Source organism: Cimex lectularius, unplaced genomic scaffold (genome assembly GCF_000648675.2).
Source record: "Cimex lectularius strain Harlan isolate CLEC.00 unplaced genomic scaffold, Clec_2.1 scaffold154, whole genome shotgun sequence".
NCBI lineage: Eukaryota > Metazoa > Arthropoda > Insecta > Hemiptera > Cimicidae > Cimex > Cimex lectularius.
In genome coordinates, this window is record NW_019392807.1 from 93,544 (window position 1) to 165,632 (window position 72,089).

At 33.5% G+C, this 72,089-nt stretch overlaps 1 protein-coding gene and 1 non-coding gene across 2 annotated transcripts; one reads left to right on the forward strand and one right to left on the reverse strand.

The window, feature by feature from the left end:
• Positions 1-549: 549 nt before the first annotated feature.
• On the reverse strand, positions 550-42,583 carry LOC106664765 (putative mediator of RNA polymerase II transcription subunit 26). The gene is made up of 20 exons (XM_014390752.2): positions 42,538-42,583; positions 42,285-42,390; positions 41,763-42,207; positions 41,251-41,536; positions 35,886-36,005; positions 35,743-35,809; positions 32,169-32,241; positions 30,827-32,008; positions 30,573-30,678; positions 30,268-30,497; positions 29,859-30,194; positions 27,480-27,639; positions 27,192-27,408; positions 26,970-27,133; positions 26,206-26,339; positions 25,860-26,014; positions 22,101-22,242; positions 21,822-22,024; positions 12,242-12,489; positions 550-1,002 (listed from the first exon to the last, which is right to left on the reverse strand). The coding sequence occupies exons 1-20, from the start codon at positions 42,581-42,583 to the stop codon at positions 602-604; spliced, it is 4,821 nt and encodes a 1,606-aa protein (XP_014246238.2). The 3' UTR covers positions 550-601.
• A 28,919-nt stretch (positions 42,584-71,502) lies between these two features.
• Trnas-acu lies at positions 71,503-71,576 on the forward strand. Its single transcript has one exon. It is a non-coding gene; the product is annotated as a tRNA-Ser (tRNA).
• Positions 71,577-72,089: the final 513 nt, after the last annotated feature.

Below are 72,089 nucleotides of genomic sequence, written 5' to 3' on the forward strand. Positions count from 1 at the left end.
TACTGAATTATTGCTTTATTATATTTGAGACTTCTAGAAATCTCTAGATATTATGCAAATAATCAAGCCAGTGATAAACCTATAATATAATTTAATTCTAATGGGTTTGAAGTGAAAATCGTGATCCATTGATAAAGTATGTTTAGTATGAAGTTAAAAAAAAATCAGAAAATATAATATGCTCTGAAGTTAAGAGCATTGAAGGAGTTGTACCCAACATAATGGCTCAGTTTTTTTATATAATTCTCCCAGTATCTTTGAAAAAGGCTCACCTTAGCATTTCTTGAACATAAAATTATTTTAAAAATTGTAAAAAAAGGCAAAAAAATTTGCTTGAGGTCTGAGCCTCATTCAAAACAGTAAATTTAATTATTTTACAATGAAGTGTGTTATTACCTGACTTCATTTTCATTTTCAGTTATAGAAGAGCTTTAGCTGAAAATCACACATTTTTTGTTTAATTTAAATTACATGTATATATATATTAAAAAATAGAATGCTGAAACATAAAAACATCATTATTGAGAATAAATTATAATAATTTTCTACCTTAAAAGTATTCAGTTATTTCAAAATCATATAATCTATAATGCATAATATATTAGTAACATAAAAAAATTAAATGCTTCAATTTTGATATAAAAAGAGGCAAAGACTTACTTTTTTGTTGCATACTAAGTACGGATTCGGTGATTGGTGATGATCCTAGATCTTCCAAGAGTTTTCTAGATCGTGTAGGCATATCTGGAAGTAATGGCATAGCATGAGGTGTACTGTAATCAGTGATTGGAGAGAAATCAGTAAGCCTTTCATAGACACCAGATGTATAGTCATCGGTACGGAACGTTGATGCTATTCTATCCATAGAACGGTCTTCGGCTGTTCTATGCGACGTGTAGTCGCCGATATTTTCCCTTCCGATAAGATCGTCTATCGACTTTAGGACACTAGACATCGCATAATCACCAGTAATAGGAGGAGCGTTTCCCAAGGGTGCATAACCTGTAAAAAAACGTATTAAAATAATTCTAAATACTTGAAAAATAATTAACTTAGGTTAATGAAATTTTAAGAACATTCAGCGGGTATTGAAATACAAAATGATGTGTACACGTGAAATAAAATAGTTTTAATTTTTTTTCTCATTCAATATTCTCATTATTTTGACTTTACGACTTGGTAAATACTAACTAAATAATATCAAATTATAAAATACTAATGATAATATCTTAAACATATAAAACAAGTCAAAACAAGTTTCAGGTAGGATTTTTAATAATAATAACAATAATACTCATTGAAGATGATGATGAAGTCTTCTCAATTGAATTTCCCTGTAATTCTGTGCTAATGTGTAAATAAAAATAAAGTAATTCTTATTGAGAAAATTTAAATTTTATAAAACAAAATGACAACAACTTAAGCCAAAAGTAATTTGGCAGTTTTTCAGCAATTGACATCAATGTATTTTATTGATTCTATTATTTTTAACAAAAAACAGAATAGTCCATTTATTTATTGATTATATCATATTTTTTATTGATAAAAAAATTAATTAATTAAAATAATAATAAAACTGGAAGTACTTTTTTACTAATTTAGCCAAACATACATATTTATAAATGGTACTTCTTTTTAAAATAATAGGCTAGGCTAAAATTTTTAAGTAGTCATGCTCATGGGATGTCATAAAATATTTTGAATATATAATTAAATATTTGTGTTGTATACAGGGTGATTGTCTCAAATTTACCAAGCAATATATTGTAAAAAAGAAGAAAAGCAAGGGTTATTTTAGGTAAAATGTGCAAAAAGGGTTCTCAGAAGTGATTATTAGATTTTTTAAAAATTCTTATGTCCTATATTCTTCAAAGAAAAAAGAAAACAGGACTAGATAACCAATAAATAGGCATTTTTTATTCTCATTGTTGTTTAAAATTATCTCAATGGTGAAAGCAGTATTTCAAAAAGTTAATTATATTAGAAATTACTTTATTTAATGTCCTTGTTGCATTGTATAAATAAGTTGGTTTTCCGTAGTCAGTTCTCTTCAAAATGGAAGTCCCATTGGCTGATACGCCAATGTACTATCAATCCTTGTAGAATACTCTGGTAAAATGAACACACTATTATTTGTTACAGATAACAAATTAAAAAAAAAAGTGTTAATTCAAACAAATTAATTAAGAAAATCACAAAAAACTAAAGATAAAATGTTGAAAAGTCATTTACAGATTGTTTTACACATTCAAAATTCATATAATGAACTATCTGACAGTGTAGGTGTGTAAAAACAAATTTAAAAGTTCAAATCATTTCATAATTATTTTTTACTGCACTGGAAAATAAGGAAAAATGTGGTGCACTTGTGTCAGTTTATATTAAAAATAAAAAACCTATATTATAAGAAATATTATTTATCCTTGAAATGACATATGGACAATTCTAAAGAGAATGAGCAATTAAACACGCTATTATGACTGCAATTTGCCAGTCCTCCAGTAAATTTAGACATTATTATGAATATTACTGTCTTAAATCAAAGGTTTTATACATGATTTCAAAGAAGCTTTTTATCCAGGAAATATACTCTTGTTCATTCGGGAAAGAAACTTCAAGGTAAAGTGCATCAGAAGAAGCCGTCACTTTGCCACCATGATCCCTAGCCTGGACTTATTATTTTAAAATTGTTTGGCAAATACTTTAAACTTTAGCTATAAATCCTGACTTTTTATCAGAAAGGTTTTTTTTAGTCAATTGTGTTCATACTGCAGGAAAACTTGAAAATTGAATGGCGCTTTTCTCCTTTTGTAAAATATATTTTCGATCACCCTGAATATGTTATATTGCTAAATTAAATCATATTTACTACATTAAAAAAACAGTTACAACCTTTATAAATTATCTGAGAATACGATGTGATTTTGATATAAATTATAAGCATAATTAGAATGAATGTAGTTATCGACCAGCAGGTTTTAATTCTAGATGTAGTTAAGGATTGTGATCCAATGGATATCGGACCACAACTGTGATCTACATCTAGAATTATAGACATAAATAACTTATTTTTATTTCTTACAAAAAACAAAACATAAATGTTACATGAACAAGCACAGTATTCACATCAGTTTTGGGGTCTGATAAATAAATTTTTTTTAGTTAGATATTCACCAGTTTTATTAATAATACAAATAATGCTAGGCAATAAGCAGAAGCTAACAAGAGTAGTGTGAAAGTGTAAGAATTTAAGATTATTAACTGGCTGTGTTATAAACAGTTAGTCAAAATTATACAGCATAAATTAAAAATTTTTATAACAGCATAATTACACCTCACAGTTCTAATACGATTGAAAGTTTGGCCTGGCAACCTACAATAATTTCCATATTCTTTTCTTTTTTGAACTTTTCTACTAGGTTTTGTTTTCTTTGAAAGCTTTTAGATCCTTCCATACACATATAAAATCTTAACCTGACTCCTAAGCACAAAATAGTCAGGTTAAGTCTACAAATAATAGAAATACTAAGGAAGGGAGAGGTCTGAAAGCTTTCAAACAAAACAAAAACTGATATAAAGTTCCAATAAGAAAAGTAATGGGGCAAAAGAAGAGAAGACACTATAAATTCATGTGGAACATAGGAATAATTTTCATGAAAATATAATATTTAAAATGTATAGAAAAATCTATTGTGTCTGTTTTTTTAAAAGCTTTCAGATTCCACCTTACAGATAAGAAACCTTAACCTGACTCCTAGCCATAAAATAGTCAGGTTAAGTACACAAATAATAAAAATACTAAGAAGGGGCCAGGTTTGAAAGTTTTCAAACAAAACAAAAACTGGTGGAAAAGTTCCAAAAAGAAAAGTAAAGAAGCAAAAGAAGAGAAGACACTGTAATTTCTTGTTGAACACAGAAATAATTTTCATGAAACTATAATATTTAAAATGTATAGAAAAATCTATTGTATCTGTTTTTTTTAAAAAGCTTTCAGATTCCACCTTACAGATAAGAAACCTTAACCTGACTCCTAGCCATAAAATAGTCAGGTTAAGTACACAAATAATAAAAATACTAAGAAGGGGCCAGGTTTGAAAGTTTTCAAACAAAACAAAAACTGGTGGAAAAGTTCCAAAAAGAAAAGTAAAGAAGCAAAAGAAGAGAAGACACTGTAATTTCTTGTTGAACACAGAAATAATTTTCATGAAATTGTAATTATATTTAAAATGTATAGGAAAATCTATTGTGCCTGTTTTCTTTTAAAAGCTTTCAGATCCCTCCTTAGTCTTAAGAATTCTTAACCTGACTCCTAAGCACAATATAGACAGATTAAGTCAACAAATAATAAAAATACTGAGGAGTCACCAAGTCTGAAAGCTTTCATGCAAAACAAAAACTGGTAGAAAAGTTCAAAAAAGAAACGTAGAGGAACAAAAGAAGAGAAGACATCATAAATTCATGTTGGACAAAAAAATATTTGTCTTGAAAACTTAATGAGGAATCTATTGAGCATGTTTGGCTCATTATTTTTAATATTTTGGTGCCTATTTTTTTCCTTTTGCCTTATATTGGTTATATTGTATGAAAATATCGGTAATAATGGTATTTCCCTTTGATAATAATTCTTAGGAGGTTGTACATAAATTCCAGGACAATTTTTAGCAATTTAAATATAAAAGCATATATAAAAAAGTTATGAATACCCATAATCATTAAGGCAATGAATAACGATCAAATAAACAAAAAACAATACTCTAACCTCCTAATACTAATATTTCTATATAGTATAACTATACTTTTTTGCTGAAAGTTTCAAAGCTCCTTGAATAGCCTCTACATAAACTATTTTTGTTCAATTAGTAGTTGAATATTTGTTTTGGCCTAACTATCCTCGAACACTATGAACTGGATGTTAATCAGCAATGCATTGCCTTTAATTTTGTATAAAAATCAGGAATAAAGCCAATTTGAAAGAAACGACAACACTCAGCTCCTTCAGCAAGCTTTCAAGGATTACAATTCATATTTGTCAATCTGGTGAATTATAATATTAAGGGCTGATTTCAATTATTTTGAATTCAAAATTCAATTCAAAACACCGATCGATACTGGAGATATGTACAGCAATCAGGCTGATCAATATGTCCACTAATAAAGTTTAGAAAATATTGATCTTACTATTAATTTTTCATTTCTTGTTATAAATTAGAAAAGGTTAATTTTTTTAGGGTAGACAAACTATTTATTGCATCAGTGAAGTAAATACAATAATAAGTACAATGTTCTAGGTTATGTTACATCATATAATGTCATAAAACATTAGCCTAAAATTCATATAACAACTGAATATCGATTTCAAAAGATCCTTCGGCCTTCTGATTTATAGAAAAAAAAAATCAACAAATTTGGCTAATCTTGAAATATTTTTAACTTTGTTTATGAACTTTTTACAATATTACACCGACAAAACTGAACAATTAGTTTTATATTTAAACCATAGATTGATACATTAATTTAATTTTTGGTTAGGAAAATGCTTTAAAATTAATCAGGTTGAAAAATTAGTAAAAGAAAAACATTTTGAAAATGTTTTTTAGCTGCAAAACTTCATTACATTTCCATAATTTGATTAATTTTAAGAATGGTATATTGAAGCTAATACCAGAATAATTGATAACAAGAAAATTTAATTAAAGCATTGATAATAATCATATCGCATTTTCCAACTATTACATAAAAAATAATTTTCTTACAATAGTAATTTATATACAATACACTCCTCAAAAATATTGTCATACCTTACAAGGTTTGTTTATAATTATCGTAATATTATTTGTACCATGAGGTTTGTTCGTTATTAATTAGTTTTTGCCTTTTGTTACCTCTGGGGTAGTAATTTCTCTCTATTTTATTTATTATTACTTTTCTTGAGTCAGAGCAATTTAAGCCATGAATCAGTCAGGATCATCACTCTCTATGAAGAAATCACTGCATTAAACCATCTTGGCATTTATTATTTATTAGTTTCAAGGACCACTAAACAGTAGAGATACGAGTCACTCGAGGCAAACAATTACCATACCAGAATCACCCAAAAAATGAACGTTTTATTTAAATTCAATTTGGAAGCTACAATTCAACTTCTGATGTCAACAATTTGATTGTCAACAAAGGGTACAATCCTGGAGTGAACTGTTAGAAGATTAAGATTAAGATTAGGGTAAGAGCTAGCAATGTGACCAATATGGTCTACTGTGCATCTTTATTGTTGTTTACAGCTTCTCAGTAAGCTTATGGCTTTTTACATATCCCGAAGCTTTTTCAAGGATGGTGTATCCTTCAGGTCTTTTCTTCTCCAAGAGTAGGAATCTCAGCCTAAATAACAGAGGATATGTTCCACTGTCTCTTCTTCCTGGCAATATCTGCACAGGCTTGTTTCTACTGCTCTAAGTCTATATGCCTATAGAACCTGCAGTGTCCAGTTAGCGACGATAATTTTTTTCACGTGCCTTTGTCCTGGGCTACATTCCCATTGAATGGGCTTATTTGTAACCATTGTCTGATGGATCAAGTTTTTGGCAGTTTGATATGCCACAATAGGGTTCAGGGCAATAGTTCTTTCCTAGAACTTTCCATGGCAACTGTTATAAGACTGAGAGAGTCAACCCTTAGAATAAGAAGGTCTGTGAAAGGCCAACTTCTCAACACAGAATACTGTACAGAAAGTAAGATTTGCAAGGGAATACCAAAGACTATAGAATAATTGGAAAAAAATCCTCTTCATTCATGGGACAAGAGAGGTCCCTAACATTGTGGCTGTGAAAGAGACTGGAAAAAATCTGGAGGACAAACCACCAAAGGGGTAACTTGAGTGTCTTAATGTAGAAATGATCAATCATGTAGTGCCTTTTATGCCTTTTTTAGGCTCTGAGAAATGTATTTTATGCATGATAAAATGCTCGACCACATGAGGCGACATGCAATTGTGAGTACATGAATATCAAAGCTATCCGAACCCTCGAGTGGCAGTCTGTAACTTAACCAAATCAGATCTGTTTGGAACAATTGTGAGATTTTCTCCTGTTGTCTGCCTATAAATCTATAGGTTGATAGTTCCCTATAATCTCAGTCTACCTATCCTAACTGATTTTTGACAGTCAGGTGTGTTTCGGCATTTCACCATTTTGTGTTTGGGTGATTTCATTAAAATCAGGGAGGATGGGTGGACCAAGATGATGGGTAACTATAAAACTACATGTTTGGAACAATCTAAAAAAAAAAGGGTTGGTCACAGGTTCAACCCTCTGCTACCTTTGAAATGCTAAACATAATATACCCAGGATTTTACAAAAAAAATGTTTTGTACTACTGAGCCTTTTTGTCTTACTTAAAACCAGGTGTTCTCATAAAATACAAAAATCTCAGGGTGTTGTTGTGATTTTATTTTATTTTTTTATTATTTTTTTATATTTTTTATATGAAGTGTATATTACAAGAAAAAATGAAGTGCAAAGTCAGGAGAAACAACCAGATCTAAATCAATTACATTCAGCTTGTACAATTATAACATTAATTTAGTTAAATTATAATCCTTACTGTTTATTAATTATTATTAATTTCACAAACCTGCAAAGAAATATATTTTAACATTGGTCTGACAACCAGATGCAAAATTTAGAACTTATTCACCTACATCTACATTCGTTGTAACATTAGATCTGTGTATACAATCAACCTCCAGGGGTTGTATAAATGAAATCAAGCCCTTTTCCAACACAATAAAAAAATACAGACAGAGTAACAATCATTTCACTTCAACAGCCACAAGGAATAATGAGAAGACCCCACTGATTAATATGGATGTAAAAAAATCATGACAATAAGTTTTTGTAAAATTGCTTAACAACTACTATTTAAAAAGAACAGAACAAAACTGATAAGAATGTACAAAAAATAATTCAAATATAGCCCTACTATGAAAATAAATGAAACTTTTGATACATAAAAAATTGTGGCTTTGTTTCTTCTGACATTCACAAAAATGATATCACATGTGCTAATTGTAATGTTTTACTATTAAATTAAGCAAATTTTTAATTGATCAACTTGTGAATTTTTGGTAGAGATTGAAAATTTTATCTATCATGCAAATAGCAGACAATAAGAACAGTTTGATGATCAGAAATTGTTTTTCCTTTTACAATTTTATTTAATCAAAACGACAAAAGTTTCACAAACTGAAAGAACAAACACAGTGCCTAGAAACATCAGCTCTATTTTGGAAAAATTGCAATTTTACAGGACAATTTTTAAGTGTGGTGTACAGTTTAAAATGAAAATTTGTTTTGAACTAAAATAGTGTCTAAGTTTGTAATGTACAATTGGTGTTTTTTCTTTTCTTGTACTCACAAAATACGACGGTTGAAAATGTTCTCTTTGTCGGGTTTCATTTTTGATACAACCATTTCATCGCTGGAAGAAAGATTTGAATTATTCAACTGAACAAAGTGAATAATTGACAAAATTGATTAAATATAATATCCTTTCCTGGACATAAGCAGGCACTATTACTATTTAGCTTTAAACTTTGCTGTATACAAAAATAATCCAATAAAAAATTAATTAAAATCGATTAACAAACTTAATAAAAAAATTTAGACAATTTTTTTTCTGTCTGGCTAGCTAGGCTATTGTTGGATTAGATACATTATCATCTATAAAAATATTAAATTGTTAGACTTAGTATTTGTATGGATGTTAATGTATCTAATCCAGCAATAGCCGGATATAGTTTAACTAAATAACATTAAATTTGTTACAGAAAAGGCTGCAAATTTATTGGTATGAGTTCTTTTCTTATCCGATACTAAAATCCTTTAAAATTGTATTTTACATAGAATTGTTTTCTTGTTATGTTCATGTGTATCAATATAAATTTTCAGCATAGGAGGACATAATGTATAAATATAGCAAGTATAGTACGAAATTTGTGAATATCTAACAAACTTTTTGTACAATTTATATTTTCTTGGAACATATTGCAAATATTAGGAAGTGTTTTCCATGAAACAGTTTAATATAAGTATTACTGTATTTTAGTTTAATAAAATTAATCAGTCATTCATAATACTTAGAAACATTCACAATTTCTTCAGTAGAGATCCAATATAAAAATCCTCTTCAACTAAACATTGAATTTTTTTAATATAATTTTTTAAATTGTATTGTATATTACAAGAAAAATCAGAGGATTGCAATCAAATAATTTAAAATACATAATAATGTAATGAAATATGATAATGTTCAGTAAAAAATTATTCCTGTTTAATGTTAAATCAAAAACCGAAATATCAAGTTGATAAATAAAGTACCTTTTTTCCTCACACAGTAAACTACTTTTCACCGTGTTTGATAAAAGAAAGTCCACCAGCTTGGTGATGGAAGTTGGCCTTTTACACATAAATATATACATACATATACAGACACACAAACAATTCACAGCAGCAACATTTAATTGTACCTAAATAAATAATATTTTATATAACTTAGAACACAACCATAAAACAAATGCTTTCATACAGATAATGTGGTAAATGTGAGAAGAGGTTTGTTTGTGTTTAATATATATTATTTTTTTAGCATTAAATTATACAAAAATTTAAATAAAGTTATTGTAAAGGTAACATTTAATAAGGGGTACGAACGGGTACTATGCGCCTCCAATAGCCTCTAATACCCAACTCCGACTTTCCACCTTCACGAAGCTTATGCGGGTGTACCCTGTTAACTAACAAACGGAAAGAGGGGTATGGAGGGACAGGAGCTGGACCTGACACCTCCTAATCCTAAACCCAACACCTACCCCTCTTCCCACCCCACACCTTATCCTGGTCCCACTCTCCAGCCCAAATCCAAGGTGTTATGCGATCCGTGCCGATNTCTTTGAATGCGAAGCAACAGCTCAATGGAGGTTTAACCTAGCGTACGAAAAAGACACAGGGAACCAAATTGCAGCAATAACAGTCAATGACTTGATGCTTCTGAGAAGAAGGATTGAGTCTATTGACTAAACTAGGGAACTGGGAAGGTACAATAAGCCAGAAGGCTGCAGTGCCCGGGGAGTGCAAACCCCGCTTCCTAGTATCCTTTTCTACCATACCATACCATACCAACATTTAATAAACTAATGATGGCAAAATGACATACTTGTGAAACTAATATAAATTAATTCAGATTTACTATTCTATTTTTGTATATATGTAGTTTAATATTCTATCTAATATATTTTTATTAATAGAAATGCCTAACACATGCCTATAAATGAATACTGGAAACAATTTCTTTCAGAGTAATAATTTGCCAAGAAAGAACCTGTTCAAATTTATTTAACCTCAAATAAAATATATTTTTGTTTGTTTAATGCTTTTAGTACGTGGCTACTGGCCTTCAATAAATTCAAAATCAGTTTTTAGTAGATTGACAACTTGAAACTAGCAGCAGGAGTTTTTCATATTCTTTATACTTGTGTAGATGTAAATTGTAAATTAATTTTATATTCTTTGTAATTGTGCAGACACTGCTCAAGAATGGGATATTGTCTGTTTATTAGAATAGTCCACATATAAAAAATTTATTAGGTACAAGTGAAAGTAAATAATGAAATGAAACGATTTTTTCTCACTTATCTCCGAATTTGTTTGTCACTATCATAATCCAAAACACAACTGAGAACTGACTGGAAAGTGCCTTAGGTTTTCAAGAGTGTTAGGTAGGGATAGGATTAGAATTAAGGTTAGATATAGTTAGTGTTAGGGTTAGAAACGTGAGTTTTATCATTTTTTTCCAATGGATGTTAAAGACAGGTTAAGGTGAGGATTAAGGTTAGAGTTATGAATAAGTTGGGTTAGAAAAGATAGGGTTAGGGTTAAAAGCGTGAATTTTATTAATTATTTTTTAAATGGGGGTTAGGGAGAGATTAAGTTAGGTTAGATGGGGTTAGGGACGTGATAGTTTAGGTTAGATAAAATTAGTGTTATGATTAAAAGCTTGAGTTTTACCACTTCTTTCTTCAATGAGGGTTAGGTTTAGGTTAAGGTTAGGAATAATGTTAGATTTTGGGACAGGTTAGGCTAGGCTAGATGGGTTTAGAAACAGGTTAGAGTTAGGGATGTGTGAGGTTATGTAGGATTAGTGTTAGCACTAGTGTTGGGGTTAGAACCAAGGGTTTTATCAATTTTTTTTCAATAGGGGTTTTGGGCGGGTCAGGTTAGGTTAGGTAAGGTTAGGATTAAGGTTAGAGTTAGGGACATGTTAGTTACATTAGACAGAATTAGTGTTATGGTTAGAAGCATGAGTTTTATCAATTTTTTCAATGTTGGGTTTAGGGGTGGATTAGGTGAGGCTAAAGTTAGGGACATGTTAGGTTAGGTAAGGTTAGTGTTAGAATTAATGTGAGAATTAGAAACGTGAGTTTATCAAATTTATTTAATTCCATTCACAGTATTAATTTTGTTAATCCTAATTGCTTCAGCTAATTAGCATATGACATAATAAAATTAAAGGATTATTATTACATTGATCAAATTTTTGCCCTGCATTGGTACAACTTTAAAAATCCCTAGAAAAGGAAAACTTGAAATTTTTATTTTCTAAACGAGAAGGGTTTTTTTTCTTGAAAATAGGGCAAGATATTTCCATGCAAAATTATATAACAGTTTAGTACTAAAAGCATGTAAAATACCCAAACAGAAATGTCTTCTCCTAAATTGTGTTATAACAAAATGAAACTAAATAAAACATCGTTATCAATATGTAGTGTGCATGCACTGTAATAAACCATAAAAATTATTATGTAGAAAATTACAGTTCAAATTCTAAAAAAACAAAGTGTTCAAAACTAAACATACTAGAACAGCATAGACAAAATATTGTAATTCAAAATAAATAACATAAAATAAGACATTCCAATTCCACACATAAGACAAAATACTACAAAAGAAGTATAAATAATTGTGGATTTAAACTAAATATGTTGTGTATGTGTGTTTGGTAATGATATTTTAAAAAAAAATTATCATCAGGCAGCAAAAAAAAAAAACAAAAAAAACTTTTCCATTTTTTAATCATGTATAATTGCCTTTTGGTATCTAAACCACATTTTGAAACTTTTTACCACAGGTACAGACTAGAGTACAAGGGAAACACTGAAGGGTACAAACATATAAAATTGAAATTAGTATACCTAGTTCTGCACTTTCCCTCAATCGAGCTAATCTCAGGAGTTCTTCATGCAGACGGGCATTTTCTTCAATTTGCTGCCTTCTTCGGGCAATTTCTGCTTTAATTTTTGCTTTTTTCTGTTCACGACTCATTTGATCTTCCTCCTCATCACTACCATACGGTGATGGCTGCCAAGATCGTGGCTTATGGTGCTTTCCAATATCTCTCCTTCTTAAGTCTAAGCTGTCACTGTAACGTCGCATTTCATACCTTTAAAACAATTCACAATTTACAAGAAATGAAACCAACCAACTATAAAACTACAATAATATTTATAAGACATCAATATTTTAAAATCATGCTACATTTAATTCGATTTTCAAATAAACCCCTTCTCTCTCAATATATCTTTTAATCCACAAGGATTAATACAAAAAGAAAATTTATTACTTATACATACTCTAAAACTTATTAATCAACAGAGGAAATGTCTTATTCAGCTTTAGAATCTCATTTTGTTCATGATTTTTCGTTATTTTTTTAGCTCATATTTTTTAAACAACATATTCAATCTCAAGTTTCCTCTAATTTTATTGATTGTTAAATATGTTTAAATTTTTATACCTTGAATAATAGTGACAGTTGAATAATAAATATTTACATTAAAACATTTCTTATCATCTAAAGTAGGCAAATAATCCAGAAAGTAAAATAGATATTTTTATATGACACATACATTTATTATATAACATTTAACTGCATCAGCTAATGCAACAAATTTGTCATTTTCTTGCATACTAAAACCAAATTTCCTGTCATGAAGATGTATGCAAGAATTAAGCATAAAGTTTTTTTTTGTTAATGTAAAAATAACTTCAGCGACTTCCATCATAAAACCATTGGCAATTTAAATAATAACAATAATAAATAAATAAAAGGCTCGATTGTCGTGAGTGACCAACAATTTATACAATTCTTTGCATATAAGCATGACATTTAAATTTATTTTGTTTTAGATTAAGTTTATTCTAGCCATTTGAAAACTGTGCGACTCGCATAAGATATTAGACTTTTTTTTGAAAAAGATAAATACATTTGGACTTAATTGTTTATGAAAAATGTACTGTATAAATATAATAATTTTTATTGATCATTACAAAATACAAATATATTTTCTACCAATGAAAATTATATAAATAATTGAGGTGAATTTTCTGTGTATTTTCAACATGAAAAAAGCATTGTGAATGATTTCACTCCACTTAGGTTTTTATAAAAAAAAAAAAAAAAAAAAACCTTGGTATTTTGTTTTAGTGTATAGTTTAATTTTAAATTGTGTTTTTGTCATAGTTTAATTGGTGCATGTAATTAATAAAAAAAGTCCAATTATTTTAATGAAAATTTATATTTTTTACCTAAGTTTATATTTGCCGTTAAAAATTCAATTGAAAAAAAAAAAGGTTTTGTTAATCGAGACTGTTACAATGTCATTTTGAAACAAAATTAAAAAAAGCACATTCATAGAAAATCATATTACAATCATAACATTATTTTTGCATAGAAAGTAAATTAAAAAAAAAATAACAATGAAATAAAATTGTGACTATTTAAAGACCAATTGCAATTAAAATCTGCCTGATTATGTAATTATGAAAAAAAAACCAGGAGATTAAATTTTAGAAGTAACATATGTACACAGATACAGTAGTAGAAAACCGTTGCAGTTTCTGACTCAATTTTTATACAAATAAATAAACGTTTCACTCTCCTAAAGACTAATAGGCTATTATTGCAAGTTGGACTCAATAGAAACTGTCAAAAAGGATGAGAATCGATAATAAAAAAATAAAAAAAAGATGCATTTAACGGAATGAAAAAAATCACAATTTCTTTCTCTAACAGTTTCTTGAAAAATAATAGAATGCTCATTGAAACTTTTCAGTTGTTAGCTTAAAATTTAAAAACAAAGTAATATATCAGGCTAATATAAATATATAAAAAAATATAAGTGCTTATACAAAGATAACGATTTTTCCTCTTCTATTTAGTTCAAAGGAAAAAAATTCTGATTGACAATGTGAGAGATTTGAAATAATCTGGCTCACCTACTGTGATAATGAACAAATGAATTGTCTGTTGTAAGGCATGAAATTTATTTGTCAATACTGATCACAATGTTACGTTGCAATCAATACAACAAAATTCATGAGTATATAGAAGTATAATGTTATCAGATTATTTAAAAAGAAGAAAACAAACGTGTCCAACCATTTTGTATTTCAATGTATTTTTATAAAAAAATAATTTCCATTAAATACAAAGTATAATAAATAAACAACACACAAAAAGAGATAGCAATTTTAAGCTTCATGCATGTATAGAAACAGGCTTCAAAATCAACTACATAAATTTGAAGTAGCAAAAATTATTCAATTGAGAGCTTATGGATATGAAAAGAAAATTAAATGTGCACATGGATCAGAAGTTCTGTATCATATTAGAACATGCAGTAAGGATTCAAATTTAACATGACATTCCATATGTTATGATGATGATTTTATTTTCAAAAATAAAAGTAAGCTATGATATGTAATTGTGAAAAATTATCTCAATTTCAGTACTATCTGACAGATTTTCCAATTCGCAAATTAACTACTTAAAATAAATAGATAAAAAACACAACTGAAAACATTTCTGCCCTTTGATAACTATCTTTCACAATTTTTTTACTATAATTTTTTAATAAAACAAAATTCACTGTCATTAATAAATAATTAGTTAATTCAGGAATGCCAGAAAAAACCTTAATTTACTGTTTCATTTCAGTATAAAATTAGAAAAACATATCTAAAATGGATAAAAATGTTTATAAAAGTTATTTATACTTTTAAATGCGAAGTTGTATTGACCCCATCACATTGATGTGTTCGTTGCTCAATATAATATAGTTTTGGTGTGTACACAAGTGATAAAGATCAAGCACAAAAGGTTTTCTCAAGCCAAGGATAATTAAAACAAATTGCAAAATATAAAATGCAATTATAAATTATTTATTAAAGAAAAAAACCGCATGGGAGATAGCACAATGTATTTACCATTTGCTTAAAATTTTAAAGGGTGAAAAACTGTTTGCTATGCTTGAAAGTGTAGAATAAAATTGAACTCCCCCCCCAAAAAAAAAAATCATCAGTACACAGAAAAACTAGTATATAAAAATCTGTACCTAAAAAATTTATGCTACACTAGTAATATAAGATGTAATTATAATCGCTATAGACTGCATTTGGCTTAAAATAATAGTCAAGTAATTCCTATCACAATCAAGTCCAACTTATATGACGTCAATGATGGGACGGAACTTTCAAATTTTTCCAAATTTATCTCGAATAAACTTCAAAGAGCAGTGGCAGAATTCGAACTCAGCCCTGTGGCAATACCAGTTTGACGCTCTAATCGTATGGTCAAGGGGGTTACCATCTCGAAACAATTTAAATTTATTAAAAAATTTTCAACCGTGTAATTATTTCAAGAATGACAGTTTTGTTTTTATTCTGAGTAGTGTACACATAAATTTCATTTTAGTTACTTAATCGATTAAAACTACTTTTCAAAATTCAAATTAGAACTGATTATTTTTTCTTAAATATTAGCCAGAGAAATGATGCTTGATAGCCCGACTGCAGGGTCTATAAGCCGAGAGTTAAAACTAACGGAAGGAAAAGCTTGCTGAAGAACAGCAAAAAAATCAAAGTCTCTTGGTGTAAAATATCTTTTTCACAATTCAGAAAACCACAACAACAAACTTAAACAGGCCGAATAAATTTTAAAAATAAAATAAAAATAACATGGTAACTACAGGCGGAAAGCACAAAACAAATGAATATTGTAATTGCAAGTTTTTTTCTTCTGTTACCTACATACACTTATTCTTACATGCGGTTCTACAATTGATCATTTTTTATATGTAAAATGCGATGAAATGTTTCAAACTTGGATGGTCTTTTTTTTTTGGTAATAATTTGCATAATTATTTCACTTTTGGAATTAGCCACTTATTATAGAATTAACTTCAACTTCATACACATATATAAACACAATGTAGAAAATTTAAATTTTTAAATTTTTTTTCAATAATGATTGCGTGACAAAGTAATAAATACAGGGCCATAACTTTTCAAGCTCATAAACTAATTCTAGAGCAAGCACTAAGATGGCTAGCAATTGGTTAGTTAATGAAGTTTTTCTTTTTTTAAATGGATTGTTGTGTGTTTGGAATAATTGTCAAGCTTTGAATCAAGACATATTTCATTGTAATAAATCAAACTGTTTTTGTTCAATAAAAAAATAAATAAATATATGACATACTGCATAAAATATACAAAGCTCACCAAATAGTATTTGTTATGGTATTAGACTCCATTGGATATAGCGTGTTAGACATTAATTATAAAATTAGAATTCAGAATTAATCAGCACAAAAGTTTAGGTGTTTTTCAATAAATATAATAATGTAAAACTAGGTCTAATTCTAATCGAACTTATAAGTTTGATTTTTTCTTAAAATTTAGTTTCATTATTTTATCTGTATCTGCATATCTAAAAAATAACCAATTGGACATTTTTCATCAAAGATATATTAAATCAAATACAGGATAAACAAACTATTGAATGATATTTAAAATTGTAATAAAGTTACTTGAGCTAACAACGCTAATGAAATTGTCGATTAAGAAAAGTGCAATGATTTTTTTTTTTAATTGGTAAACATTATCGTTTTAGTAAATTTCAATTCACCAAGAGAATCTGGGCAAATATTGCACATGGTAGAACTGTAATAAAATATTTAAACAAAATATCTTGAAAATGTCAAATGATCGTCAGCAACATAATGAACACTGCAATATGTGATATAATATGTTACAGAAGGATGAGTTTAATATTAATACTAAATCAAAATTTTATCAATGGATTTTTTTCAAATTTTGGTGAACTTATTTGTAAACGGATGTTTCGCAAATTGCAAATTAATGTCTTCTTTCATGTCATAAATTCATAGTTGTAATTAACAAATTGTTATTTAATAGATGCATCAATTTTTATTCTTTAAACTAATATACAGTTAGTAAAAAAAAGTTTGCATACAATTTCAGTACATCATGCTGAGGTTTAAATCAATGGTAAAAAAAAAGTGTCAGGAAAATAATTTTCATAAAAAATAGACTCTTGTTATCCACGCTTTCATTCATCCGTCGTTGCCCTCCTAAATAAGTTCTAGAGGAGATCGATGACAGAAGAGGATAAAATAGAAGAAAACAGGAATGGACAATAAAAAAAATTTGGAGAAATCTTTCAATTCAAAAAGTTGAAAGACAAAATCACAGAATATGATCCAATAATGGAATTGGATCCATCAACGTAGCACAACTGCTAACTCAAGCAATGAACCCTCTCCAACAATTTGTCCAGCGGTTGAAAAGCCAGACAAAGCAGCCTCCTATAACAATGTCTTTGAGAAAGCTGAAAGAGCAAACTTCGCTGAATCATCACTAACTACTTCTAACTGTAGAATTTAATTATTTTTTTATTTTTTATGTTATCTTTTTTTAGGCCCCTGATAATTTTTTCTCATTTGTTTCGATGTCATGGATACCTGTTGATGTATGTATGTATATATTGTTCTGCATGGGATAAACTATGTTATCTTATTAAAAAAAAGTGTACATAAGTTCATACTTGACTTTAGGAAAACGTAATACAGAAAGTGTTTGATTGGTATGCAGATAGAAGAAAATGTTTTTAAGTCAGAAATCCGAGGTGTTACTTGTTATCCGCTGTGGTGCTTGGTATAACCCTGCGGATAACGAGAGTTTACTGTAATGTTAAACAATAAATTGAATTTACATGCAAAACTTTTCTTTAAATTGTTCCTAAAACCTAAATGATAACGTGAAAGTTATTAATGAAACACGTAACAAAAAAGTCTGCATACAATGTAAAACTTTTGGCAAAATTAGTTAACTTGTGAAATTAATAATCAGTAAGGCCTCCTTCATTATATTGTGCATTTATTGAATTGTGTGTTATATTATATTTTACACGGTTTTTCTTTTTTAAATTGTAATTTTCAAATTAGTTTATTATTAACAATAAAACAAATTTATTTTATTTTCAAACAAACAATTTATTTTAAAAAATCTTATTTTGTATTTGTTTAAATTTGTTAAGTCAACAAGATTTTATTTTTGTTTTTATTATATAAAAAGGTAATAGTTCATTTGCCTAATAAATAGTTAGAGAAACTAGGGTTGCTCTTGCCATAACAAGTAGTAGATTGAGAGCAGTCGTGGCATCTACTTTTTATACAATCAAACAGTTAACAGATTGGCAAAAAAAATTTTTGTTTCTTTTTGTATGATCATTTTATTGAGATTTTTCTATTTTTATTTCAAATAATTGAATTTGGTTTGTTTACTTTAAAGAAACGAATGTTAATTTTTTGTGAGTATATTTTGATTTTGATTTTATTTCTACTATTTCCATATATGATAAATAATATTTTTTTATTAATGTCTCACTCAGCACGTATCTGAAAAATGGTACCATATGCCTCCATTATAATATTGGTATGTGATGCCCTCCATAATTTTCAATCTAACAACCCCTTATGATACCATACACCCCATATCGTTGTCCCTCCACTGCTTCACTGCCGCACACAAATTTTGACTCATCACTAAAAATTACATGTGGTGATTAGTGACCGTTAATCGATATTTATTTAGAAATCGTGAGATGCAGTCTGGTGTGATGTAGGTTTCAGAAAAACATTTTCTTTATCGTGCCAACGTTTCGATCTTTATTGAGATCATCTTCAGGGCTCAAAGTGTTTGTCTTCTGTGTAATTGTGTCATTCTTGCGTGTCATGTCGAGAGTGCCAGAAAAATCTCAATGCCACTCTGGACACAACACGCAAGAATGGCACAATTATACAGAAGTCAAACACTTTGAGCCCTGAAGATGACCTCAATAAAGATCGAAATGTTGGCACAATAAAGAAAACGTTTTTCTGAAACCTAAATCACACCAGACTGCATCTCACGATTTCTAAATAAATTACTAATTAATAATTCTAAAAAAATTACACTGTCTTAAAAATTACAATTTTGCAATTTCAACTCTCTTTTTCTTTTAACTGAAGAAGGGCTTTTTATGGGCAGATCGTGCGCTAAGACCACATTTTTTAATAATATTACAAACCGTTCGAGGTGTTACATGAATGCCATAATCCCTTTGAAGATCTCCAGGGGCATGAATAGAAGACTCACAATTGACACATTGAAGAATTATTCTTTCGTGAGGTCTCTCTAATTTCTTTGGCCGCCCCAAGAGATGCTTATTTTCCAAAGTGTCTTTACTTCTGGATGATTGCTTGTACAGTTGACTGACTTTTGCGAACAAGTTTTGCAATTTTACATAACCATTTTCCAAAATAACGATGTTGCACTAGCAACCTCCTAATTTCAACCGATGATTGTATGATTGATTCTCAAGTATTATTAACTAAATTTGAAAATAAAAGGAGTTAAGAATGTTTTGATGTTGTTGAAAAGTAATTGAACCGAAGGTGTGGTCAAACTTATTTTGCATACACAAATCTCAATTTTACATCATTTAATAAAAAAAATTAATATCCATTTTTCTATACAAAACTAATACAGGCTTAACATTTACAAATATTAAGTATAGCATGATTAAAAGAAGGTGGAAGCGTCAATGAGCCAGGTTGGCAGAGATGCTCTCGCATATCAAGGGCACTGTCAATAGGTGGTCCTCAAAGGACCTGACTCACCCGATTAAGAATAGGCCAAGTTGACACTTTTGGGCCAAAGCATGAGTATGTGTCTGGCATGTAGATAAAAGGTTGTTTGATGACTGCAGGCAATTCCTTGGCTCTAAATAGAGTGTGTAGGAGTGCCACCCGAAGTGAGAATCATGCTTGAAATGAGTATCTGGATTCCTTGTTCTGATTTCATTGTATAAAGTACTGATATACTAATAGTTTCCTGAACTGTGTGTTGAGAGTGAATGTATTTATTGTCTTGAAAGTGTGGAGTGAGAGGGCCAATAGTCGACTATTGTGACCATTGACTCTCAATTAAGTTTAGTTGTAAAGGATAATGGAGGAATATCGAGTACTCCACCACCCTAATTGTATGAATGGTATGTAAATAAGAAAGGATGTATTTAAGAATGAACGAGAGAGGTTTTGGATCTAGGAACTGAGTGTGCTGGGTGCTGACATAGCTGTTGACAGCACTCACAGCCCAACCTCGGTGGCTGGACAAATAAGATTGAGGTCTGTCCCCGTTCTGTTAACACCCGTGATGGGTGATTCTCAAGGCCTTCTGGTAATTTATTGTAAATTGCAAAAGATAGAATTGCCAGTTGACTGCAATAAGTAACTCAACTTTGTAAATGTGTGCATCATATATATATGTACATCATGTCCAGATTTGAGCTTATTGCTAATTGAGCTTATTGAATTGCTCCTGAACATCTGAACATTCTTCAAGATATTGAAAATTCTATAACATTTTTAAATTGAAAGTCATGCATGCAAGCATAAACACTCATAAATTATTTATAACAGTGAAACATTTAGAAATCTATCTAAAACCTCAATTATTATTAGAAGTAAGTTATGAAAATATGATAAAAGTCCATTGTAAAATGGAAGAAGATCTTAAGATAATCTATTTTCTTCGACTGCCTTTATTTTCTGAAGAAAACTGAATTATTTATTCTTCAACAAAATATAGTGACAAACTTGTCACCATAATCCCCGACACAAATTATGTGTTAAAATAAAAACCCAATAAAATCCTAATTCGTTGTGTAAAAAGCAAGATATGCCATTGTCCATAGATCTTGTTATCAACACATCAGGATTCTTGTGGGGAGGCACTGCTGTCGAGTGGAAACACTTCCAACGCACAACTCGTAATTGAAATAATCACGTCATACTTAATTCAGAAATCAGCCAATTTCTGGCGGTATTCATAACACCGGGCAAAATCAAAATTCACAAGTTAGCTTGCTTCCTAGAAACAAAATGCTGGAAGGAATATTCCTGACGAAAGCCAACAAGTGTATGCAGACTTATTTTACTAACTGTGAGTAAAAACAACTAGTAACTGTTTATAATTTACAAATTTACCTAATATTTAAAAAAGAACTGAAGTTATGTGTATTTATGAATTGTCAAGTAGATTGTTGTATCATTGCACCTTTATTTTATAATTTATGACATTTTTTCATTTTGATTATTTATTAAATAAATTTTTAAAAACTGAAGGAACACATTTTCAATTGAGATCTTCACGTATTTGATAACACAATCCGTACACAGGAAATAAATCATAAAAAAAATAATATTGTCCCCTCTAGCACTTAACAAATGTTTTATTGTTTAAACTTAATGTTGACTAAATTTCTAGGAAAGCTTGTCAGTCAATGGATGACACCACTGTTGTTATCCATCAATTTAATGCAAAATTATCAGAAGAATAAAATAGTTTGTGGATTTAAACGTTTTTACTCACCTCATTTGGTCACTGTGGTCTTTATCTAGGACACTGTTGATGGCCGTTTCTCTCAGGGCTCCTCCGGCAACAGCATATGAAGCCAGGTAAGGATGCGAAGTATCCCATTCTGCCAGTTTTGAATCATCGATAGATTCATATTCAAAAGATTTGTAAGGAGGCCGTAACGAAGGATGAGGTACTTCATAATATCCTTGTGAATACTAATAAAAAAATTCATTTTTTATGTATTATCTAATTTTAAAAGAAAGATTGGCAGATTTAGGTAAAATTTCTTACTCGATTGTATTGCGAATCTGTTCCATCTTTTAATGGGCCCATTTCCAAGTTTAATTTGGGGTCAGAAAGTTGCCTTCGATGTGTTCTTAATTTCCTGCTTCGCCCAATTCCAGAATAGACCATTTTTCTTTGAATATCAAGCCTAAAATATGTAAGTTTAGTTATGGAAAATTAACATTTATGTGCTGGTATTGGTTGATCTGTGATGTATCCATTCAGGTATAATAATCCATTTGTGTAATAATTTAAATTTATTAACAGACCTTATTACCAATATTTTCTTTTATCAGGTCATAAAATAAGTCAGTAGCATTCTTTTTTAACCAATTTTATTTATTTCAAAGGTACAAATAGGGCATTAAGCCTCCTTACATGTACATATCTTAGAAACAAATTTAGTTTTATAAATAATTAATTAAGGTTTTTAGTTGAGATAAAAAAGTCAATGGCATGAGCGGGATTCGAACCCACGATCTTTGGCTTATCTACTCCAGGCCGCTGCTCTACCACTTGAGCTATCGTGACCTTGATCCACTCGGACACTGACTTCCCATCTCAACCCCACCTTTTGAATTTAATTGGTCAAGCGGACTACAAAATTAGTGAATTTATAAATAATAATAAAATCAATAATAATAGTAATAATATCTCTATGAAATCAGAATACTCAACAAACATGTGGTATTTGTTTGGGTTCCTAGTCATGTCGGCATTTCTGGAAATGAAAAAGCTGATCAACAGGCAAGGAACGCTGCAAACCATCCACAAAGAACAGATCAATTTCCTCTCCGTCCAGATGATATAGTCGTTTATGTTAAAAACATTATCAAACGAAAGTGGGCAGCAAGATGGAATGTAGAGATAGTATGAAAGAAATTAAGCCAGTTGTACATAAATGGCCAACTGAGGAACTTGAGAGAAAAGAACTTGTGATTCTCTCTAGATTGCGAATAGGCCATATCAGGCTAATCCATAATAGGCAACAACCTTCCAACTTGTCCTCGATGTATGCGAAGTGGAGAACGCATCATTTTGACAGTAAAACATATTTTGGTCGACTGTCCCACTTTACAACCCTTTAGGCAAAGGCTCAACCTTTCGAGTGATTTACAGGAGTTACTGGGTCCCCAGTGTTTCTTTCGAAGTGCGCTTTTCGGCTTTCTCAAATTTATTGCAATTTATAATGAGATTTAGGCCTTTTCCCAAATTGTTATACCATTGAATGCCTGCTAATGTTTGAATGAGAGTTGCAAGATTTCTTTTTTCAGAAGTTTTTGAGGCTGCCGGAGCGGAAAAATGAAATGGAAGAAAATACAAATTGCGGGGTAATGAACTGCAATGCCTAAAATCGCAATTTAAATAAGAAAAATAGCTCCCTCAAAAAAAAAAAAAAAAAAAAAAAAGAAGTGTTATTGTGTTTTGTTTCTTATTATTGTTATGTAGAATTAGTTTATGTATCATATTTGAATGGAAGAATAAAAGGATAAGGATGAGCCTATACTCTGACTGTTGCTAGTCTGACTCCATTATTATTATTATTATTAGCCATACAAGCCTATGGGAAATGTTTAAATTATGGAACAAAAATTCACAATTCTAATCAAAAAAGAAACAGAAATAAATTTTATATGTAATTTAAAATGGGATTTTTGCATACATTTGGCCTTCCAAAGTAAGAATTTTAAAAAGAAAAAAAGATAAATTAAAGCTTGGATGGCAATAGGATAAATAAGATTACAAGTGAATGTTCGGAGTCAGAGCTTTATAGCACTCAGAAGAGATATAGCTAACCTAAGATAGAAGGTTTGGATGTCAGGGCGTGAAATGACCTTAGCTGTTAAAACGCCCTTAAAAATTAATAATAATAATAGTAATAAAACATACAAAATGTTATATAGAGAGTGTGTAAGAAAGCCACCCAATATGAGAATCGTGCTTGAGCACATCAGAAAGTTTCTAGCTCCCCTGTTCTGATCTTTATAGGAAAAATGGCTGTTTTATTATAACATCGACTCTCAATTAGGTTAGTAATAAAATAAGTGTAAAGGGTGATGGAGGAAGAGTCTAAGGAAAGTGAAAAAATAATGCTACAGTAAGGGAATAAATTATTAGGGATTTAATAAGGAAAACTGTGGAGCGAAAAATCTAAGTCGTCTAAGAGAATGGAGGCTTCAGTAGACCCTTTTAATAACAGAGCTCACACGGTCATGCCATGGATAAAAGTAACGCCGAGATTTTTAACTTTAGGACACAAATTAATAAGGGAGATGTTGATATGAGGAGAGGATAGGCAATCTGTATTATGGGATTATTGGAAATTTTTAAGGATTGGGATTTGTTAGGACGAAGACCACGGGTGAGCAGAGTTTCAGAGATCTTGCTTGCAGGACATTGAATATAAAGTTGAGTGTCATCAGCATTCAGATGAAATTGGGAGAAATTGAAAACTAATGGAAGATCATTTAGAAACATGGAAAATAGTAAAGGTCCATGAATAGAGCCTTGGAGTACACCATCTGAAATTGATAGAGAAGAGGAGAAAGAATTTGAAGATTTAACTTTCTGAGTTCTGCCAGACAGATTAGTAGCAGTAGAAGAAAAACTGACAATTTTTTTTAATGGACACTATCAACAATGGAGTCACATCAACCTCCAACGCACTCTGAGGGCCGATGGAGTATTCGACATTCTGCCATCCTCTCACTTTTTCATTCACACAAACAAACAAATATATACATACAAAGTGTAGAGGTACACATTAATCATATATAATATTTATGATATTTACAGATGCAACCTACTCTTGTGACCAAGGACGGTCTTTATGTCGGGCGCCATGCCTACTAGCTCTCTGTAAGGGGCCAAGGCGTGGCACTCCTGAACCAAAAGTGATACACTGAGCAACCTGTCTCTACAAATGGGACACCTGCACAGTGTTTGTCCGACAAACAGGTGTCCATTTAATTTGGTACTCCAAAAGGTGTGCACAAATTCCTTGCAATTCAGACCTTTGGCGGGCCATCGCTCAGTCATGCTTTTGACACGCAAGAGCTTGTCATACGATTCGGTCCATTGATGCAGCCAATGTTCTTTTAGTGCGTTCTTTACTGCTTGTAAGCGTCACCAGGCAGGATTGTGGTGGTTCTGTCTAGAGAACAAGACGTCCCAGCTTCAGCCACCTCATCGCACGTCCATTGCTCTCAATAAACAAATTATGATTTACAGAGCCAAATGTGTTGGAAAAATCCAGTTGAACAATAATAGTATACTTATCATCAATGCCTAGTTGGATATCTGAGATTTTGATTTAATTAACAATATATGATTCAATTTTCCTAGCAGGTTTAAGACTTCAGTAGACCCTTTAGTATTGGGTTGTCCGGAAAATAATGCAGGATTTTGGTATTAAACAAAAAAAAAGAAACTAGTTACTTTAAAGCAATGTTCTTTAATCAAAATAATTTCCCANTAAAATCCTGCATTATTTTCCGGACAACCCAATAATTCAAATCCAAACAATGCATTATTTTCCCTTCATTTTAAATTATCAAAACATCTTGTAAAAAATTCAAATGAAACTGAATAAAAACAACTCAACCCTTTTCAGAATGTGTAAACAATACATAAATAAACATTGCTTCAAAAAACAAGAAGGATAAAATTGAATTATTGAAAAACACTACAGACTTATTTTACAAGTTAATAATTATCTCACAGTTAACTTTTTTTTTAACACCAAAAACTGACAGAAGCCTGTACCTGTTTTTAGGATTTCTTAAAAGTTCTTTATTGCGTTGCAATATTCTGTCTGTTTCCCAATCAACATTTGATAGTCTATTTCCTAATCCTCTCCTCTCAGGCATGGATAACTTGACATCACTGCTTAAATGGTCTTTGTACGATTGAAATAGGTGCTGTTGACACACAACTGTATTACTAAATGGCATTTTTAGACATCATGAATATTGCTAAAAAATAGAACATTTTACTAGTAAAATTGTTATTGTCATCTTTTGTAAAGGTGCTCTTTGTAAATCCTGTGGTGAAAGAGAAATTCACAGATTTTGTTGCTTTTTTTGAATTGGGGGTAAAGTAAATTGCCTACCTGCTTTGAGTATGAAACGTCCGGATTTTTGTATGATGATAGAAGATGCCTCAAATCAGGGGGAAGGCAAGAGGCAATTTCAGAATCCCTACTGTAATCAACTCTGAGACCACTGCTGCTTACTACACTCGAGCCTGTAAAACATTTTAACGTTAAAATAGTAAAAAACTTAAAAATAAATTAGGGGACTGTGATGGCCAAGTGTTCAGGCCGTGAGACTTGTATTTGTCACGCTAATGGTTCTGGGTTTGAATCCCAGCAGAGCCCATGAAAAATGTATTGCAAAGTGGTTTGACCCCCCATAATTGACCCCCTTGGGTAGTTGGTCATTAAGCCCTACTATATGAAAGGAATATTAATTTTTACTTTATTACATAAACTATAATTTGTGTTTTTATTTATATAAATATAAGGACTTGATTATTTTTAACATGTTTATAATTTATTGATGTTTTTAATAATATTTTTTCACTTATAGAACGTTTTTTCCTTTACAGAACACTCAAATGCCAGAGCCATTATTGAGGTGGACATTTTTTCTAAATAATTCTGATTGTTTAAATCTGGTGACAATAGAACGTTTTTAATTTAATCTCTCTCTATCTCTCTCTCTCAGGCAGCCCCATTTCAATGAGCAGGAGCTCAAAAGGGCAATTCCGCAATAAAAATACGTAATAAATTACTATGGAGTTCATGAACTAAAAAACCCTATTGTATAACAAATTCATAGTGTATTTTAAGTAAATTTTTTAGAACTTGCGTACCTTGAAGTAAACCTAATGCAGAACCCGGTCTAGGTACAGAATCTGGGCCGTAAGCTGATATTTTCCTAAGATTGGTTTCACTTGAACTAGGCCTTTGCAGCATTAAATTTGATGAAGTTAGTTTGTAGCTACCATCCGAATATTGCCTGAGAGGAGAATATGATCTGTAAAAAGAAGTCAATTAATTTACACGCATTTATATATTTTCAAATAATTCATTACCGAAATTTGTCGTGTGGACTCTTTGATTTTGTTCTCTTCTTTGTATTTTGAAATGAGATCGCTTCTTGGTCGGATGGTATGGATGGTAGTTTTCTTCTAGTCCTTAATGATTTTTGGGAATCGGTTTCACTCATTGTATCTGAAGAATCACCTCCATCCCTTGCACCCCTTGGTGTACCGACGGGCGTACTTTGTGGAGTCCCTAGTGGAGTAACTACTAAATAGATGTATCAGTGGTTTATCATTAAAATTACCAAGATTAATTTTTAAAAATTTAAATTGTCCTACCCCCAAGTAAGCTATTTGGCACGATTTGATTGTTAATTAGTTGGACAGGCACTGATGGTTGACTCAAAAACTGAGCTGCCATCATCTGTTGGATAGTGACACCTGAACCTACCGCCTGGCTCTGGCCAATCATATTAAGATTGCTTTCTTTTTTCTGCATCTAAAATGAATGGTAAATGCTTGTAAACACTCTATAAGAACACTGGCTGTAATGCAATTTACTTGTAAATGAATGAAATACAAATAATTCGCAACATTTACTGTGTAATGAAAGCTTAAAATATGTCATAGATGAATATTTCTCATTATAATTATGTACTAGTACACTGTCACACCTGAACATCACAAAATTTCTGAAACTCTTACTGTCACTGTATTAGAATGTACTATATGGTAGAACATGTTAGTCTTTTGCCCCCTTAGTTTACTGAATATTGAATTAATAACAAAATGTTCCAAACTTTGGAAGATTAGTTTTTTATAAACATTGTATTACGGTTAGTTTCTTATTTAAACATTTTCATTTTTACATTCAATATTATTAGCAGATTTTGAGTTATTCGTCTTCAAGTTTTCTATTCTTTGTTGCTCTTTTCCTGCCCAAGTGGTTTTACTAATTTCTTGAGAACATTAACCAATTTTGCACCCTTTTTGGTGTAATGTAAAAAAGGGATTAGGAATTTTTTTATGTATGCCAGAAAGGATCGAGGATAACTATAGATGGCTGCGATCGATGTTAAATTAGCTAAATCCGTTCAAATTTTCTTTTCTTTATTTTAGTTTATTATTCTTCAATTTATTTATTTTTTAATTTTAAGTTTGTTTTTTAAAATAGTTTCAACTGTGTTGTGTGCTTTTCTCATGTGATCCTTTTGATCTTCTTTTCTGTTTCTCTTTCTCTTTTCAACATATCACCATTTTGGTATATTTGGGTACTATGCAAATCTTTGCCTCAATATTAGGGTGGTATAGCTTTGTATTCATTTATTTATTTTTAACATGGATATGTTTTTGTTATTGCTTTCGCATTATACCAGTTTGGGATCCTCATCCAGGGTTGGATGAGGTTAGTTTGGGTTAGGAATGATTAGGTTAGGTAGGGTTAGGTTACATATCCAAGATTCTATGTTTTTACACAAAGTGGAGAAAATATAAGAGAAAAATTAGTGTCACGAGTGGGATTTGAACCCTTGACCTTCAGCTCAATATGCTGGTGCTGTAACCACTTGAGCTATCATCTCCGCTCATGACACTAATTTTTCTTCCCAACCGTCTTTGCATAAAAAATTGGAAATAATAATTGACAATAAACCGATTACAAATCAAATCAAATATAAGAGTACAGTTTTATTTANTCCGATTGACCAATTAACATTTTTCAATTAATTAATATTTATGAAAGGTATTGGTTGAGATAAAGGAGGGAAAATTCGAATTAATTATTATTCCAATTTTTTATGCAAAGACGGTTGAAAAGAAAAATTAGTGTCATGATAGCTCAAGTGGTTACAGCACCAGCATATTGAGCCGAAGGTCGTGGGTTTGAATCCCGCTTGTGACACTGACTTTTTTATCTCAACCAATACCTTTCATAAATATTAATTAATTGAAAAATTTATTATTATATTTTTTCCTAGTATCAAATAAGTTCCTCCTTTTATTTTATTCAATTAGAATTTTTATAAACTAAAAAACTCAAACAAAAAGAATAAAATGTCTAATTTTTTAAAGAATTATTTATACAGCGTATACTATTCAAATTAATTTAATTCTTTTTTTATATATATCAAAGGGTTGAAATAAAAATAATCAGATAATACAAATTATTAACTATTCTTTACTAATTGTATATCAATATGATTGACCGCCAGAATAAGAAAACTAATCTTACTAATCTCTGCAGCTTGGAACATTTTGTTTACTTAATTTTTAAAAACTATAATTTTATAGAAGGCAAATGGTGCTGTTTACAACATGCCTTTGGTTTTGAATCCTACCCATCTTTTTATCTTTTTTAATTTTTATAACTGTTGTGACAGTTAATTATCCCTTTTAATGAGAATGTCACATATGTAATGTAATTTACAGTTAAAATTTGGAGGTTATCTATAAAACATGATAATGCAGAATGTGTTTCAAGTAAATCACAACTATGTTACATAGAATCAGAAATGATTGTTTTAACAAATGAAAATGATTATAATAATGAGCAGATCTTGAAATAGTAATATTAAATCAGAATTGTTGAATATGTCAGTTTTATATTTACTGATATTGCTAAATGTACGTTGTTTGTTTCAGTTCAATTGCCAAATAATATTATTTATGACAAGATAGATACAAAATGTATGCTATTTACATGTATGTCTATTTAAATACCTGCATTTGTTTTTGTTGATCTGCTGATGAATGTGGTAATGAGCGTTTGATTTTTTTTAAGTGCTGTGCGTGATGCTGCAGTTGCATGTGCTGCTGGTACATTTGCTGCTGTTGTGGCGTAAGGTTCTGTGCAAACATGGGTTGGTGTTGTTCTGTTAGTTTTTGATATACTTGTTGTTGTTGCTGTAAAAGTAGAGCCTTTTGTTCTTCAAGCGAATGTGGGTACTCATCCTTCATCAGTCCTTGTTTTTGTTGCATCTGCTGTACCATCATTTGCCCCTGTTGCATTTGATTTTTTTGAAAGTGCTGGTGAATCTCTTGCTGTAGAAGTTGGTGCTGTGTAAATTGACGGAATAAAAACAATTTAGACAAATGTAAAATTGAATTTAGCAAATTTATTAATTCTGACCTGTTTTTGATCCATTTTATTTTGTTGCATTTGGTTATAATGCTGTTCATTGGTGTTTGTACTTTGCTGTCCACTGTGAATAAACTGCTCATTCGCTCTTATTTGTGCTTGTATTTTTTGCTGTGAAAGTGTCTTTGGGCTTTGAGCCTGACTCATCTCTTGATTGTAAGATGAATTTTCTTCTTCCTTCTCTTCAGGATATTGTACAGATGGTGATGTATTACTTAAACCTAAACCAGAAAAATGTATTATTTTGTATTTATCGTGCTGATTTTAAAAAAATATAACATTAAGTGCATAATTACCAAGAGCTCGACTGAAATCTGCTAACATTCCACTTATTGTACCTGCTGTTGGTTTTGATTGTGTGTTACTTTGTGTTGTTGCTGGTTTTTCAGGTTCCATATCAACCTAAAAATTCAATTTTTCTAACATTTTATGTTAACATTAACATAATGTTACTACGCATTTTGTTATTCATTGAAATTTTTTGAATTATTTTAACATTTATTGTTATGTATCTAATAAATAATATGAAAAATTCATTTTGATTATGTACCTGCATGTTTGGAAACCTGTGTTTGCTCTTGAAAAAATGTTGTTCCCGGGAATATTCTTTACTGTACGGTCCTTGGGTAGGCATAGGCTCATTAACATCGCATGTTCCTCTCCATGGTTCTTCTTGCATGTAAAAGTTTTGATAATGGTTATCACCGAGCTGCTTGTTGTGTTGCATCAGTTGACCCCCTTTAACTCTGGAATGTATCTGCTGCCTGTGCATTTGCTGTTGCAACTTTTTCATTTGCTGGAATTGCATATCTTGTTGTTGCATCATAGCGTTTTTGTAAACTTGCTGTTGTGGTGAGCCTGGAGGAAAAACTTTATTTTGCATTTGAAGACCGAATTGTGATTGTTGCAATGGTTGTTGTTGTTGTTGCTGCTGCTGCTGCTGTTGTTGTTGCTGTTGTTGTTGTTGCAACATCTGCTGTTGTTGCAATTGCTGTTGTTGTAAATGTTGTTGCTGCAGCTGTTGCTGTTGATGCTGCTGTTGCTGTTGCTGTTGTTGATGCTGCTGTGATTGTTGGTGTTGCTGTAGTTGTTGTTGGTGATGTTGATGCTGCTGGAATGTTTGTTGTTGTTGAAAATGTGACTGTGGTTGAATCTGTTGCTGCTGTTTCCCTAGCATTTGATAAGGTTGTTGAAGCCCTTGAACTTGCTGGACATGGGATTGATGTGACGGTTGCATGTGTGAGCTTTGATGTTGCTGACTTTGAAGCGGTATTTGTTGTTGCTGTAGTTGACTTTGAGGTGTGCCTTGAGTGATTTGATGTTGTTGTAGCCCATGGTGTTGAGATTGGAGGGACGTGTGTTGCGACTGGAGAGAAGTGTGTGGTGAATGCAGCGGTGAACTGTGCTGGCCCTGTAATTGAGCGGTATGTTGCGACTGCAGAGGTGAACCGTGTTGAGGCTGTAGTGGTTGATTTTGCGAGTGAACTGGCTGTTGAATCGACTTTTGAGCCATCTGCTGTTGATTTGCTACTTGATGTTGTGATCCAGGTTGATGGTCATGGAAATTATATTGATCCTCGAGTATTGTTTGCAATTTTTCTTTTCTTTCTAAAATCGCTAAAGGTTGTCCATTGATATGCACTGGAGTTTGCTGATGAGGATTTTGCTGAGATGGTAGGGCTTGTTGCTGGTGGTGCAATTGAGATTGCGGTTGTTGTTGTTGTTGCTGCTGCTGTTGTTGTTGTTGTTGCTGCTGCTGCTGCTGTTGCTGGAGCAGGTTATTTATCGCTTGCCCACTCAATTCAATATTTTTTTCTAAAAACTAAAATAAAAAGCTTAATTAGTAATGAAATAATCTGATTATCGACGAAGAATAATATAAAAGTACATACAGCTTGATACCTATTTTCTGATGCATCTATACTAGAAAGTTGTTTTAGACCTTCACTTAAAGCATCAGTTTTTCTAGAAAGCAAAAAAAAATAAATGTATAGTACTATTATTATTAGCAATTTGGTAATTATTTTATTTCAAATTTGGTCGTTACTGATCATTTCCTCTAGATATATTTATCTAGACATGCTGAAGATGGTTGAATGATATGTCTGACAGACCAACCCAGTGAGGATAGGCAGACCAGAATGATTGGTAACCAAATTTCAGATTCATCACCATGCAAACATGGAGAAATCTCACAATTACATTATTATAAAACAAATTCTAAAGTGAGCCATTTCTATGTTTAGGCTGATTATTAATATACTTATTAAGACAAATATGGTAAATATGGATTTAGAGCCACTCACTCCTGAGAGCCACTCCAACTACACAGAATAATAAGTTCTATTCTTAACATGAAGAAAAAAAGTATGTCTGGGTGTATTTATCGACATCGAGAAAGCGTTTGTTAAGGTTTTACATGAAGGCTTGCTGTATAAAGTGAAATCTCTCTTAACAGACACACTACAGACTACTAAAGTTATATACGGTTCAGTTTGTCGCTTTTATAGATGACCTTGTCGCCATCATAGATGCTGATTCAAAGAAAGAGCTCGAAGAAAAATCAAAACTGGTGCAAAGAGGTCAAATTAAAAATGGCTCCAGAAAAATGCCAATTGCTGATGCTAAAAGGCAAATTAAATACAAGCCCCGTGATTAAGATCAAAGGGAAAAGAATGAAGCTAAGTGAAAAGGTAAAGTACCTAGGCACAGTGTTGGGAGAAAGTTTAAGCCCCACAAACCACACCATCAAGATCAGAGGAATGAAGGGATGCATTTTCTTGAAATTGAGCTCGATTGCGAAATCGAAATGGGGACTGAGTACAACAGCGTTCTCCATCACTTACAAAAGCATATATCTGCCCATTGCAGGAGCAACCTGGGGAACAAAATCAGGAGTAGAAACAACCTCAAACAGAGATAAAGAGTAGCGCTCCTGAGAACGACAAAAGGACAGCCCGTATTCACGGCCTCCAAGTCCTAGCTTCTGCTTCACCATTCAACATTATCATCCAAAGTAGAATTGCAATCTGACAGTTAAAAGATGGAAAGGAGCCAAAAATGGTAAACTTGGATGTGTAAGATAGAGATAGGCTATGAGATGCACCTAGCAGAAACCAGATCTGGGTATATTTTCCAGCTTGGATTAAAAATAAAAATAAAAAATAAAAAAACTTGTGGCAGGAAAGCAGGAAAGATGGGACAGAAGCACCAAGAGAAGCCTAACCCATGAGTTTCTACCCAGTATTGCAGATTGAACCAGAGCATCACCGTTTCAACCAGATTTCCAGGAATTCCGGGCTGGTTACTCCTTGTTCCCATATTTGTTTGTTATTTATTAAAATACTGTACATATTGTTTTTATTGTATTTGTTTTATTAGAAAATGTATTCAAAATTATTAGCAAGCCGGATGATGGTAATGGTGTTGGTGATGAGGATACTAGGAAGCGGAGTTGTGCTCCCCTGGAACTGAAGTCTTTTGGCTTATTCTACCTTCCTAGCTTCTTAGTTCAGTGCAATCGACTCAATCCTTCTTCTCAGAAGTATTAAGTCATTTACTGTTTCTGCTACAATTTCATTCAGGTTTTTTCTGTATGCTAGGTTATGTCTTCATTGAGTCTAGGTTATGTCTCCATCCAATGTTGCATAGCATTCAAAGATGATGTGATTGCCTGTTTCTTCCTCATTACATAACCAGCAATTTATGCGATCATTGAATATACCCATTTTGTGTAGGTGTTTTTCCAGATTTCAGTGACCAGTGAATAGCCATATCACTCCCATGAGTTTTGCCCTCTCTAGCTGTAGTGATGAGTTTGCCAGTCTTGGTGAGGTCCACTTACGTATTTTTTGGATCCATTCTGTAATGGAGGATTCTGTATTTGTTTTTATCCCAAGTATAGATTCAGGGCCTATACATGATCTTGCAGATCCTCCTCTGGCCAGTGTCTGCTTTTTTGTTAGCCAAAATTCCTTTGTGCCCTGGCACTCAAGGTATCATCAGGTTGTTGTGTTTCCCCAGGTTTTGGAGATTTTGGATCCATTCACTGACTAATTTTGATGTGATTCTTTTATATGCTAATGCTTTAATGGCTGCTTGGTTATCCCATCTTATGAAGATTTTTTTGTCAGTGTAACCTTACGTACTTCCCTAATGAATTTGACTGCTCACGTTTTGGACTTGTACCCCGATCCAGTTCCCTCATTTGTTTTAGAACCATCTATATACTTTTTGTATCTGATGCTCTCCTAAGTTCTTCCTTTCCTTTATACCCTGTTGAGACTTTATAGCGTGTTGTAAAGAATGTTTCCGGGATCATGTATTCAGTCATTTCTAAGAGCAAGTCTGATTTTATTAATTACGGTTATGTGCCCGAATAGTTTAGTCAATCCAATTTGGTTGTTTTTGGAGCCTAAATGAGCTTTTCCTTGCTTCTTCTTATATGAATGTTTCCAGTGGAGGTAGGTTAGCAGTTTCTAGTGCAATTTTATTGGCCCTATGATATATAGGTTTGCTAATGTTTAGGCTATGATCCATAGGTTATTTAGCAAGAGGGAGACCTATTAGATTAGATAAATTAATAATAAGAAAAATATTTCCCTACATTCCTTGGGCCTCCTGTTTTAGGGCAAGGCCGAAGGAAGCTGTTAAGCACCATAAAATCCCCTAAATTTGCAAACCGTAGAAGCTAATTTAGTGGCTGTGGTCTGCCATTATGGGGTTTCCATTAGGTACGATTGGGAGGTGGATGGCGGTAAAAAAGCTCAGAAACAATCAAATCACATGGGAACTAAACACTTTGGGCATATAACAATAGTTAATAAAATCAAACACATTCTTAGAAAGGGGATTGACTGCATAATCCCGGAAACACTCTTTACAACATCCTATAAAGTCTCAAAAAATGAAGGAACCAGCGTTTTCTGTACAAGCACCAAATACGAGCAACCAAGATTTTAATTTATAAATAAAGGAACTACACTTCGGTCTTTCAAGATGAAATGTCATGAATACTTTGCCTTAGAAAATCTTAAAAAGAGGTTACATTGTCAAAACAATCCTCATAAGATTGGATAACTATTAAAGCATTAAGCGTGTAAAAAAATTACAACAAAATTAGCCAGTAAATGCATAATCAATCATCATCAAAATGTTAAAATTTTTCATTTATATGGTGTCATTGTTATGTTGTAATTATTAAAATGTTAATGTTATTGTATATATTTATTAAATTGCTTTGCAATAGAATTAAAACATCCATTGGGATGCGCCTAAAAAAATCATGTTTCATGTGAATTAGCTACCTAAGGCAACTACTGTAAGATAATGTGCGTATAACCGTATGACAAAGTTTATAATTTTAAAAAATTAAAGCATTGCTTTAATATACTTTATCAATTACAATTTATAGTTCTTAAGGTAAAATAATACATATAAAACATATAAAACATAATGACCACATACCTAAGGGGATTTTTTCCATAGAAAGAATCCTGCGATGAAAGAGGACTACTGTTTCCATTTTCACACCCTTTGCGCAATTAAAAAAAAAAAAAAAATTTTAGGTTGAAATTATTTTAGTTTTTAACATATAAACACAATCTTACCGATAATTGGAGTTTGGGGTTTTGGGACACTTTGGCTGGAAGTGGAGTAGTTGTTATTCCTAAACTGAGATGTCGATGTCGAAGGTGTGTAAAGCTGCTCTTCCTTTTGTATCACTTGGGCTAACAATAAGAATTACATTAGAATTACAATTGAAAAAACTACTAATCATTTAAAAAACAAAAAAACAACAATTGAAAGTTATCAGTTTATATAGCAAAAAAAGTTTTTTTTTATAGAGACATAAGACATATTATATACACATAAAATACACAAACATTTTCATGAGATTATCATGCCAAGCCAGTAAGCATAAAGAACAAACACAAATTAAGGTGTATTTGTGAAATTACACTTGGAAGTCTGCGAGTTAATGAAATGTTAATGGTTTGACCGAAACTAAATCTGTTCCAAAATTGTATTTTGTAAGCTGGACAAACTTCTTCAACTTAAAATAATATTCTAAGATTTGAGTTTAGGTCAAACCAGTATAAAAATGTTGTATCTGTGTGTCTGAGCTTACAGATTTGAGTTATATTGTGTTCAAAAAGTAGGCCCTGGCTGAAAACAAAAATACAAATTTTCATTTTTTTTTTAACTTTACAGCTTTGTACTGACCTCACCCCTTGAGAACTTATTCAAACAAAAAGGAACTTGATGTAATTGATATCAGCCTTAATATTAAAATTCTATATCAAATCAGGGTCTTATCCTTATAATTTGAAGAAAGGAAAAGCACTCTGTTCCTTCAAGCTTTCGAGGAATGTCTGCTACATAAAAACTAAAAATGTAGACAAAAATTTGAACCAGTTATTTACATTTAATGTTTTTCAGCTGGGACAACTTTTTATTATTATCGTCTTTTGATGTGTGTGCCTGTGTTTGTTTTTATGTCAGTTCTCTCTTGAAAATATGTACACATATTAAACAAACAAAATTAAAAACAGAAGGGGTTAAGCACAGTAAATACAAATTAAGAAACTTTCGGTTGCTTTACACATGGATACACATATAATATAAAAATACCAACAATGAAATTATTACAATTAGAAAAGGGTTCAATAATTATGAATAAAACACATAAATGAAAACACATTTACAACTGACAATTTTGACATAGGTGGGTTTTTTAATGGGACATTTCAAAATTACACTTTTTATGTCAATGCTGAAAATTGTACCAGATTTAAATAGTTTTAATATTATTTGATGTTGATTTTTTAAAATTAATGTTTTATGTAATGCTGTGATTCACATTAAAAAAATATTTAATTAGTGCATGTCCATGGTGAGTTGGATTAATTTGTTGTTGTTATAATAAAATGTAATGTACTTAGTCAAATAATAACATGTAATTAGTCTGTTTTAACCAAGGTGCAATATTACATTTAAAAAGAATAAAATAAAATAAAGAAAATTAGAAGTTTGAATACTTTTGTTTTATAAACTGAAACTTAGGGTAAAGTTTTCATTAAAAATAGAAAAAAATTCAAATTGTATACAGCAATTTTTTCTATTAAAAATAGTTATCACATACTTCTGGCTAAGAAACAATATAATTCAACCAATTTTTTATTTTAGATTTTTTTAAATTTAACATCTTAAATGTTCAACTGGTTTTAGTTTTGGTATACATGTTTTAGATTTTTTGAATGAATTGGCTAGTTTGTCCAAAAAATATATCAAACTCATTCATAAGCAAATTTTGTGACAAAATTTCCTAATATAATAAAAAGGCACGTGTGCAGATTTTCTAGAACGAAAAATTGCCATGACTCCCTTGCTATTTAGCTCATGAAAGCTTCATACTACAGAAAACACATCTAAACATGCACGTCAAACCTATTGCCAGCACCTCGCATTTTCTCCACCTGACATGTTTTGATTTAGAAACCTTGTGATCTTTCATTTTTGATGGAACTTCTGGAATTTTATTATCATTCTTAATTGGCCCTTCCATATGTGGTGAAAAGGCCCTGCAACTAACTCATGAACACACGTACATATATTGTGGACTAACCTATTTGGCGGGCCTCAGGGTCCTGGATATTCTGCTGAAGGCCCACTCACATTCACACTAATATTTAAATTCCCACTAACGAGAAACTTTCATACTATATGCATTGGGATTTTTGCCCACAATCACTAAAAAAATAACATAAATTAAAACTAACCTAGGCTGGTGGGTCTATGACTTTATATTCTGCCACAGACTCACTCACAGATACATAAACATTCAATCTAATAAATACATTTATACAATATGTACAGATAAAATTTGACAAGTGACTGGGTATGTTTCTTTCTTTATTTATTCCGCCAGTGCCCACCTCTTTTCACTCTAAACATATCGCTAAAAACTAACCTAGACAGTACTCTGTATTCTGCCATAATACACTCACTCAACCAATCGTGCTAATAAATACATTCATACAGGGCGATAAAGTTCGGAGAGTCTGTGGGGTACTATTATTCCGCCACTCATTCGCTCAAACATTCTCGCCAATAAATACATTAATTCTAGATGGGAAAAACCACATGTGGAAAGCCACCAAATGCGACCATATGCATTTATTTGATTTGGGTTTCCAATCAACTTTTCCCTGATATCACTGCTGTGACTTAAAATGTCTTTGAGATTCATGGACAAGCCACACCTTGTTCCATGAGGCGACAATTGTTCACACTCTATCAGTAAGTGTTTTACAGTTATTTTGGCAATACACAAGGGGTATCACCGTGGCGTATTTTAATTAGGAGATGTCCATACGTTAGTTTGGTATGACCAATTCGTAACAGGGTTATTTCTATTGTTTGTTTTTGACCATGTTCTACTCGGTTTGACTGATGCCCTTTTAATCTGTCTGTCATTACAGCCCAGCAGTTTTGCCAATCTCCCAACGTAAATTTATTCAACAATTTTTGGCATCCGTTGGGCTCACAGGGTCTCCGGTTCATGTGGCATTGTTACAGCTTGGTCACATTTTTCATTGCCTTTTATGCTGACGTGGACCAGATCCAGGCAGTAATGATATATTTATTTTCTATCTTTATTTAATTAATTTTCTTTTCTAGGATTGGTGGGTACATGGAGAAGATATGGATGGCCAAGACCGCACTGCACGAGTCTATGCGTGTAACATATTAGTTGTCTGATCTACCCTATCTCTCAGCAGACAGCACCGCGGTAAATATAATTCCTGGGACGAGGATTTCTATGGTGTGTTCCTCCCAATATACTCCACTGTCCCTCAAACCATCTTTATTTTTTAAATTTTGTTAAACTATATTTTCTTGATATACAGTCAACTTGTTAATTCAAATTTCTTGATAATACAAACTCCTTAGCAGGCCAGTTTGGTAAATTGAAAAAATTCTGGGTATTTTGATACACTCGGTAATACAAAATATTTTTCATAACAGGGCGAGAATCGAAATGGAGCCAGTTCCAATCTTTACAATTTGCCCTTTTTCTTTGTTATATTCCTCTAAATTTTTTACTTCCTTATAGCCTAAAGTTTCTTAGAATTTGATTTATTTTATTATGTTTGGCGGCGTTCAGTGTTTTTTTCAATGTGTTCTCAGCACTGGTCACTTTGGAAAATCATTTTAACAAAGGATGCCAGGCAACATAGAAACAAAAACATTTGAACTATTTTCACTTTTTCATTAATTTTACTATGATTTATATATGGATAATTTAAGTAATAACTTGGAAAAATGCATATCAAAACAACAGTTTTTGTCCCTTTCCTCTTGATAATTTGAATTATTTTTGTGGTCCCTTGGGTTTCAAATTATCAAAAATTGACTGTAGTATCTATCTCAATTCTGAAACTATTTAAAAAGACTCTTGATACAGCACAGAAATAAGTTTACACTGCAGATATTAACTTTTAAAATATTCGATTTAATTAAACTATGGCACTCTTGTAAGTTTGACTAAAATTTACAAAATGTTGCTTTTAGAACTGTTCCACTTAAAGAAAGATTCTATTTATTTAAAATCTAGAGCGATATATTTCGATTTGAGTAAACTGAATCACATATTTTTTTTATGTTTATTTTACCCACGGGCCTTGGCTTTAGCAAATGCTTCCATCTTCCAAAAATTTATATGTAAATTATTCAAATTGATTTTCACTTTCCATATATACATACGTTTCACATAAGATCAAGTCGATTATCCCATATTTTTTACGGCTATTAACATGCATGATGTATGCTTTTAAAAATGTGCTTTTATTACCTAATCTTATGTTCCATGCTCTAATGTGAATCGTTTTTATTTTTTAATTTTCTACCTTTAAGGTTTAATGAGATTGTTTAATCTGAGGCTTATGCCATGAATACATTAATTTAAAGTTACCAATGAAATTATTAATTTTATATTTTAGTTTTTTTTTTAAATAATTTTAATAGGTTAGAACTTTCCTAATAAGACTTTTAATATCAGATAGTATAAAATTTTAGGAGTTGTATATGATACATAGCATGTCCAGCAACTCATAAAAAATAACGTTCCAAAAAATATATATGCCACTTTTAAGCATATATAAAAGAATGAATGGGTTTTTCGTTCTAAGGAATGATGAGGTGAAATGGAAAATCATTTGAAGACATGCAAAAGAGCTTCAGTGAGGAGAAGAACCGGTGGGTTAACATCAAATAAATTGTAGGGTCTAATAAATTCATGAACTTTGGATTCTTGACAATGTTTCAAAGATATTTGTAAAATAAATGTTTAGAGTCACGTATAATTTTTTTTTTAAATCCTCGTCTCTCTTATTTTAGTTCATGTCTTGTTTATTTTAAATTTTTCTTGTTAACAGAATGTTTTGTCCACTTTTTAAGAGGTACTCTCCAATAATGGTCGATCTTTGTTTTAGAATTGTCTCTCTTGTGTGTTTTTCAAATATTCTAAAATTGATTTTATTGAGCAGATATATTCAAAGAGTGGGTCATTAATTTTGTCTTAAGTCTTCAAGAAAAGAATACCTGAATTTTATGGTTTAGTCAATACATTTGATTGTTATAATGATACGGTTGGTGTTTTTTGTTATTAATTTTTTAAAAATATTTCTTGACTGTATTAGTCATTGTATGCCAAAGATTATCATGTGTAACTGTTCTCATACACATACGTATATTTAAATCTGTATGGCTGTATGTCTTCATACTTCAGACCACACCGTTCTTGTGCAATTGGCTGTTTAGGGTTCCACATCAATGCAGCACAATGCTAAAAATAATAAATGCATGATCAAAGGTCACAGAAAGAGTATAGCAAAACATTTGCTGGCAAATACACTGAGATGTGAAGTATGGGAGAAATCGAAGTGATAGAGTGGAGAGGGTTCCGGTTACCTCCCACTACGTGACGTTTTCTTTGGCCGTCACTCGGAGGGCTGGACAATTCATCTTCTTCCGGTATGGTATACACCTCTCCTGGAGTATGCTCATAGAATTTCTCAACGTTGAGGTGGATCTTCATGTCTTCTTTGGATGGAGATGCCTTGTCTTCTTGGGGAGGGGAATGGGATGGGGATAACTCTGGAGATAAAGGCAAGGGAGAATCAGTAGAATACTCACGATCTTCTTGTTGACTCTTCACCACTGATGAGATCTCATCTTTTTCTCCATTTTCCCAAACCTAAAATTTGATAATCAATTTTAAACCTATTACTGTATGTATGTTGGCTGGTAAAATAAATTTAGTGATTAACATAACTTTGATGTCACCTAAAGAACTAAATCTTAGATTGAGTGATTTTACTCTTTTTTTTTTTACTTTTTTAAATTTAAATGTTATTTATTTTTTTAAATAAAACAAACAACTAAAGTGAAAACATAAACTACTAACGTGAAATTAAACTTACTGAATTATGGAAGTATGGATTATTCGATTTCTGTGTAGTATAACTTTCTTGCCTTTGAAGAACATAGTCTTTTCTTGTGCTGATCGGCGAATTTTGCTGGCTGGACACAATATCCTGCCTATTTTGGAAATTGTCCGCACGCTGTTGCCCTTGATTTTGCACGCTTCTGAATGTGTCTATGTTTTGTTGTAGTTCTTCATTCTTATACTGGAAGTTATTGTTTGGCTGGTTGATCTGTTGGTTGAATGAATCTTGGAAATTTTCTTGGATCGGTTGAAAGGAGTCTTGTGGTTGGTTCATACTAATTCCTGAATTAAAGCTCTGTTGTCTTTCTCTAAAATCCTGTTGACCCATATAACCTCGTTGAGCCATACCACCGTAAGTGTCAGTCCTGTTTGGTTCAGCAACGTTCCCTGGAAGCCTGAATTGGTTGTGATCCATAGTTCTAGAAATAAAGCACAATGAAACAAATTTTAGCGATTCTTTATCATTTTTTGATAAAATAATTTGTATTTTGTTTACGGTGGTTTTGGTGTTGGGTCTAGGTCTTTTGCTTTATCCATTACGTTCTGGATAAGGGCCCTTTCTTCAGCACTAAGATGACTAAGATCCAAACTGGGTTCTGGACCTAAAAAACACAACAACAAAAAATGAACATGTTCTATACAAACTTTATAGTTCTTTTTATAGTTTCTGGTCAATAAATTTATTTATTTTTATTTCATTTTATTTTTTATTTTTTATGAGGGTATTTCAACTACAAGGTTATATGAACCTTCAGGGTGAATTGTGCTACATGCGATGAGGTCGAGGATCTGCATTTTGATCTGCAACGAGTACGAAGTTCAGAGAGCTGACTTATTACGGAATATTGCTGGGTGTAAAAGTGTTGAACGGCCTTTCAATTTGGACACTTTAATTGGTACTAATGATATAGATATATATACTCATATATTTGATTTTCTGGTATCATGTAGCATTGAAATTTAAATTAGACGATTAGGCTAGGTTGTGTGTGGTGGTTGTGGTCGGGGGGCGAGTGGGGGTCATTGTCGGGGCGCTTGATTTTTATAAAGCCCTCTAGTCCCCGCTGCGTTGGCTTGGGCCGCTTTGGTAATCCTCCTGGCCCCTTGGCCGTCTCCGCCTCATCGGGTTTCATATAATTATTTCTTTGGCCAATGCATAAAGTAAGGTCAGGAAAAAAAAACCTTCAGGGTGCTGGTGTTTTTGAAAAAAGAAATCCCATTTGTATGTCAGATTCAAATGCAGAGCCACTGGATTCGAACTCGGGATCTTTACCTTAAGCACCACGTCAACACCTAAACTTTAATAAATTTATTATTGTAATGCCACATTGGAATAGAAGGGGCCAAATTTTACAGGAAACAAAAACCAAAATTCCCAGTTCCCTGGACACTTGGCTAACAATATTAACAAAATAATTTTTATCTGATAAAATCACATCTTTCTACCCATTTTTATGTTGATATCCATCAAGCTAATAGAATCTCAATGTAAGAAAAAATGGACCCTCATCATTTTTCTCCTAGACACTTTAATGTAATACTTTTGTAGAGAATAATTTGTTAATTTTTCTATATCCCTGAAAACTGAATATATATTATGTGCTGTAGATTGAGGGGCGGCAGTGCGAGAGACAGATATCTCAGAGAGTCGAACATTCATCAGGATTGGCTTTTCTTCCAAATCCATCATTGGGGCGATAAAAAGTTAATCCAGGTCTTAACACTTCAAACAATGTTTATTAACTGCTTACAATCCAAAAAGGAGGTATCTAGGCCAAAGCCAGACACCCCCTAGAAAGCTAACAAAGATAAAAATTTAACAAAAATCTAGCCTACTTGTCTCAATTTTTGCAACCAACAACTGTCACATTCAAAATTCGACTTCTGACTATTCACTGGACACTGACCAGTGACTATCTCTAAACTCTAATTGACTCATGATTATCTGACCAGTATCACTCAACTCTGCTTAACTACTGACTATTCTGTACTCATGTCAACTACTGACTGCCAAGTGATTACCCATGAATGAAGTCACTGTTAAAATAAGCGTTAACAGAGATTTTTTGGTGTTAAACAACCAGACAATTTGATCACACTCAAATCAAGTACAAGACGCCCTAAATATTATAGACGATCACAGAAAATGGGTTTAAACATAAACCCTAAGAAAACATATAGTATACCTTTACTAGTATACTAGTAATAGTAAGACCTTTACTTACATACGGAGCTATAGCCTGGGCTGATAAAGCAGAACAAATAAAAAAGGAAAGAACTCACAAAAATACAGAGACTTGCATGCATCTGCATAACGGGAGCAATGAGAACATGTCCTACAATTAGCATGGAAAAGATACTAGGATTAATCCCCCTACATCACATGGTAGAAAGGACAGCACAGAAAACCACAATCAACTTTATCAGAGAGAAACCTCCAACAGGAATAAAACTGAAATGGAGAGACAAACAAACAAGACCATCCATCACTCATGGCTCCAAGAGACGACATGAACAGGATGTTTGAATTTAACCAAAAATTCCAAATACATCTGGGTACCAAAAAGGAATGGGAAAGAAAGGGAAATAACTCCCTCAAAAATGGCACTATCCTTTGGTACACAGATGGATCTAGAACACAAGAAGGTACGGGGGCAGGAGTATTTGGACCCGGAACCAAATACTCAGAACCCATGGGAAAACACACCAGTATCTTCCAAGCTGAGATTCACGCAATTGAAAGATGCATCCAATTCAATCTAAGTAAAGGATACAAAAACAAGAATATAGCTATCATGTTAGATAGTCAAGCAGCCATCAAAGCACTAAGCTCAAGAATCATTAGTTCAAGGATGGTGCTGAACTGCCAAAACAAATTAAACACACTAGGTATGCAGAATAAAATCAGCCTCTGCTGGGTCCCAGGACACATGGGAGTAGAAGGCAACGAGAAAGCGGACACCCTTGCAAGGAAAGGGGCTGCCACACTGCTGATAGGACTCGAACCCTTCTGTGGCATAGGAATCCACACTATTAACGAATATCTCAGACAGAAGGACAAAAAGAAAATAAAGGAACAATGGAATTCACTCATTGGACATAGACAATCCAAGAATCTTCTAACCAATTTTGGCAAGAAAGAAATCACAGAATGTGTCAAAGGAAGCAGGAACAGACTGCGAATCCTAACAGGATTCCTAACAGGACACTGTAGATTAAATGGACACCTAAAGAATATTGGAACAATCCAAGATGGCACATGTAGATTCTGCAAGGAGGCAAAAGAGACGCCAACACATTTACTAACAAACTGCGCAGCTACATTAGCCCGCAGGAGGAAAGGTTTGGGGATGTATAATGTGACCATAGAAGAGCTTCAACCATTAAAACCGAGCCTATTAATACAATAGCTCTTAAAGGGCGCAGTATACCATACCCTGAAAAAATTACATCTACATTACATCTACAAGGATTTAAAGCATCCTCTATAAAAGACAAAGCTTTAACTTTCTCCAAAGAAACAATGTACCTAGGTAAAGCCATTGACCAAAGGCTCAAATGGAGAAAACACAAAAGCTGCAATAAATCCAAGGGTCTACTAAGCATTAGTCAGAGATGGCGAGACCCCAGGATGGCGTATTGATTTTACACTACAACAGTCTCGTATTGAGCTCTAGGTGCAAGTATGAGGCAAGCTAAGAGATTTATAAATCTTTCAAAAAGGAAGGCGAAGGAACTCTTTCTCACAGCAGGCAGGATTTGAGAAAAATTATAGACCCCTATACCAGCCAATGCCCTCTTAACTACCGCCTAAAGAAGATGGGCAAAGCAGAGATTTTTAGTTGACCACCAATAAACTAAAGAATTAAAAAAACGGCAAACTTAAAGCCTGTACGGCTTCAATGTAGATAACTGCCAAACCTGGGAGCACTTGATTTTCAATTGTCGTCTTGATGAGTCAACACATACCAAACTTCTGAGAAAGTGGTGTCAAACAGGGACCCATGGCCATTAATACTCAGTGACTTGAATCCAATTATTGCGAGGACTTTGAAAACAACACATCTAGGTGTTTAACATCTAAAATACGGATAAGTAATAACAATAACTCCGAATATTATTATTTTAAGTTATATACAGATCATACTCAGCATAATCATAGGGGTTCCACAATAGATCTATGTAGGTCGCAGACGAGAAAAAGTTAGAAACTTTACTTTACACCTTAATTAAACAAACAATGTGCCAAAAAAATAAGAAAAAGTGCAAACAAAACAATGTGGTGTTTATGGAGAGTAATTTTTATAATTTAGTTATTACATTGTAATAATATAATTAAAACATTTCCGAGAATTATTTTATTCTACTTCTTTCTCCACATAGAGAATGTAATAAGTACGCCTCTCAATATGAGTATTTTTCTTAAGGACAGTAGTAATGTTATTCGTACCCTTGGACTTTTAGAAGCCCTCGGGCATCATCGGCTCAATGCCCTTTCCTGACAATCAGAGGACTCCAACTCTCTTCTTGTTGTTTTGGGTTGTTTTTGTTTTGGCCTTGATTGTTTGTGAAGCTTTTGCCCTTTCGGCTAAGCTTTCTGGTGGGGCAACACAGTCCTTTTTAATTGATTTTCGGTGGACTTTGAGGAATCTCCGTTGGTACGATAAAAATGTAAAATCATAAGAGGACAAATTCAAAATAGTTTCAGTAAGAACTGGAGGTTTAAAATAACCGAATTACTTACTGTAAATTGAATTTTATAAAAGTAAGCCTAGATAAATTTAGATTACGGTAAATATATGGAAAGCATAAGATATAATCTGTATTCATAGATATAAAAATAATGTAGCTTCTAGGCTTTTCAGTAATAAAAAAAAATTAATGTCTTTTTAGGTAAGATTAGAAAAGAAGCTGGCCTCTTTACAATCTGGGCCAGTATTGTAATAAGCTCTTCATTAAGCTTAAGGCTTTTTACCAGATCTCAAAGCTTTTTTTCAAGGAGGACTCCCGTGTGTATCCTTCAGGCCCAGGCTTTTCCTCGCCCAAGAGTAAGAATCTCAGCGTAAATAAGTGTTTTCATCAACACAGGACAGAAGTCCAACTATTATTCTAATTATTCAGAAATCGTGAGATGCGGTCTGAACCGCATCTCACGATTTCTGAATAATTATCGATTAACGGTCACTAATCACCGCATATATTATTCTAGTTCTAACACATCCTAGGTTTAATAGTTCTGCCATTAGTTTCTGCAATGGTACTTTGATGAACTTTTTCGCCTGTGTCCTGGGCTACATTCTACATTAAATCATTGAACGGAGGACTTCTTTTAATCCATTGTCTGATAGATTAACGTTTTTGGCAATTTGGTATTTTTTAGAATGCCATAAAGTTGAGAGCTATAGGTGTCCTCATCGAACTTGCCTTGGGCAGTTTATCAATATCTTCTTTGCCCCTCTGCCACGGTACGTAATAATTTTGTTGTTTCCCCCATGTCTGTCAGGTCCGTAATGATTTAAAATAAGCTGGTGTCCCAAAAGCGTTCTTGGTCCTACCCCTGTACACAACCACCCTTTCAACCTACTATGACCGCAGTTTTATCTTCTAACTCAAATTCTAGCCCAAGTCAACTCCAATACTGCGGAGCTCATCGAAGAATGGTGCAAAATGTGGAAAATGAACTTGCATGACGACATACGATCCTAAATTATGTTCACGCTAAGAAAAACTGGCTTGTCTATAAGTCAATAGCAAAGAACTACCAAATCGCCGTCAACGGTTATGACCTTAATTTGTAATTTCTCTAAATTAATCAATGAGCCAATCTAAACAGTTGCTTAGGATCTGTTCTGGCTGGTATTTGAGGTATTCAGGTTACGAATGCGTTCTCGACATTCCTCCTATAGTGTTTATGGAGATCACTATATTTAAAATGTATTCACGATTCCTGAAAATTTATATACCTCGTGAACACGACCAGCACAAAATTAATAATGTTTAGATAAACTTCCTACAAAAAATCGGGTGATAAGGAAATCTTACCACGTGGTACATTATTTAAGCACGTTCTGATATGGAAAAAAACGCAAATTCTGCCTGAAGCTTTACACATCAGAAGTTTGTGACGAGACAAAAAATCAATAGTTCAATGAAAATGTTAAATAAAAGCTCCATGTTGCACAGCTGATCTACTAGCAAAATCTCACTTCTATTTTCTAAACACTAATATCTGAGTCATAGATCTCTAAAAAGGTAACTAAAGGCATGGGTGATCCATTCATCATCGAAAGCAAATAGTGTAGCTATTCGCCTTAATTTCAATTTATTAAAGGCGTCTCAAAATTGGATAGATCTTTAGCAGCACATGGTCTGATGAGAGCTATTCTTCTAGCATTAAGGAAACCAGAGCTAACGCCATGACATGATCTGGATACAGCCTCAACCCGAACTAGGTAACCAAAAAAGTTTGGGCTGTATTAATTAAATTAAAATAAGTTTAGAAATATTTTATTAGTGGAAATAGTCTCCATCGGCTCAGTTATGCCCTTATAAACGTTTGGGTCTCGGGACTAAAAAATCAATTCAGCTTTCCAGCTGTTAGCGATTATCGCCAATGATGATTATCCATTGCTAATGAAAGGTGAATATCAGATGGGGCCAGGCCAGGTAGGACTTCCCAACCAAGCTTCATTCACCTCCTGGCTGTCCTGGTGAAAAATTATACTTTTTTTTTCTACTCGTTGCAGTTGTCTTGAGTAAATTTCTGTGCTGATGACCACGTGGAGAACGTAATGCTTAATGCACTCCACCAAACACGAAGCATCACCTTTTGTTGGTGACTGGTTTCGCGTCAATAGAACTGTTTCCCATTGGGGGGGTCGCAATGTCTTTAGACAACAAGGTTCTTTAACGTGCTCACCTGGCACATAGGCCTTGTACACGTTTAGTTTCTCAAGTTAGGAACGACTCAGCTCCGCTCATGGTAGATAGTGTGAGTACCGTGAGGTTCGGTGTAGAAGCCACCAAATCCACAGACTAATCAAACAGACACGCTGACTTCTCCCGCTTGCCTCTTCCGAAAAGGTGGTTTAACATTTTGCACTCAACCGTGTGCCGCGGGGAAGGGATATCCGAAAGGGCTGAAATGTATCAGCCGGTCTCCAACGCGCCCCCTAGATAGAGAAGACAACTCTATCCCCTGACCTAGCGGCGAAACTACCGAATCCGCTCCGGTCGCGGTTTCGTTTAAAGTGTAATTTCTAACCACCCCCCTAGAAGAACCTGCCTTCGGTAAAGGAGCCCATAAGGGCACCACAGAACAACAGGCTCTTCTCGAAGTACTCTCCAGGAGCTTCACCACTAAGCCACTACGAGTCCATTCCCACACAGCTGGACGATTTTTCGCTGCCCCGTAGTTCAGATGGTTATGCCCTCTCCTCCGGCTATGCAGACAGGATCTGGTACATTAACCCCCGTGTGCCTCTGATTCAGCACCCGCCGTTCGCTGGTAGTTCGCAAGCCAACAACTCTCTTAACCCATTTCGAGGGACTGGGTAGGCGTAGTCTTTGCATCCTCGCATGCTATACACTTCATTCGTCCTATCTTCCAAATGCACGCGGAGGGTACTTAAGGAGATCATGCGCGCCAGGAAACACGAATACAGCTTGTGCTTTAGAGAGTGCGTCAAGTTCTCAAGGCTATACCATTATTTTGTTCCTGGAAACCCCCTTGCAACCAACGCACCCGCTGCACACTCCCAGGAACTGGATTGAGACAAAGGACATGCCGAGGCCCAAGCTCAACTTTGCAGGATACACCCAAGTCTCTAACCATCCCTGACCATTTGGTGACAGCCAATGGTACGACCATCTGGTGTTACTGTTGAGGATTTTTCGTCACATGTGTTAATCCGGTCAATGAAAGGCAAATGTTTAGACGTTGATTCAGGTAAATTTATAAGGTACCAATTCGCTCAGCTTCCAAGCCAATTTTGCTAGAGCGAATGGTTTCATCATTTACGCTGAACACTCTGGAAAGCTCCTGACATGTTTGATTCGAATTCATTCGAAATTCGAAGACATTCCAAACAGAATACCAGACCGTTGTTCATCTTCAATCCTTTCATTTACAGAAGCAAAATTTTTAAATCATTTTTGGGCAGTGCGCTCACTTTATGGTTTCATCACCAAATGCAGTCCAAATTTTGAGCTGCCTCAGCTGCCCTAGTACCAAGCACAAATTCATACAATAAGCACGCACGAATTATGTGTTTTGAAGCCATGAGAAAGAAAGTATTAGAAAGTATTCAAGAAAGTATAAGTACTAACTAATTTATAGTGAACTGTTCAAGACACTTTATCTTTATGGTCTGACGTATTTTCCTTTCTATCCTTATTATCTGGTTATTTTGCGTCTTAGATCTTTTGGAAACTTCTCTGTAAAGCTATTCATCAATTATTTTTTAGAATAATAATAATATTTAATAATAATTTTAGAAGAAGCTTAATTTTGATTCATAGGGAAAACAGTAGATAAACAAATAACAGTGTTGTCATCATCAGCGTGTTGTCCTCACTCTAATGCTGATTTTCTCGAACCTAGCAGCCATTAGGTTGACCAAGTACTGTATCTTATTTGTTTATTTAGCAGTTACTAAGTCCGTCGAACTACCTTTTATTCTTTATCCGGTACGACAGGATAATTTTCATGAATACAGATCCTCGGGAAATATCCATTAACCGACAGCATGGCGGAAGGATCTGATGAACTATGGACCCTTCAAACCGAACCCGTGACATTTCCTTTGTCTGTCGTATCCTTGCGCCCTAGTCTTACTCTTACTGAACCCAGAGAAACACAGAATCCCCGTGTTTTTGAAAGATTTCCTTTTCGAATTAATTTTTTACTTAGCATATGTATACAAGTTGAAAATTCAACAAGTATATTTTTTATTAATTAAGGTTTTTATTGGAGTTAAAAAAGTCAATGTCACGAGCGGGATTCGAACCCAGGTCCTTCGGCTAGATACGCCGCTGCTCTACCACTTGAGCTATCGTGACTTCACGGGTTTGAGTGAGGATTTTTATTCACAGACACAGGTTCACATGGACTAATTTAAGTTTTTTGTACTGATGGAAACCTTCAAGTTTCGCCGTTATTGATCAAATCAAAATTGCACATACAAAAAATTCATCTTAATTATATATTTTCTTTAAAGTTTTAAAGTGGATTTCATAAAGATACACGTTATTTCACCTTTCACCTCAAAGAAGCCGACTCCACATACAAAAATGTCTTTCTACCCGACTTCCCTCCCCACGCCTTCAAAAATCCAACGTATATAAACATAAAACATCAGCAGCACTCTCAACACTACACGCAATAATGACTCTACACAGAAAACAAACACTTTGAGTGAATACAAATACTTTGATTGAATCTAAAATTTTTAGCGTTGTATAAATTGATTTTTTTTCACAACCCTACATTTATTCGTAAAATTTAAACAGTGTTCATAAATCCCGGACTCTGAAGATGATCTCAATAAAGATCGAAACGTTGGCACGATAAAAAAAATGTTTTTCTAAAACCTACGTCACACCAGACCGCATCTCACGATCTCCAAATAATGATTATAATTATTATTATTTTAATTATTTATTATATTTATATTTATTTTAATTGTTTAGTATATTTAATTCTATATGACTATTAATTGCAATTAATATTCAAATGGTCTTGTAAAAGCCGAATTATTTTATATATAAAAAAAGAGCTAAAACATACAGGAATCTTACTTTACATGTTTATATTTCTTACCATATCTTAAATTTTTTTAATGCTTTAAAAAAAGGGTTATTTTGACATTAAAAAGAGTTAATTTTAAGTTAAAAGGGTTAATTTGACGGAATAAATCTACAATAAGTATTTTTTGTGTGATCATCCTATTGAATACTTCGCCGGTGATTTTTAAAAATTGACTTTTAATTTGGATTTTAAAAAAATGCTTAAGAGCTCAATTATTTTATATTTTAACAAAATTGAAAATGAAATTGAACCCGGGCATTGCTTTGTTTGTTGAACTACTCAAACGCGTTTTGGCATGGGCCATCTTCATTGAGGAACTGTCAGTTTGTCCGAGTGCTTGTATAAGTGTTAACTTGAAATTAAAAAATGGCTAATTTGATGTTAAGAAGGATAATTGGAATTTAAATAGGGATAAATTGAAGTTAAAAAGGGTTAATTTGACGGAAAAAGCTACATCCTTAATTTTAATTGTAATTAATCTTTATATTGTCTTCTAAGAGACCAATTATTAAAAAAAATCAATTACACAGGATTTATATTTTACATGCTTATATTTCATACCATCTCCTAAGATTTGAAATGCTTTAAAGAAGTGATAATTTGAAAATAAAAAGGGTCCATTTGAAGTTAGAAAGGGGTAATTTGACGGGAAAAGTTATAATGGATCTATTAATGAATTAAGACTGCTTAGTAAGGTAAAACTTTTTGACCATTGTTTCTGAATATGAGGGTCTCTGTTCAGTAATCCCTCCAAAATCAAGCACAAAATTTTAAGTTAAAAATGATTTGGCTATTTTAGAAAAATAATACATTGTGCTACACTTATTCCACTTTTTAGTTTCTACAAGTGTTGCTACTTGGTCAAAAGATCAAAAATACATTTGAAACAATGGCTAACTAATAACAAAAATAGCCAAAATAGCAAGATATTTTCTTGTTGGACAGCATTTATTAAAATAAATTGAATGTTTGCCAGATGTATAAAATTTTTTTTAACCCCTGTATAAAAGACGATGGAAAAAGTTTTATATTTTATTACTTGTATAAAATATTTCGTTTTTTAAAAAGTGATAAACTGTTTAGGTTAATTTCGGTTTGGTGTCATCTTCAGCGAGGAACTTCCTGGGTCTTGACCAAGTGCCAGTGTATTTACTCGTAGACCAATATCCACCATCATACTTCTTGCAAAATTTCTACATCTTAAACAGATTGAAAATTGAAAATCCAGCCAACTTCTGAAGGAATGACACTTATTTACACGCCTCCTAAGGAGAGCCACGGTGTCTGTGTTATCATGCCACACAGAGGGCCTGGCAGTCCAGGAGCCGAGACCCTCAGCCAGGACAATCCCCGACTAGTGGACTCTCCACCCAAATTCACATATATTGTCTTCGCCGTTCTAGACTTCGGATTTTATTCTTTTCAGGGACAAAAACAGTTCCCGATACACCACGATGCTCCCAGAACCAAGTTTTGGTTTTGGTTTGTCAAAAGTTTGTCAATGTTTGTTTAGCCCATGTAGAGTCTGTGCGTTTAAGTCATGTATGAGCATGCTATATCAGTCGTTTGCCCAGGTAAGTCAGGTGTATCATGGCCTGAGAACATTTCTGAAATATACTGGTGGAAGCGTTTTTTTATTTGATGTGAATACCACGTCGTTTAGATTTCGTTGAGCTTGATTCTCCACCGTCGAAGCCAGATTCTAGGATATGCAGATGATTATGAAGACTACGTGTGAGATCTTTATCAGCGGAAAAAATGTAGTTTCATCGGCAAAAGGAAGGGTTATTGTCATAGGTTGAGTGGATAGGTCGAATGTGTAAAGTGAGTAAAGAAGGAGTGAAGACGTTGCCCTGTGGTACACTTGCTAGTTTTATGGGATATTTGGAAATAACAATCGGTAAGATAGAATTTTAGGATGGCTGGTAAAATGATTGATCTTTCACGAAAGTCGTGGAAATACACAGTCGAAAGATTAGTGAAAAAGAACACACCAGAGCAATACTGTTTTAATTCAAGGAAGGAGAATTTTTAAATAATGTAGCAAGAAAAGCAAGTCTTTGCTAATGTAAGTCACATATTTTACCAGATTATCTACAATGTGTCCTTCCATAAGAACCCTGAGTGCCATACACTGTCAGAGTATATGTGTACATCCATGAACACACCAGGGCAACATTGCTTTACCTCAAGAGAGGTGAATTTTTAAAAATTTCACTAATTTCGTGGTCCGCTTGACCAATTAATTCATTACAATTAATTAAGGTTTTAGTTGAGATAAAAAAGTCAATGGCACGAGCGGGATTCGAACCCACGATCTTCGGCTAGATACGCCGCTGCTCTACCACTTGAGCTATCGTGACCTCCATCCACTCGGACACTTAACTTCCCATCTCAACCCCACCTTTTTGCCATTTTTCAAATGTCGTGTAATCTATTTGATTCTCGGCGACAAATGAAATGGCCACGGAGAGCTTTAGTGAAGTATACTTCAGTTTAATTCATTAAATTCACTAATTTCGTGGTCCGCTTGATCAATTAATACATTACAATTAATTAAGGTTTTTAGTTGAGATAAAATAAAAGGCCGAGAATCCAATCCGATTACACGACATTTGAAAAATGGCAAACAGGAGGGAAAACTCAAAAGGTGGGGTTGAGATAGGAAGTTGATGTCCGAGTGGATCTAGGTCACGATAGCTCAAGTGGTAGAGCAGCGGCATATCTAGCCGAAGATCGTGGGTTCGAATCCCGCTCGTGCCATTGACTTTTTTATCTCAACTAAAAACCTTAATTAATTTTTAAATAATGTAGAAAGAAAAGCAAGTCTTGGTTAATGTAAATCACATCTTTTACCAGATTATCTACAATGTGTCCTTCCATAAGAGCCCTGAGTGCCATACACTGTCAAAGTGGTGTACATCCATGAACACTCTAAGGCAACGTTGCTGTACCTCAAGAGAGGTGAATTTTTAAATAACGTAGCAAGAAAAGCAAATCTTTGCTAATGTAAGTCACATCTTTTACCATATTCTCTAACCATGTGTCCTTCCATAAGTGGCCTGAGTTCCATACACTGTCAAATTCTATGTGTACATCCATGACCACTCCAAGGCAACGTTGCTTTACCTCAAGAGAGGTGAATTTTTAAATAATGTAGCAAGAAAACCAAATCTTTGCTAATGAAAGTCACATCTTTTACCAGATTATCTACAATGTGTCCTTCCATAAGAGCCCTGAGTGCCATACACTGTCAGAGTATATGTGTACATCCATGAACACACCAGGGCAACATTGCTCTACCTCAAGGGAGGGGAATTTTTAAATGACACAGCAGGAAAAGCAGGCCGTTTCATAAGTAAGTCGCCCATTTTACCAGATTATGTACAAAGTGTCCTTCCATAAGAGGTCTGAGGCATTTTTACCACATTATCTACTAGCTAATCCAGTAGGTAATGCCCGCATGGGCTCAAGTCCTAGCAAATTTAACGATTTATTTTTTTGAGGAAGTGAATTTTTGATAAAATTTCAAAGATGATGAGATTACCTGATGCCCTATAGTTGTGATTTTTTAAAGCTTATGTAAGCCGCTTTGCCCGTTATGGAATTTGTCGTCCTAGCGATAAGAAGGATTGAATATTAATATAGAGGATAAATATTTATATTTAAGGCAGGAGGCATTGATTGTGTAAATAACGTCGAGCAGACAGAGGGCAAGCTTTGCCTTTTTCGTTTTGTTTCAATTGTTAAAAAAAAGGGGAGTTGGACGTATAGAATGGACGTTCTTTCCATTGATTTACAATGATCAATTTAAGCTAAGTGCCTGTGCAAACGAACCAAGCTTTTATGCACCAAAACAAAAAAGGACAGCATGTACAAAACAGTCCTGATTGTTCTTGGCACACATTTGGCCATAATTATTGGTATTTTTCTTTTCCAAGGGACACAAAGTGAAAGAGGATCGAAGAAAAGAGAACCCATAGATTTGCGGATTGTATTGATGAGTGTACTAAATATGATCAGAGTTTATAATTTTTCCACTCGAATTTGACGTGCTTTAAATGTTCCTACTTGATTAATAAGGTTCCAATTACTCAACGTAAATTTCAAAGAGTAAATTTGTTCTAAACGTGCCGAACGCATATTGTAATTTTATATAATTTAAAGTTCGAAACTTTTCGGGTTCTGTGATTTTTAAATGCGAGCCGTATGCCGCTTGGGCGTTTGTGTTTTCCGAGTTCTTTTCTAAACGAATTGTTTCGAAATGAAGAATCCCAGCCTCCAGACCGAAAAGAGATTATTCGCTCTGGTAACTTTTAAATTAAGCTTCTCTCCGACTTTTTTTAAAACTTATTTTTCGCTTTTTACGTCTGCGACAATTAGCAGCCCTTTGAGTCATTTAAAGTTTTTGCAGAAAAGGTCGATCCGGCTCGAATAAAGTTTAGCATCTTTTCGAAATTCTTGGCGAGCGTTCCGATTTCAAACTCATTAGCTGACACGGCAGCTCCGCTGAATGACCTTTGTTTTTCCAAATGGTGAAAGAAAGGATCCAACTGAATCGGAGCTCCTCTCTTTAATGAATAAAAGTGAAAATTCGTTTAGCTTTCGAATGAAAATGATAGGCTTTTCAACCATGACTCACCGAGTGAACTCGCCTGCGGAAGGGTGGGCCTGCTAAGTGGACCTGGAACAGAACAATCATTATTAATTAAGGAAAAATTGATATTTAAAATAGAATTTATGCCTTTTGAAAACAAAATTGAATTCATTAGCTGATACCAGGCATATAGAAATTCAAAATATCGTTAAATTCGATGGAAGCATTTACTTTATTCAGTATTGTAAGTGTGGCTTAAGGACGTGCTTCTTCTTCTATGCCCTTTTCTTTATTCATAATAAAGAAAATTTATAATTGTTTATTCACAATTTTTAGAAAAGAATGCTATTTTGAAAGTAACACAGAGGGCTAAACTAATAATTTTGTTCTGTGTGTAAAAAAAAGATGAAAATGGGCATTGCTCTGAAATAAATAAATTTGGTGTTGCCCTGAGGCAACGTTGGGCAAGAAAAGGTTAAATTATAAACTGGACATGAAAAATTTTATGTTTGGCAATTATACCGATCTATACAAGATGGTGGGGCGAAGTGCCATGTTGGAAATAAAAGATCCCAAGATGGAGATTTTAGATTGGCGCCGAAAAATTCAGTGTTGCCAATAAACACGATGAAGCATTCATGGTAAAACACAGCACCCGCCCTAAACTCATGGGATTTTCCGCTAAACTTAAACAAAATTGCTAAAGTTGGCATTTCTCTGAAACAAATTTGGGCAAGAAAGAGTTAAATTATAAACTGGATATGAAAAATTTTGTCAGGCAACTATAACAATCTACACAAATGGCGGGGCGATATGCCATGTTGGAGATAAAAGATCCCAAGATAGACATTTTAGATTGATGCCGAAAAACCAGTGTTGCCAATAAACGGGATGAAACATTGCTGGAAAAATACCGCACCCGCCCTTAACTCATAGGATTAGTTATGCTTTAGCGAATTTGCTAAATTTGGTGTTGCCCTGAGGCAACGTTGGGCAAGAAAAGGTTAAATTATAAACTGGACATAAAATTTTTATGTTTGGCAATTATACCAATCTATACAAGATGGTGGGGCGAAGTGCCATGTTGGAAATAAAAGATCCCAAGATGGAGATTTTAGATTGGCGCCGAAGAATTCAGTGTTGCCAATAAACGGGATGAAACATTGATGGAAAAACACTGCACCCGCCCTAAATTCATGGGATTTTCCGCTAACCTTAAACCAAATTGCTAAAGTTGGCATTTCTCTGAAACAAATTTGGGCAAGAAAGGGTTAAATTATAAACTGGATATGAAAAAATTTGTCTGGCAACTATAATAATCTATACAAGATGGTGGGGCGAAGTACCATGTTGGAGATAAAAGATCCCAAGATGGGGATAGGATTAGCTATGCTTTAGCGAATTTGCTAAATTTGGTGTTTTGGCAACGTTGGGCAAGAAAAAGTTAACGGAAATAAATCAAGGAAAAATAAATTAAAACACCCTGGGATTCTGGTTTAAATATTATCTATTTTCAGTCTTTCCTTTTATACAAAAAGCTGATACATATTACAAAAGTAAAGTACGGCATGGATAACAATCTTGTCGGGAGTTAACTGAGCTTCAATAATTTAAGTGACAAAACAAAAGAAAAATATTGCAGTGATAGATACATTTTAACGAATAGTTGCGTATGAGTAATAACACAATTATAACATTTAAGTCAATACAATGTAATATTTCTTAGTCCGAGAGAAATAAAATATAACTTTATTTATTTATATTTGAAATATTGATACCAAGCAAGGAGATTACAATTTTTTTAATCAGTCAGGATCTGGATAAACCAAAAGCGAGAAAGGGTGCAGAAAATATTCCGATAAAATTGACCATTCAGATACAAAGAAAAATATCTTCCTTTACCCTTGGGTTGCATAAAGAGCACAGTTCATTTCCATTAGTTTTCCAGGGCACAAAATGTAGAAATATTTGTTCGCAACGCATTTTTAGAAATCATCGCAGTTCGGATAGGCGGAAAATGTTTGCCTGTTCTCCCAGAGGATTGAAGAATTAAAAGGAAAGGTCCAAATCCTTATAAAGGAGGAAAAGAGGCTTTCCTTAGGCAACTCTCATGATAAACTGCCCTAATTCGACTTATAAGGATTTCAGATAATCCTGGTATTGATATTTTCATTTGTAACAAGTACAACCATAATAATGAGCCTACATGTTCCTTTTAAATATCAATAGCAATTCGTGTTTATAACTGCTGCAGTAATTCTACAATGAAAACAAACGAAAAATGGAGCTTTAAGGCGAAAATAAATAGTAGGTCAACCCCCAGTTTCAAACAACGGCATACGTGTCGGTGTAGAGTCGAGAAGGGAGAAAAGTTTTTTTTAATAAGAAAATATCTGAACTTTTTCTACCACCTCATATCTCTGCAACCCCCGTCTGACACGTTAGCACAGGATGGAACGACAAACGCTATTAAATACATCTATATGTTTTTATTTCGTCCTAGTTAACCAAAGTAATTAGCTTAAATTGATTTATAATTTTTATGTAAAGCGTGGTTTCGCGAGCTGGACTCGTTGCCACGACCTGGCCTTCTAACCCACTTGAGCTATCGTGAATTGGCCCTCCTAGAGTGGGACGTGTAAAGTGTCAACCATACTTTACATAAAAATTATAAATCAATTTAAGCTAATAAATACCTTGAACTTTCCTGAACGTTGAACCAGGTCCTTGCTGAAAAATTCCAAACCTATTTACTATTAATTTAGCCAGTGTTGCTTTAGGTTGTAGATGATCAATAAAAGACAATTTCGACGACAGATTGACTCCTAGGTAATTGTAGTAATTTTACATCTATTTTCTTGCTCTTGTAATTCCAACTCTCTGATTCAACTTGCCTACCACCTTTCCTAAAAATTTTTAGATTTATCCAGATTTACGGTCAAGTTCCATTGGTTACAAAAATGCTTCTAGTAGGTTGATGGTGTTTTGAAGGTCCTCGACTCAATCTAGGATCAATATATTGTTTCCGCACGTAAGGATCTTAACGAATTCGCCCCCTATGACGTGTCATATTCAAGAACAGAACTTAAGTCATCCAAAAACAAAGAAAATCGGATTGGGTTTAACAGACACCCTTGTCCCACACCGGTTTTAACCTAAAAAAAAAGCGAAATACCATTTTTATTGCGAACAGCTGAAACTGTAAAACCAAACATAGATTTCAGTATATTCAAAAATTTGAAGATTCCCAAGTTTCATAAGTATCGATTTCCTATCTACAGAGTCGAAAGCTGTCTTAAGGTCGACCAAAAAAACAGAATTATTTTTTTACCTTTCGAAAAATTTAAATGGATTATATCTGAGAGCACAAATAAATTGTCCATTGTCGAACCTTTCCAGAACCATGCCTGAAACTCACTGAGGAGGTTATGCTGTGTTACAAATGCTTCTAAACGCCAAAAAAGTAGACCAGTGAAGACGTTAGTGACAGCATTTGCATAGGAAATAACACGGTAGTTCGAGACCTCGTTGGAATATCCACTATTAAAGGGTTGTGAATGGTTACTCATCCGAATATCCAAATCACCTGTCCTGTTTCAAAAATAAAGTTAAATACAGACAGTAAACATTCCATAAAATTATTCGGGGGTGTAATTTGTTTGCTATACCATCAGGGCCTGGCGCGTTCTTGTCTCTAGCCTTCTTAATACCAGTTTTCGTAATTAAAGGTGCATACCGAGATAGTGCCCAGTCCAGGTTTTTTTTGTGGCTTTTTTGCGAAAAAAATAGGCTGGGTATATTGTCGATATGAGAAACCCAAGCATCCATTGCAATTAGAAAAAACGATAAATGATTTTTATGTTTTAAATTGTGGATTAAGCTCTAGAATATCGACTTTTTCTTTGCAATGTAAAGTATTTTCAAAACTTTTTTTAGATTCATGATACTTTTACCAAATCATCATTTGTAGATATTAAAAGATTTAACCAGACAAATATTTTTTCCTTCCACATTCATTCATAACCGAATCAAGGTTTTTTCTTAACTTGATTACATTAGAAGTTTTGGCTAGATTTAGATTATGATGACTTTTCTTCTTGGGAATCCACCAAGGGTGACTGAAAAGGAGAGCTTCAAATTTATTCCTCTAATTTGTACTTGTACTTTTGTAGACAAGTAAAAAAAAACAATCGTTGAATATGGTAGAACCTACGAAGGAAAAACTTTTACAAGTCAATCTGGTCTTTAAATGTCTTCTATCAAAATGGCATTGACAGTTTGGCAGAAAATGTTTCGGTTTTTCAAGATAATACTCAAGATAATAGAACAATAAAAGAGGAGTCTCACAAGGGAGCATTCCTGGTCCTTTCCTGTATACATTTACACTGCTTACTTTCCTATACTATCATCACCACCTGGATGAAAACATAATTTTGCCTTCTAATCCGAATCCCTTCCAAGCAATCTCATCCATGAACACCTTGGCTTATCAAAGTCTGGCACCAAAAGTGGAGGACATGACTGAATAAAGAAAAATGTACCCATTGTATACGAGCACTCAGCAAACCGAAACAAACCGGAGTCTCACAAGGGAACATTCTTGGTCCCATACTGTATGCCATTTATACTGCTAACTTTTCTATAGATCTCAACACAATCATTACCACGGATTACACCGAAGTTCAGTCTTCTAACTTGAATCTTACCCAAAGAACCAGGATCCAAAAACACTTTGAGCTTATCAAAGATTGGTGCCAAAAGGGGAGGACAAGACTAATGGAGGAAAAATGTACCCAGTGTACAAAAGTATTGTCGATATTTTACCGTAGAACAATAATCAGGAGTTTTGACATCCACTCAAGTCACGTTTTTACAACCGCTGGCAACCTCCCATCCAGCATTCAAGTACCCCTTGAGCTCATCAAAAACTGATGTAAAACGTGGAGGGCAAGACTGGCATGAGAAAAAATGTGAAAAGTCTTCCACCGTTGACCAATAGCCAGGAACTAACACTCAAGACAGTACTTAGGAATACACTAATTTTAATTTAATTAATTTGTCTATGACTCCGATCCTGCTCCCAAAAGTTCCGCACCTAGCTCTCGATCTATCCTAACCCTACTGCTCAATCCTTCTGGACACTTTCATATCCTGAGAACATTCTACGTCGCCTTAAACGACGATGGCCTCGGGACATTCACAACATGTGTCCTCAGAGTGCAATACCGGCCATCGTGTTGTGACAGAAAAAAAAACCATACACGCAAATAATAGTAATGTGCATAATACAGGACAGGATACAAATAAATTATTATTAATAAATTAATAAAAGTTTTCAAGATTGTTTGGGATTTTCAGTGAAATGACGTCTTGTCCAACCTAAAGTGATTTTATAATAATAAAGCGTTCAGTTTAATTAACGGTATCAAGTGTTACATTATGATGTTTTGTTGGAAAGTTCAGTTAATTGCGAAATTCACGATAAAGTCTACAACATCATTTGAACACTTGAATGATCGAATTACTTACCTGTTTCAAACAAATGTCCAGTATTCAGTATGAATTTCCATTTTCTTCTTCAGAATGGAAACGCTCGATTTCTGATCTGTCATTAAAACATGATTCTCTATGTCAACCCAAGATAAAGCTTTGATTGGAATAAGGAAATGAATCGGTTTCCTAGGTGGGCAGACTAATTAAAGTTCAGCAGTTACTACTTGGTGTGCTACTTATATGTATAAATATACAATAAGCAAATTTAATGAAATAAACAGCCAATCGACATAATCATTTCCGTCAAAGATATAAATCTGTGATTGATACTTGATTGGCGCTTTTCCTTTTGGAGTTGTAAGGAGTTCCCACTGGCCAAGCTCTGATAATGGTTTTTCTGTAAAATTTTCGTTTCTTTAACTAAGTACACAATTAAATTCACTAATTTCGTGGTCCGCTTGACCAATTAATATAACACAATTAATAAGGTTTTTAGTTGAGATAAAAAAAGTCAATGGCAACCAACTTCCCATCTCAAAAGGTGCGGTTGAGATGGGAAGTTGGTGTCCGAGTGGATCGAGGTCACGATAGCTCAAGTGGTAGAGCAGCGGCGTATCAAGCCGAAGATCGTGGGTTCGAATCCCGCTCGTGTCATTGACTTTTTTATCTCAACTAAAAACCTTAATTGTAAGAACAGAATTCTTCTCGGGGGTGTTGTACCGAGGTCTTCGTCGCCAATAGTCTTTTTCTACCTATTGCACGACACTTGCATAGGATATGCTCTGTTGTATCCTACTCCTAGACATGGTTGACATCGATCATCTTTTAATAGTCCCAATTTTAATTGGTATTTTACTGGAGCATGTCATATAAATATATTCCACTTTTTCACATTGGGTTCTTTTTGTAAGTAGTTTTTTTCTTGCCTCATGACTGACGTTCCCCGTATTTGTTGTGTTCTTTACTAACCCAAGATAGTTCTTTTTAATTTAATTAATTAATTTATGTCACAATATGATGTCAGGCTTGGTTCCCTTTTTGGCTAGGATAACCGCTACCTGGTCTGAAATTTCCTCATAACCAGAGACCTTATCGTCAGGCGTTTTTAGGGACATATTCGGCATTGTTCGAAATCAACTTGTTGATATTTTACTGAAGCAAGTCCTAAAAATATACCTTTTAGTATTTTTTAATTTTCTGTAGAGTAGATTTTTGACACTTTCTCCCATTGGGTGGTTTTTGCGAATAGGCTTTCTGCTCGACTCGTGCCTGGTGCTTTCGAACGTTTTCGCTGAGGGAAACAGCGAGTCAGAAATTATTATTATATATTCAGTAATAACAAAGATCTGAGGTATTATGCAGAAGTAATATAATATTTGGAGCTCTTTCAATAAACTCCTTGGTTTTAGAGCCATTTACTTTCAAGAAAGATAATCCACATGTACATCACTCTCCCCATTCTCTCTTTCTTTCCTTCTCTTTCTTTCTCTCTCTTCTCATTTTATTTTAAATTATAACGTTTATATGTAAATTAATACCGAGTTTGGACATAAGAGAGGACCATGAGTTCTAATTCTGCGAGGTTAAATCATCTCTCTCTTTCTCTCTCTCTCTCTTCTTTTTCTTTCTTTCTCTCTCGCAGTTGTTGTTTGATTGTATATTATAAGTTTTATATGTAAACTATAACTCATGTTAGGTATAAGAAAGGCTCATGAGACCTAATTCTGCGAGGTTAACTAAAACGCTAACACACACACACACACTCTCTCTCTCTCTAAGAGAGGCCGCCAGCTAATTTTGCTAGATTTTTTAAAAACAAAATGCTATTAACTTTTTTTAAAATAATTTATTAATTATTTTAACTTTTTTTCTACGTGAGGCTAAGTGTAACAATTCGGCGTGTATTGCAAGACCTGCCGGTCGTGACGGTTTAGCATCCGGCGCGCCGTGAAATTTTTTATATTCCAATACCAACTACACTGCCCGTAAAAAAAACCGACCACCTGGTTTTTTGGGCGAAAAGTAGCCAAATTTGGAAATGCACATTTTCTCAGCCTTTTTAAGTCATGGATGAGCATGCGCTGCGTTTATTCTAATCCCTGAAGACCAGGGTTCATTTCAACCAAGAAAGCCGCCCTGGGCCCAACCCCCGACTACCACACCCCGACCACATCACGATATTCAATGATTCTCAATAGAATAAATTCTATTCTATTCTTTATTTAAATAATTTTTATATGATCATATTAATAGATTTTAAAAATTTGTGTAGTAAGACAAATATTGATTCATTTTTACAAGCTAGTAATGTACTAAGATTGAAGGGTTTGGCAACGCTTTCATTTGAGTGGTTTTGTAAATAAAATTTACTCTTGCTGTTCGAATTCTGGGCATTCTAAAAATAAGTAGTTAGTGTCTGCACCGGTGTCACATGTAGGACAATTCGGTGATGAATTTATACCAATTTTGAAAAGATAGCTTCCTCAAAGACTTTTTGTCTTCAGCCTAAATATAGTGGAGTAAAATTGTTTTGGTCTGCTCCACAAAGAGAACCAAGGTTTTTTAACCAGTTTTGGAATAGAGATCGGTAATGATATCCAGCTGATGCCTGATTCTAATTTTTTTCCAAATTTCGTGACATAATTTATGGAAGAATATTTTGCCATCTTCTTTAGGAATTTTTATATCAAGGGAAAATCCTGACAAAGTGGCCTTCCTTGGCAGAACCGTCCACGATTTCATTTTGTCGTATTCCACATGACCCTTAACACAAGAAATTACCACAGTTTTTCCGATTTTTTTATTCTCACACATCTTTTTGTAAATATCGATTAAGATATTTTAATAACGAAGATCAAGTAAAAATTATGCCACAGCAAACATATGGGGTCACGTTCGCCGGCCAATATATGCCAGATCATATTACGATGTATGGGAAGTACTGCCAAGTATATCGTTAAGACCCTCGAGTAAGACAATTGCCTGAGATTTTTCCACTCTTCAGTCCACCGACGAGAGTCAATGATATTTGTCGTACACGTATTATGATGGTTTTGAGAAATTTTGTTTGTCAACGTGTGTAAATGGTGGCTGAATTTTTCAGCTTCCGAATTAGTCCATGGATTGGTCGAAATCCTGTTCTGGAATGACTTCACTTTTTTCATCGTATGTTTACTGTCCTTCGGAGTGGAGAAATCTTTTGCCAGCTTGAGGTACAACCTATCTGGCCTGATTAAAGATGTTCTAAATTGTCAGCGAACTTCTTTGACTGGGGAATTATTAAGTAAATGTGGGAAATCTACATCTATCTCTTTTATAAAATCCAAAACTTTGAACTTATTATTTAGGACTATTGAGGCATAAGAAGAAACAGTGGATTTCCTTCTATTTTCTTCCTGAACCTTTTGATGCACTTTGCATTCTCGATTATTTGCAAGCTGTCGTTTCTTGCAATGAACGCTAGTCGGATCTTGTGATTTACAATCTTTTAGAATGTGATATTCTCCACACTTCAGGCACCGTTGTTTTCCTCTGGATTGGGCTGAACAGTGGAAAAATCTCAGACAATTTCCACATTGTCTTACTCGACAGACCGACCGGGCAGTAGCTCTCATACATCGAAATATGATCTGGCATGTATTGGCAACGTGACCACACATGTTTGCTGTGGCATAATTTTTACTTGACCTTCGTTATTAACGTATCTTTTCATACGATCTCCGGAGATCTCGGGAATGGGAGAAGATAAATGTGTCAAAATTTCTTCTTCGGACAAATCTATATCGATATTTCTTATTACGCCTACTTTTTAACAAGGAAATCTTGAATGTAGAAAAACAGCTTTTCTTTTCTGAGATTATCAGATTCTACTAAATAGCCGTTTTCCTAACGCACGTAATTATTTTAATTCTGCTTTTACCATTGCTCTTATTTCGAGTATGTTGTTATTATTTAAATTTTTGTCCCTAAAAAGCCACTTGCCAAAGAGCAAAGCGAGCCATTACCTAAGTTTTTGTCATCACTTTCGGCGAATACAAAAAAACGGACTTTCTCAACTTGGGAAAACTTACTTTTTTTTGTAAACGAAGTCTGAAATTTTCAATTGCTATGGACTTTTCTTTCAGGATATCCTCATTGGATCGAATCATGGCCTTGGAGTGAGATAGTTTGTCTTTTGGAAAGACTGGAAGGCCGTTAGAGATATTACTCGTGGATGCAAAGTAAATTAGGGAATCATCTGAGTCATTTTTCCGTTTTTTGTATGGAGTTTCAGACGACGGGCAGACATATTTAAGCAAATAAAACAAAGAAAAATTAACTCACGCCAGTGAGACTATAAAAGCGGGGGAAAAAAAATAAAATTGTCTATTACGTAAAATTAAAAATTGAATCTTAAATTCAAAACGAATGAACCTCGGACCCCTCAACCCATGTTGTTCAGCGTAAAATTTTCTAAAAAATTAGACCCAGGGCAGGTGAGTGACTTAAAAGGCTGAGAAATTATGCATTTTCAAAGTTGTCCAATTTTTCGTGCATTTGGTGGTCAGTTTTTTTTAGTCAGTGTAGTTGGTATTGGAATATAGAAAATTTCACAGCGCGCAGGATGCTAGACCGTCACGACCGGCAGGTTTTGCAAGACAATGCACATGCGCCGAATCGATGCACACAGCCTCACACTGAAAAAAGTTGATGATTTGTTGATGAATGTTAAATTTGGTCCATGAAACACTTGATTTTTGAAAATACAAACGTTGGAATTGTGACTGATTTTACTTGTGAAATATTTGGTCGGCTGCTTGTTGCTCAAAGTCCTTTTGTTTTGTTCTCGTCCGCCATGTCTCGCTGACAATTCACTTGGATTAGTATGTTGACCTAACCCTAGCGAGATGTTCGTATGTCCTTCAGAGATCAGCCTAACGACGAACTGACGTTGGACGAGCATGAGGGCAAACAGTGAGAATAAAAGAGATGAATAACAATGAAAGGGTCGTAGGTGGCCGCAACAGTTTAGGGTTGACACTGTAAGGTCCCGGGTTCGAATCCAGCGGCCCTGCATTCAAACCAGTTATAGTTAAAATTAGAATTAGCCCCGAGGGTTGATATGACCTCTAATGATGCCAACCCTCGTAAAATAAACAAATAACGATGAAGCTCCTGAAAAAAATTTGGGAAAAGAACTTCACCTTTCTGAACGGTGCTGATTCTACATTGACCCATAATACATTGACTCGTTGGAAACGGTTTGGAAACAGCCTAAATTAAAAAAACCCTCAACTGCTAATATAAGAATCTTAGCTTCAAACTATACAAAAAATGAATTACATTTAAAAGAAAACTTTAACAACTTGACAAACTGTAATATACAAAAGTGACGTTTTCTTGAAGTAATTAATAAGGTATTAAAGTACAATTGCAATCTTCTCTTAACCGAGAAACTTGAAACCTTCACGAAGTTATTGGCTTGAAGGTCTCGTTGTATTGGGGTTTTAGAGATTGGCTTCACTGTACGACCGAGGATCAATGAATTCTCGAGCCGGATGTGGGCAATCCGCTCCAAGAACGAAACTATGCCGCAATGATTCGACCTCGAGGGAATTTTCAGCCCACCTCGCGGAGTTAATCCAGTCTTGACCGCTCCGGAGGGATTAGGGAGTGATTCTGACAGAGCCAGGATTGTAATCCGTCACGTAACGGTAATTAAGCACGTTCATAGACGAAATACGTATTAATAATACATAAATTTGTAAATCTTATAAGAGTAACGTATAACTGTTATGTCCGTTATATCTTTCAAACCTGATGGCATAAATTAGTAATAATTAACTAACATAAACGAGGATCTTATTTAGTGCGTCATTTCGTTTATTAAAGGAAATATACAGAAATGAAAAATGCCATCCGATTGTTGATACGTTACATGCTCAAATATTTTCAGTTGAACACGATTTATTTTAGACTATTTTGCTCTATTGGCCAAGTATGAAAATCAAGGAAGTGCGCGCTAAGAAACTCGATAATTTTTAATATTACGATAACTAATTTTGTATAAGTTAGAATGACACACACTCTATTTATCTATTTTTCTTTGTCCCTCTCTCACTTTCTTTCTCTCTCCCTTTCTCTATCACTCCTTCTCTCTCTCTATATGCCAATATATTTTTATCCCTACCTTATTATTTCTCCCTCTTTTTCCTAAAACGTCCCTATATCTCTCTATATATATGTGTATATATTTTTTTTCATCACGCTAACCACTCGGCTACCGCGGTCCCCGTCACCTCCTACTCACCCACTCTCTCTCTCTCTCTATCAATCAATCAATCAATCAATCAATCAATCAATCAATCAATCAATCTATCTATCTATCTATCTATCTATCTATCTATCTATCTATCTATCTATCTATCTATCTATTTATCTATCTATCAATCTATCTATCTCCCTTTACCACTCTCTATCTCTATAAGTAAATTATTTTTTCTCTCCCTTTCACTCTTTCTCTACCCATCTATGAATTTATCTGTATATTTCTCTCTCTTTCTTTCTCTTTCTCTCCCTTTCTACCTATCTCTCTCTGTCCCTTTCTCTCTCTCCACCTATTTTTTCTTTCTCTCTCCCTCACTCTCCATAATGATCTCTATCCATCTATTTTTCTCTCCCTCTCACACTTTTATGAATATATATAGTTCTCTGTCTCTCTCTTGTTCTCCCTCTCTCTTTATCAATATTTTCTCTCTGTCACTCTGTTGCTATTTATTTTTCTTTCTCTCTCACTCTTTCTCTATCCATGTATCAATTTATCGATATATTTCTCTCTTTTCCTTTCTCTTTCTCTTCCTCTGTATATATTTCTCTATCTCTACCTATTTTTTCTTTTTCTCTTCCTCCCTCTCTCTGTAGCTATTTATTTCTTTTTATCTCCATCTCTAACTATTTATCTCTCTTTCCTCCCTTTCTCTCTTTTTATCTATTTTTCTCTCTCTCCCACCTATTTAGCTCTCGTCCTCTATCACTCTCTCTATTACTCTCTATGTCTATTCCTATTTATGAATTTATTTTTTTCTCTCTCATTCTTCCCCATTCTCACTATCTCTCTTTCTCTCTACTCTCTCTCTCTGTAATCTTTTCACTTTACATTTTCTAAAAAGCGGCATTAAGAAAACAGTATTGTTTTCTAAAAATTAAATATACAAAATGGATATTCTTTCTGACGGTGTCTATTTATTAATCTTTCTCCTTTTTATCGTTTACTCTCTTTTTGTTTCTCCTTTTTCTCAATCCAAACATTTTAGTTATAAAACCAAAGCTTTAACGAAAAAATCTACCGCGAGAAATTGAAAGTATTACGAGGTGATAAGTGAGGGTGGTTTATTCTTTTTTCATACATCGACAGAATACTTTGCGTTTGTAAAGATCCTGTCCGATTTTCGACAGACGGTCAGTGATGGTGTGGTGTTTTGTAATGATGTTAATATCGAAGTTATTGAAGAGGGGTATCATCGATCAAACTCAAATAATAATTGGAAATCAACTAAAAGCCAGGTGTAAACAAAACCCACTTTATCAAACGAGTTAATCAAATTTTATTCTTACTATTTGAGCGTCAAAATGTGCGATGGCGCTTAATTTCATTCTGAACTTTGAGGTGGAGATTTTTTTTATAAATAATTATTTAAAGCACAGTCAATTTTGCCCCTCAATCAATCTAGCCTTGAAAATTCTAAATCAAGTCAACAAATCTGGAAGCTTTTTTCAAGACCTCGTTCATCACCCGGGCTTCAATTTTCCTGGTTTACGCAATATTCCCTGCTTGGAGAGTGTGGAAACAATTAACAGCTCTTTCCTGTCCAAACTAAGTTGTCTTTTTTACTTTTTTTCCCGACGAGGTTCAAGGCGAATGAAAGCATGGCTTTTGTTGTTAAGTTGTAATTGCTTTCGCCAGCGGGCGCGACAGAGTAGCAATTTTTTTCTGAGGTGAAATTGCTCTGCCCGGGTCGTTTCTCACTTGAGAAAGTGACGATTTTTATAAGGTACACTTTCAAAATACAATTTTACCATTTTTCCACATTTCATAAAATACATCTGGTTTCTAATCGTAAGCATGATATTGATATTTGAAACATATTGCATTATCGTATTGTTTATTTTTATCTTGATTCTTTTTGGATAATCATAGTCAATTTGGGCCTGTTAGATGGTTAAAAAAACCCATTAAATTGATTAAATTGTGAGATCTCATCTTGGGTGGGGTTCTGCTGAGTGATGTACCTGTAGCTTAGACGTTTCCTATAGTTTTGGTCGCCTTTCGCCAACAATCGTTTAAAAATAAATTTGTACTAAATTCTCTGCAGAGAACATTTTTTAAAACCGATAGGTTCTTTTCAAATACCAGAAATCGATCACAGGGTAAGGATATCTATGAAATTAATTAAGGTTTTGGTTGAGATAAATAAGTCATCGTCACAAGCGAGATTCGAACCCACGACCTTCGGGTAAATACGTCGCTGCTCTACCGAGCTCAAGTGGTAGAGCAGCGGCGTATTTACCCGAAGGTCGTGGGTTCGAATCCCGCTCGTGACACTGAATTTTTTATCTCAACCAATACCTTGCATCAAGAATTAATTGAAAGATGTTATTTGGTACCACGAAATTTCTTTGCGAAATAAATGGGTTCAACCTAGTTTAATACAGTTTTAACTAGTTTTACATTTTCAGCACATATAAGTAATTATTTATTTCGTATGAAAGTGCACTCACAAAGGAAATCTACGAACGTTTGACCATTGAATTTATTAAAAATATTTTCGCTGATAATGGTCAGACATATATTACAAAAATGTACACGTGTGATCCTGCCTGCAGACCATATTAGCCACGAGAAAAAAGTAATTTATTAAATAAATTTTTAATGTATTTTTCTGCCATTATTATGTATTTCGAGGTTATTAGATATCGGTTGATTCATTTTTGGACGTAGAATAAAATATTAACAAAATAAGAAGAATCATAGTAAATCAGTCACGAAAAATAAGCCTGAATACAAATTTTACCTAATTTAAAATATAAAAAAACGGTTTGTTCGAATTTTTTTTCCAAACCAAAACAGGCTTCTGATTGTTTAAAATCACAGCAGTATCGTTAACATCGAAAGGCCTCCAATTTGACTTTCATAAAATTTTTATAGGGATTTAGTACCCAATGAACTACACGTAATGTCATAAATTTGGATTCTGTGAATAAATAAGTACGTCAGATTTAAAATAAATTTTTTGAAACGTTTTCGTTTACATCCTAACATACAGTGTAAAAATAGAGAAATTAACTTTTTAAACTGCAGTAATAATCCATTTATGTTTGACTGATCTAATTGACCAAATTACTTATTTACTATTAATTATTATTTAATTAATTAACAATTAATTATACTCTTTATTTAAGGTCTTGGTTGAGATGAAAAAGCTAGTTTTACGAGCGGGATTCGAACCCACGACCTTCCGCTAAATACGCCACTGCTCTACCACTTGAGCTATCGTGACTTCGATCCACTCGGACACTAACTTCCCATCTCAACCCCACCTTTCGAATTTTCCCTCTTTTTTGCCATTTTTCAAATGTCGTGTAATCTATTTGATTCTCGGCGACAAATGAAATGGCCACGGAGAGCTTCAGTGAAGTATTCTTCATTTTGCTTATTGCATTTTATCAGGTTTCGTGGTCCGCTTGACCAAATAAATTCTTTGGAATTAATTAAGGTTTTGGTTGAGATAAAAAAGTCAGTGTCAGAAGCGGGATTCGAACAATTTTGGTTGAATCGAAGTCGCGATAGCTTAAGTGGTTAGAGCAGCGGCGTACTTAGCCGAAGGTCGTGGGTTCGATTCCCGCTTGTGACACTGACTTTTTTATCTCAACCACAACCTTAATTAATTGAAAAGTAATCATTTATTTTTAAAAAATAAACAGCACAAAAAGAAAATTCAAACGATCCGGTCCTCTTACACCAAAAATGCAATTAAAAAAAACCCGATTTAAAAAAATGGACGCACAGTGGATCTGTACGGAAAAGAAGCTCTCACATATCAACCTCGTTCGATAGATGACCCCGGAAATCTGAATTGATGGGTGTTCATATCAGCCGATTCATCCGACTAAGAACAAGCCATTCGAGGAGACGCAAACAATTTTGGGTCAAAACCTATGTGTAGAGAAACGTCCCGCATAATTGAACGGCGTTATTTATTGCACAGCGAGTAGGAAATTAGGAGAATTTTTTGTTGTGAAAGCAGGTTAGTTTTATTGTATATGGTTATTAATATATGTCTTGTTTTTTGTAGTTTTTGTGTTTTTAGGTTCTTTGAATAGTGAGTGCTCTATCGACCCTCAATTATCACTCCACCACCCCACTT

Coding starts and splice junctions, on each gene's coding strand:
- LOC106664765 (XM_014390752.2), bottom strand. CDS start 42,583: ATGCAGATCCTCGACCTCATCGCATGTAGCACAATTCACCCTGAAG. Junction 42,208..42,284: donor GACCCAACACCAAAACCACC/GTAAACAAAATA, acceptor CTTTATTTCTAG/AACTATGGATCACAACCAAT. Junction 26,340..26,969: donor TGCATTAGGTTTACTTCAAG/GTACGCAAGTTC, acceptor AATGTTTTACAG/GCTCGAGTGTAGTAAGCAGC.